Here is a 66,379-nt window from a genome sequence, read left to right as displayed (position 1 = left end):
ACGAAACGCACCAGATTAAGCTACCCTCTACGGATGTTAAGGACAACAATTCGGACGTGGTTGTTTATTAAATAATAAAATACGTTTCAAAGCATCGAACGAATCCAAAACGTATTTCATGTATCAACGTTTGCTAAGACTGAATGTGCGCGCAATTTTGTTCAACATAATCCGCGCGATCCCATTCTTTTCAGATATGAAAAATCTAGGCTAGGCGGGACGAAATAATTATATTGGCCCGCCAGATACGAATAACGGCCCGCTAGCGAAGTCATTTGTTACTATTTATAGTAACGATATGTTATATATGGATTATAAAATTCTTACCAATCAAAATATATTGTCGTTATTCCAATGCATTTAATAATGCATGATGGTCAATCTACAGACACCGTGTCATAATATCATTTTTATTAAATATTGTACTGCGACCAGAGCCTTCCGGCTTCCCATATTTTCGTGTTGGAAGTAAGCAAGGGCTAATGCTTATGCTATTGTTACACACGTGAGTTTCACTTGACACGTATTTAAGTACAGTTAACTGTTAGATATAGACAAAACAGTTACATTACTATTGCTATCAACCATTGTACTACAACTGTCTCCAATATGTACAGACTGCTATGTATACATTTATTATGAGACTATGTTTCATTAAAAGATTCGTTTAACTTTGGTTAAAAGTATACAGAATAATTATTAAAACAATTAATTCATATTTAGACCTTATATATGTAACATACACATTATTTGATATATTGTCGAACGTGTTGTTAGCTTTATCTCAATTTTACGTTATTTCACATATTTTTAATACTGTTTCAAAAGTGTATATTTTATGAAGTTTTCATAAAACATACACTTCTGATAGTTATATTTTATTAAATTTTAATAAAATATACACTTCTGATAGTTTTTAAATACTGTTTTAAAAACTATCTAAAGTGTATATTTCATTAAGTTTTAATAAAATATACACTTCTGATAGTTATATTTTATTACATTTTAATAAAATATACACTTCTGATAGTTTTAAAACGGTAAACAAATATCTATTGGTATATGTATGTATTGGTGCAAGTTAAGATATCATTACTTTGTAATATCATGACTATTTAATTTCTAAACACTTAACGCTTACTTTTTCCACTTGCCTTCTGGATGTATTCATCAATAAACAAGTCTAACTCATATAAAACATATACGATTTCAGTGGATTTACAGTTGCTTCTCAAAATTTAAAATCAAAGGGGAAGCATACGCGCAAGTTGCCAAGAAGGAACTTTGTAAACAAAATGTAATGTAACATCAATCTTTACAGTTATGCATCTCACATCGAAAGAAAAACAGACAACATAAACACACTAGTATGATTTATTGCATCCAAATTAAACTCTAAAGTAATTGCAAGAAATATATAATTATGAAAAGATATAAGGCTTACATTTCAAAATAAAATATGAACTTCAACACTTCCACAACGAAAACGGCGCGTTTGTATCTTGCTTTACACCTTAATTATCCGGTAGACTCATGGAAAATGAAGGCAATGTCTAGACACAAAAATATACTGGCAATGAACAGTGTGTCGAAATAACGTGTTTATTGTTCGAACTAGAGACTTAATTTGGAAATCTTATCCCAAATGCCTCTAGAACATGTCAGCCAGGAGGACTGCCGTGGCTGCCCATGCCACCAATGCGCACAGGCTGATTGCTGCAGTCGCTCCCCCGCTGTTATCCTGGCCCGGCCCCTGGTCGGGTGTGGAGGAGCTTACAAAGTTAGGCAGACGGCTGGTAGTCGTGGTGGTGGTGCAGGCTGGGAGATCCTTCTCCCATGGCATTCTGGGGTTGGAGGCGGTGCCCCAGCTAGACGCTGCATCTTTAAGCAAAAACATAAAATACATTGTAAAACAGGGTTTTATATTCGTTTTGTTTCTTTGATTGTGTCAGTGTTTATTTGTCGATTTTTTGAAGAACAACTATTTGTTATAATGCGGCGTGCAAACAAAAAAACGAGGGCATAAACTTGTCGAGTGAATTAATAGTCTGGTATTTCATCTTGCCGATAATAAACAGAACAGACGAACAGGACAGAACGTAATTTCATTTAAATCATACGAGTGTGTATTAAAGGAAAGAATATACATTTGGTTACACAAAACATTGTAAAGATGCTTCACGGTTAACCCTTTCGATCTCAGAAGCAAAGTAAACATTGCTATGTGCCATTAACTCGCAGTCTGTTAAGGTTTTATTCTGTATGCTGCTCATCAGTATGGGTTGGATATAGCGCCTTTAAAAGTTTAATCTAGGAAGAAAGGTCTTCAATTAAAATTAACTTTCTAACGGACTACAAATGCGTCAAATACGTTCTAAGTGGTAAGGGGTTTACCAATTTTTTTTTATATTTTTAGTTCAAATTATCAAAAGTGGGGGCGGGGTATAATCATGTGCGAATTTCAACGTCGAAGAGTTTAATGCTCTAGCAATATAAGTAATAGGCATAATTATTTATCATTTTAATTGCAAAGATACTTATGTTTATCATCCAAATTAGTAATGTATTATTTTGAGCTCGCGCAGTTAAAATGTAAAATTAAGACGGATAATTACTTAATTAATGAATTATGTAGTAACGCAAGGATTCAACATAACTGTCCATATTGTATCCAAGTTGCTTAATAAATGGACATTTATTCGTACTAAAATGCGATGCATTGTATATTTTGTTATGTTCTTATTATGTTTTAATAAAATATTGCTAAATTCAATATGTTGTTTAATAATGTTTTTTATAAATTATATGCGCTTGCTCTTAAAACTAAACAACAACAAATAAATCAACGGTGAGTGAATAATTCCACAATCAGAAATAAAACACCAGTATTGTCTTACATGGACAGACATTACACATCCACGGCCACCGGAACATCGTAGATATATTCGTGCTGCACGTGCCTCGTAGCGTCTTAAAACAGTCAGGATCGGTGTCGTTTGTGCCAACGCATTTCACTAAAATAAGAACATCAAATACAGAAGCGGTGCAAACCTCAAGAAAAATATGCGTAACCATAGTATTGGTCACGAGAAAAATAATTTTGTTAAAAAAAATAGCGCTACACAATTGCGATATAAGATCTAACGAAGATGAAGATATGATAACAACAAAGGACGCTCTTCGTGGATAAAACATTGCAATTTTGCATAAATATCAGATAACCTTGCATATAGGATGTGCGCTAAAACTCCATGAATAAACAAGACTATTGCCAAGCAATAAAAGACTTTAAGTCCCCTACCTACCTACAAAATGAAATGACATGCATAATCCCCATATTGCCATCTGTCCATGTTTGAAGTTTCATGACAAAAAAATGAAGGACTTTTAAAGTTATCGCAGGAGCCAGCATTTTCAGCAATATTTCTAGTCTATTTGTTGCCATAGCAACCAGAATTCTAGACGTAGGAAGAAAATGAACTGACGTGCATAATCTCCATATTGCCATCTGTCCATGTTTCAAGTTTCATGAAAAAATATGAAGAACTTTTAAAGTTATCGCAGGATCCAGAAAAGTGTGACAGACTGACAGACACACAGAGCGCAAACCATAAGTCCCTCTCCGGTTTCACCGGAAGGGGACTAAAAATACAGTCGTTTTCAGCAGTTTTCTCTCATGAAGGCTTATCACATAGCTTAAACAATAAAAAAAACAAAAGAACTCCTCATAGTATTATGCAGCGTATGTGTGTTCAAATAGTTTGACCTTTGAAAATTGTAATGTCTCTTATCATTTGGGACTTATTTTGGTGAGTTTCGTCATCCTGTAATGTGATGTTTCTTCAGGTCAAATTTGGGATGAAAATCATGCGTGTGCATTGTCATACATATTTGTACAGGCACGGAAATTTGTTTTGTTCAATTGTTATGTGTCATTTTTTGTTATTTTTAACAAGAATTAATGTGCATGAAATTGGTATTTAACGACTAAAGATGACACCCGTATCAAGCCTTCTAAATGCAGCCACTTCACCTCTTCGGTCAGAGACATTAACTCACGTGAAACTCGAACTATAAACTTAGTAACAAGGGCCCGGTTTTCCACCAAGGAACCAAACATGGTTCTAGTCCATTTGTGATTTCAAGGCCAGTATCCAACAAACAATTCTTAAAATTAAGTCTAAAAAGATTATGTTTTAAATTGGATATATACATATATTCATTTATTTATTGATTTTTATTTATTGATTTATTTATATATATATTTATTTATTCATTTTTATTTATTTATTTATACGAACATGTTATTGTTGTATCTTAAGCCTATGACTTTTTGGGCGTATACAAGCATTGAAAACTTCGATGCAAACTTAGACTTACATTCACATATTGTTCCGTTGTAGTGGTCATTGTCAAGACAGTCGCACGATGAGCCGGTGGTCATGTTGACTTTAGAGCCGCCCAGACATAGAAGTCCCTTGAAATCTGGAGCATATAAAGATCGAACGATATGAGCCGTGCTCTGTGAAAATGGGGTTTAATGAAGGTGCGTAAAGTGTCGTCCCAGATTAGCCTGTGCAGTGCGGGACGATCAGGGACCACACTTTCCGATTTTATGATATTTTTCGTTTCAAGAAAGTCTCTTCTTAGCAAAGATCTAGTCTAAACCCTCTGATCCCACTGTGTATTTAATTTACAAAATAATGACATAATTATGCTGAACAATGTTTCAACCATACAAGTCAGCCTATGTAGGTATAATACTAAACGTTTCGCGTTTTAAACCCTCTACCCCGGTTGTGAATTAATTTAATAATACTATGACAGAGTTTAGCTTAGACATGTTTCAATCATTCACTCTTAACTAGTAGAATGCTACACTTATATTGTTTCACAAACGCTGTTCCGGTAATGTATGCATTCACCTAAGGCTCATCTCGAAACGGTATTAAAGGCACCCGTTGTAATTCCATGTAGCACACTAATAAATATTTGCTGTCCCAATGAAGACAATATATAGATAGAACGTGTGTTGAGTTTCTTAACGCACAGCTTTGTGGTTGAAGTACAGTAAGATATATTATTTGTTGAGTTTCTTACCACACAGCTATGTGGTTGCAGTACATTTAGATAGAACAAATGTTGGGTTTCTTACCGCACAGCTTTGTGGTTGAAGTACAGTAAGATATATTACTTGTTGAGTTATTTACTACACAGCTGTGTGGTTGCAGTGCCTTTAGATAGAACATGTGTTCTGTTTCTTACCGCACAGCTTTGTGGTTGAAGTACAGTAAGATACATTATTTGTTGAGTATCTTAGAATTTCTTACCGCACAGCTTTGTGGTTGAAGTACAGTAAGATATATTATTTGTTGAGTTTCTTACTACACATCTATGTGGTTGCAGTACATTTAGATAGAACACGTGTTGAGTTTCTTACGGCACAGCTTTGTGGTTGAAGTACAGTAAGATATATTATTTGAGTTCCTTACTACACATCTATGTGGTTGCAGTACATTTATATAGAACATGTGTTGAGTTTCTTACCGCACAGCTTTGTGGTTGAAGTACAGTTAGATACATGTATATCATTTGTTGAGTTTCTTACTACAAAGCTATGTGGTTGCAGTACATTTAGATAGGACATGTGTTGAGTTTCTAACCGTACAGCTTTGTGGTTGCAGTACACTTAGATAGAACATTGGTTGAGTGTTAACCGCACAGTCATGTGGTTGCAGAACAGTTATATATAACATTTATAGAGTGTCTTACCGCACAACTTTGTGGTTGCAAAACATTTAGATAGAACATTATTGTTTCTTACCGCACAGCTATGTGGTTGCAGTACATTTAGATAGAACATGTGTTGAGTTTCTAACTACACAGCCATGTGGTTGCAGTGCATTTAGATAGATCATGTATTGAGTTTCTTACCACACAGCTATGTGGTTGCGGAACATTCATATATAACGTAGGTTGAGTTTCTTACCGCAGAGCTTTGAGGTTGCAGTACATTTAGATAAAACATTTGCTGAGTTTCTTACCGCAGATGTACGTGGTTTGCAGTACAGATTTATATTATATTTATATTTATATAGAACGTATGTTGAGTTTCTTACTGCAGACTACGTGGTTGCAGTACAGATTTTGTATATATATATATATATATATATATATATATATATATATATATATATATATATTATAAATATATTTGTATTTATTAACTTTGTGGTTGCAGTACAGTTACGTTGACAGTCATCACTTACCGCAGAGCTTTGTGGTTGCAGTACAGTTACGTTGACAGTCATCACTTACCGCAGAGCTTTGTTGTTGCAGTACAGTTACGTTGACAGTCATCACTTACCGCAGAGCTTTGTGGTTGCAGTACAGTTACGTTGACAGTCATCACTTACCGCAGAGCTTTGTCATACCCGTAGCCAGGGGGGGTGCGTTGGGTGCGTTCGCACCCAATCTTTTTGGACGAGTAAAAAAAATTGTACTACAAGTCGCACCCAGCTTTATTGGATGCAAAAACTGTTATTTATTTGTTCCATGAACACAATGAGTATTCGTATTTAAGCGTTAAAATAATGTTGTATTCAATATGCAACCGACAGGTCACCATATAATTAATATCTTGATTAAGTAATTTCCAAGATGACGCGTGATTTTTATTTACAAGTTTTAACCGAAGAATTGTTGAAATCAACAGAATTTGTAACAGCAAAATTTTAGATGATCTAAGAAGCCGGTCCGGGCAAAATGGAATTGGGATCTTTGTTACAACTATATATTTGTTTTCTGCATAATGCAAAATTATTAATCTGGCACTCTAATCCGTATAAAATCGATACTTATTTATAGATATTTGATACAAAATGATTGTTTTGGAACCTTTGTCATCGTTTTTAATGTCTGTAAAAGCTATAACTTTAATAGATATCATAACAAATTGTTGAAGCCTACTTATTGTGGGTTGAAATCCCAGTCCAATAACCTTTTTGGACAATTATCTAAATGGCTGGAAGAACAATTTGATTAACTTCAATAAATAAATAAGCTTATAAAAAAGAAAACCCATTTTAGATGATTATTAACGGAATGTTATATCAGCTTCCGAAAATGACTGAAATCAAAGGACACCCTTCGACTATTGCCGAAGACTAATGAGTCACTGGTTAATAACTTTGCATTATACTACGATTTACAATAACACATTGTGCGCAGCATTTTCGACAGACTGCTTTGGCTTTTTGTTATATCCCCGTACAACCATTTTCGGATCCCCTAAAGGGATGTCCAGCAAAAAATATCAGCTATGCTCAAGTCATGATAATTTTTTGTTGAATGACAAGAAAACAAATCATTGTTACAAAGCAATGTAGCTGTTTTTGTAGTTAACCAACACTTAATGGCATCTGTTCTGCTCCACTTTCCACAATGTTTTAATTATGCCAAACTTGACACTAGGAATGTCCTACTCTTAAACAGTTGTTATAATGAAATTAAAACGTTATAACATATGATCAGATGGACGTTATCGTTTATTTTTCATCACCTGTGACGGTTCTTGAGCATATAATGAGCAAATAAGTACATCTGTTTTTTCTTCAACGTCCTGGTATACATTATTAAGGACTTTGAGACCATAGGGCCAGTAGTTTGTGGTTATTGGGTCTTAATGAGGCCTGAAGTGTTATATGTTTCTGAAATTCGTTTAGAAAAAGATAACTTATTTGTTAAAAATAGTTTAAAAAAATTTAAAGTAACCAGTTATACCATTTTGATTTCTTTTAAGTATTGATGCACATTAGAGAAGACCCAGTCTTGTTAATCAGTGTTTGTTGTACAATACACTATTAGCACGTTTAGAGCAATGCTTGACCTCTAGTATTATCCATAGTAGCAGACAAACAATTGTTTTGAAAACAAGTCAAATATTTTCATTTAATTTGCTCGATTTATGAATGGTAGAATGTTGGAATTGTAAAACACACCAATTTTATCAAGAATCCAAGAAATAATGATATTTTAAACCGTTCTTATTATTGATTTTACATTCTATAAATTTGTTGTTGCATATGTAAACAAAGCGTGTGCGCGCATACTAGAGTCGGGTTAAACAGCGTATAAAATGATGTATTTCCATGACTGATCGGAAAAGGTGGCTATTGAAAAACATGGTGGGGAATACATGTATGTTAGATCATATTCATATCGACCAGTCACTGAGTATGGTGTATGAAAGTGATATTTCATATAAAAAATTCTCTATAACTTCAGTCTCTAAATACAGTTAAAAAGTGACCAGAATGCAGGAGTTTACGTTTCATTTTCAAAATTGTCTTGGGGGAGGACCTCCTAAGCCCCCGATTGCAGGTGGAACATCCCCCCTCCCCCACACATACCCCCTTTGCCCATTCGTTGCTAAATAACAATCGTCGATGGCAAATAATTCGCACCCCCCTTTTCAAAACCCTGGCTACGGGCCTGTTGTGGTTGCAGTACAGTAACGTTGACAGTTATCACTTATTGCAGAGCTTTGTGGTTGCAGTACAGTAACGTTGACAGTCATCACTTACCGCAGAGCTTTGTGGTTGCAGTACAGTTACGTTGACAGTCATCGCTTACCGCAGAGCTTTGTGGTTGCAGTACAGTTACGTTGACAGTCATCACTTACCGCAGAGCTTTGTGGTTGCAGTACAGTTACGTTGACAGTCATCGCTTACCGCAGAGCTTTGTGGTTGCAGTACAGTTACGTTGACAGTCATCACAACCCGCAGAAGAAGTAGGCGTATACGGTTGGTCGCGTTTAGAGGGATCCAATCTGTGTCAGTATGGTATGGCATGAAAACAACAGTATCACGAAATGCTTTTTTAAGTTGAACAGCTGCCAGTCATAGATTGCTTTAATAACAACATGGCAGTTTTCGTGTGAGACGACTACGTGTATCACACAGAATACCGCAAAAAAACTTCATTATTTACTAAAAATAATTGTAAAGTATTCTTTTTATAAATGTAATCGCAAATACTGCTGGTTGACTGCCATAAATAACACTTCTGAAAAATAAGTAACAAATGCATATATTTATAGTAAAACGTGATTTTTATGAAAATGAAAATGATGTAGTTTACTGACTGAATCAAATTCTAGATATGCAGCTATCGATCAGGCAATGTACAAAATATTCAGTATTACCGCAGACGGTATAAACCTAGTAGTCTTACCTGGGGGCATAAAGACAGATATAGAGGTAACGCCCTCCACAGTCCGCCGCGCCGCAACCAACAGAAGCCGTCTCTGACCAAATCATCTGATAAATAAGTAGTGCATGTTACATATTTAACCTTACTTACGATCGATATCTCAAATCACTGTATCTGAATTTTAAACTGATTACTAAACCAAAAGGAGATTCGGAGCAACTATTGCTATAAATAAATGGAGCAGATCGACATTTTCTTATAGTTACGAACTTTCCTCGCTTGATCACGTGTGGTCTCGCTTGCTCGAGAGATTTCCGAAATTGCCAACGTATGAATACTCATCAGCAACATGTAATTAAATACAATCAAAATATAAATGCTCATAATTTCCTCGAAAATAATTTCCCTATTGCATTTTGTAGCACCCACAACTTGCAATAATAATTGTGTGTTCGGCCCGTGTGCCATCAACAGATAAAGCAATCGAATCCGTATCAACGACATCAACATCCAATTTGATACAATTAAAATATAAATGCCAACATTTTTCTTACACAATAACTTCCTCGTCGCATTTACTTCTACCATCCACAACTTGCGATGATCGTTAACTATTTGTAAGCCCTGTCTGTCTCAAGCAGATAAAGCTATCAAATCCGTGTCAACGACATCAACATCAAATTCGATACAATGAAAATATAAATGCCCATAATTTTCTTAGAAAATAACTTTCTTATTGCATTTACTTCTACCATCCAAAACTTGCAATAATCATTAACTTTGTATGTGTGTCTTCAGCAGATAAAGCAATCAAATCAGCAGCAATAGTATCAACATCCGAAAATATGATAGGGTGCTAATATATCGTGTTCTGAAAAAAACTGGGCATAATGCATGTGCGTAAAGTGTCGTACCAGATTTGCCTGTGTAGTCCGCACAGGCTAATCAGGGACGAAACTTTCAGTTATATGACATCTTTCGTTCAAATGAAGACTCTTATTAGCAAAAATCTAATTTAGGCGGAAAGTGTCGTCCCTGATTAGCCTGTGCGGACTGCACAGGCTAATCTGGGACACAAATTTCCGCACATGCAGTATGCCCAGTTTTCTCAGAACACGACTCTAATAAGCTTCCATGCGATCCTAATGTTATGATTTAGTAACAATCTTTGAGTACTAACGGTTAAATAATGTTTAACATGTTATAAAGTGTGGATTTGGTTAACGAAAAAAATCGATCATTTAACCAAGAAACTATATTAAAGGGGCCTTTTCACAGATTTTGGCATTTTTTAACTTATTCATTAAATGCTTTATATCGATAAATGTAAACATTGGATCGTAAAAGCTCCAGTAAAAAATCAAGAATAAAATTAAAAAAAGGAAAAGAATATTGCCCGGACCAGGTTTCGAACCAGTGACCCCTGGAGTCCTGCCAGAGTCCTGAAGTAAAAACGCTTTAGCCTACTGAGCTATTCCGCCGAGTACATATACATGAAGTATTTTATACCTTATATAAGCAATCTTCGTAGTTTCACAAAATTTAAGGACAAAAACAGAACTCTCCAAATTATTCAATCGTTTCGCGTTGCAACGCTTTATAATTTTTAGGTTTTAAAATCGTCAAAAGATGCATATAATGGCTATATTAGACCATGGTAAATGTTCAGAATTTCATCCCTCCCATGAACCTTAAAGGGATCTTTTCACGCTTTGGTAAATTGACAAAATTGAAAAAAGTTGTTTCAGATTCGCAAATTTTCGTTTTAGTTATGATATTTGTGAGGAAACAGTAATACTGAACATTTACCATGGTCTAATATAGCCATTATATTCATCTTTTTACGATTTAAAAACCTGAAAATTATAAAGCGTTGCAACTCGAAACGATTGAATAATTTGGAGAGTTCTGTTGTTGTCGTTTAATTTTGTGAAACTACGAAGATTGCTTATATAAAGTATAAAATATGTCAACAATATATAATTGGCAGGATGGTCGAGCGGTCTAATTGATTTTTACTCCAGGATTTCGGGGGTCACTGGTTCGAGCCCTGCTGCGGGCTACTTTTTTTCCCTTTTATAAATTTTATTCTTGATTGTTTACTGGAGCTTTTTAGATCCAATGTTTACATTTATCAAAATAAAGCATTTAATGACAAACTTCAAAACATGCCAAAATCAGTGAAAAGGCCCCTTTAAATATAACGTTCCTGTCTTTTCATGTTTACTTATATATCATAACGACCGTTAGACTGCTCAACAACTAGTTTGTTTTCTGCATTTCAATATATATTATGTAGATCCGGGTTTTGAAGCCACCTTTTATCAACACAAGTTGTTCAACACTATTACAAACACACAGCATGCGGTAAACAGTCCTGTTTGTTGATTATGCTTATAAAAAAATATCTTAAACCTTGAATAAACTGATAAAATACCTGGAGTGGAACGCTGGTACCAAGTGCTGTCAGCCGTGCATCGTCTTGCCCAGCGCATTGCAGCCATCTCAAGTCCGGCGTTATCGTGCTGAATTTGATTGCACAACATGTTCAACGAATCTCTGATTATGCGTGCGCGTCTGTGTTTTGGAGTTTGTGTGAAACAAACTTTCAGCATGTGATTGCAACTTACAACTTCAAGCACTCTCGGTAATTCACTTTTATGGTTGATGTGAAAATCTCGTAATTTTTATGTATTTTTCATATTGGTTCTCTCCGTATTAAATTCTATGTATAAAAAGTCTAGTTTTAGCCTTAACATTATCATAACTAGAACGAAAACCTTGTATTCATCTTAACTCAAATTGTTAACTCTTAAATTGTGGGGTCTATTATCATTATTAATTAAACGCATATATTAATGCTCTGAACCCACAAACGACCGGTTTGCTGTTTCTTACCATATCAAGCATGTTGGCTGCTTTTGGCACAACATTCGAGCGAATTTGATTGTGCTCGTCCGCTATGCGTGTCAATTCTGAAACAAATCAGGGACAACACTTTCCGCCTAAATTGACTTTTTGCTAAGAAGCGACTTCGTTTTAACGAAAAATGTCATAAAAGCGGAAAGTGTCGTCCATGATTAGCCTGTTCGGATTGCACAGGCTAATCTGGGACGACACTTTACGCACATGCATTTTATGCCCAGTTTTTTCAGAGCCAGACTCAAATGATCGCGTTGTGTATTGCTACAAATTAATTAAACACACGAATGCATTTATAAGTATCATTCAAGTGAATATGCTTAAATAACCTTCGACGATGACAAAGCATGATCTGTGTCTTTAAGTTAATAAAGCATGAAACTGATGAAGACATTCAATATGCAATATCGCTTAGAGTTTCGAAATGCTATCAGAAGTAAATGGGTTTGAAGATGTTTTTTATTTTGCATTAAATCGCAATCGTTTTGAAATAACTATCATACATATAGATGTACGTATCGATGGACAATTTACTTATTATCTTACCTTTGTCTGTAATTGTCATCCAACTACCGACCAAGAGACTTTGGTCCTCACAGTTCACGTGGCCGGGAAAGGGGGCGTACTTGTCGGTACACGATGGATTAAATGGTCTCTAAACAGAAATTTAACCCATTTATGCCTACCGTAAGTAACTCGCAGTCTTTCAGGTTTTATGTTGTTTGCTGCTCATCAGTATCTAATGGTTGGAATGAAGCCTTTAAAAGTTTAATTTAGGAATAAATGTCTTAAATTAAATTTAGCCTTTAAAGGGACTGCATAGCTAAGTGTTAAAGCCACACACTTTGAAATGAAATACATGGCATAGTAAATTCAAGTATAAATAAGATTTATATTTTATCTATGCCAATTAGAATATATCTGGTAGTTACAAGGTATAAATCCGTGTCTTTTGCGATTTAAAACTTTAACATAATCGCGTTTTTCAAAATGGACGTATACGTCTAGAAATCTTTCTTTCGGTTTTAAAAGCGATACCGATTGAAAAATAGTAAATAACTTGCTAACTATGGTATAGATTTTATTGTATCTATCTCAATTAGAATATATAACTGGTGGCTACAATGTAGAAATCCGTCTTTTTAGCGCTTTAAAACTTAAAAATAATCGCGTTTGCGAAATTGACATATGTTTCTACTTGAAACTTCCTACAGTCAGTTACTGACTATGACAAGAAGGCGTCTGTCGGGGGACAGAGAATGTTAAAAGTTAAAAGATATATATACAGTATGTACATGAAAGTGATGTTAATTGACATACAAACAAAATGGTGACGAGCAATTAAAGTTATTAAATTGACTACTGATAAAAGTATAAAAACAAGATGCTTATATTTATTTCGAGACAGCGGCCAGGCCTGCAGTAAACTGACTGAGGCTGGTGCTGCACTTAACGTTGTATGGAAGGCCATTCCAATACCTGATTGTCCTTGGGAAAAAAGAATTTTGATGATAAGTTGTTCTAGAGAAGGGTACCAAGAAGTTTAAATGTCTTGTTGTTGTAAGATGTTGGTGGTCTACATAGATTAGATGATGTTCAATTTTATAAAGTAGTGTCAAGGATGACTTTATTCTTCTCTGTTCTAGAGTTTGTCAGTTTAGTGTCTTTATCACATGTGAAACGCTACTGGTGTTATGGTAGTCATTTAACACATAACGGGCTGCTGATCTTTGCACTCTCTCTATTTGATATGTTAGGTTTTTCTGCCATGGATGCCAAATTGAGGAAAAATATTCCAGTTGCGGTCTGACATATGTTTTGTATGCTGTTTCTTTTATTTGTTTGTTATTTGTTTTGACATTTCTCTTGATAAATTGTAATGTGTTAGTAGCTTTAGATGTCATGTTATTTATATGCGTTTTCCAGTTGAGATAATTGCTTATAGTTAGTCCGAGATATTTTGCTTTTTCTGTTGTTCTAAGTTCTATATTATGGAGTTTATAAGGGAAATTAATTATCTTTTTTCTTTTTCATTATTCTTATTACTTCACAATAATCAGGACTAAATTCCATAGAGCAGTTATCTTCCCATTTTTCTAGTTTGTGTAGGTCATTTTGGAGTGTGTTACAATCATTTTCTTTATTAATGGTGTGGTAGACCACCGTATCATCGGCAAAGAGCCGTACCCTACTTTTTAAGGAGTCTGGGAGGTCGTTAATGTAGGCTAGAAATAAGCAGGGCCCCAGTACGGACCCTTGGGGTACACCTGACATGACTGGGGCTGTGTTTTATTTTTGGCCTTCAACCACTACAGTTTGTGTTCGATGTTTTAGGAAAGAAGAAATCCAAGAAGTAGTGTTGCTGTTTACACCAAGTTTGAGAAGTTTGAATACTAGGAGTTCGTGGTCTACTTTATCAAACGCTTTACTAAAATCCATTACTATTAGGTCAGTTTGTTTACCAGCTTCTAGGTTATCATAAATTTCTTGAGAGAGGTATATATAGGTATAGAAATTCTACTTTCGGTTTTAAAATTAAAAAAAAAACTTGCTAACTAGGCTATAGATTTAATGAAAATTTCTCACACTTTCAAATTGCATCTATATGTATTGATTAACATGTACTTCATTTCAAGGTGTGTGGCTTTAAAGGGCTAATATTTTCACAATGCTTTAATTATCATCCGCCATAGGCGGAGGGATATTGTTTTGGCGTTGTCTGTCCGTCCTTCCGTCCGTCTGTCCGTCCTTCCGCCCGTCTTTCCGTCCGTCCGGAGCCATATCTTGGAAGTGCTCTGGCCAATTTCATTGAAACTTGCTATGAGTATATATATGGATAAGAGGATAATGCACGCCAAATGGCTTTGTACACCATCTGTTAATAACGGAGTTATGGCCTTTGTATCTTGAAAAAATGCTTTTTTGAGTGTCCGGAAGTATATTGGCGGGGGATATCAATTCAACGAATTTGATTGTTGCATGTAAAACTGGTGTTATTATTCATGGGATCATTGTATATGAAAACGAAACAATAAGAAATCTTAAGTTAAGACCATTAATTTCAAATTAAAGTTAAGGCAGCTATTATCTGTCATGTCACTGACAAAAAAAATCAAACATATTTAAACATACTATGTTGAACAAATGCAAGATTTGATTCGTCTTTTTTTTTCTTATCTTCTGTTTCTGATTTAAATATTAAATTTGGCAATGGTTCGATATATGTCAATATATTGGACATTTTTCTTATCATTTTCAAATAATGTTTTGTATTAATTATATGGTGATGGACACATTTTTGATATTCATTAACAGAAAACCGGAAATGCTATTCGAGCTTTGGGGCGGATTACATTAAATCAAAAGATGTTAAAGAGAAACAACTCTACCAAACAAAGTAGCTCTTCAACCGCTTCTGTTGATGGTTCACAATCTAGTTCAAGTAGTAGTCTAGGGTCAGGTGGTACATTAACAGTTACTGAAAATAGCACTTCCTTTTTAAAGGAAAGCACCAGAAACAAGGAAGTGACGGCCAATAAAAATGGTGAACATTCAAATGTGACCAATCAGAATAAAGGTGGTGGCTCAGCAAAACAGACACATACAGGTGATGGACTTAGTGTAAACAATGACACGAAATATGATCAAGACCTTGAAAAAAGAATGTCTAATCATCTTGCAAGTGTGGATTTAAATGCGAATGAAAGAAACTCTGCCCTTCCAAAATCACCCAATCAGAAATCTGAAAATTGCGACGTTTCCATGCAGAATACTGATTTGTGTGACAACTACATTAAAATACATCGTTAAATCACAATTCTCATGCACAATCAATACAACCATCGTGTACCATATTTAACAAGAAAATGGTGGACAATCGAGCGTTTCCAGGAGATGTCGTTAGAGTTGACGTTGGATTTGAAGCAGACGCACAAACAACTGTGACTTGGTATTTTGAAGACGAGATTATAGTGGAAGATAACCGCAACAGTATTCTATAAAGCAAGGAAACTTGCTCGTTGATAATTAAAGACGTCTGCGAGGATGACGATGGTGAATACTAGTGTTAAATCGTGAATTCCAAAGAAGAAGATGAGTGTTCTTCAGAACTCATCGTGTACGGTGCATTATGAAACAATCTGAATATGGAGTGCACTGACGATTGGAGTTCAAATATCAGTATTTTCAATTCACAGACACGAATAATGTTTTATTCGAAATATGTTTGAGTTCATCCCAATCATTTAAGATCCAATGAGAGTCTCTCTCTTTGTCTGATATATTCATTTATGCAGATGAGTGGACTTTGTCATGAATATGCAACATCTTACATATGCATGACTAATGAGATACTATACTGTGCCAGTTAAAATAATCAGGTTGTATGTAACTCCTCCTCTGGTCCAATCAGAGTTGAGGCTTTTTCCTGAAAAGAGATTTGAAATTAACCAATCAAAATCAGTCTGTGATTTACTCCAGACTGTGTGTAGACAATTGATAAAGAGACAGATACATAGATTATGACAAAATATAATCGTAGCTCCAATTCTCATAGCCATAGTTTGTAGTAAGTAGTGCATTATAAATTTGTTGAAGCCTTATTTATGCAATTTTGTAAAACTAGAGACAGATCCAATTAACAAAAACAGACAATAGAAAACTGTTATTAAAAGTGTTATTCTTAAGAGTTTTAATAAATGCATTGTTATTGTTGTTACATTTAAATAATTATAATATAAAAAGTGAAAGGGTAACATGATCATACTATGTATCTATATTTTTAATTTTTCAAATGTTTACGGCTTCTAAGATTATCGTGTGTAAGTTTTTGTACAGTGTATGATAAATTATGTGATTCAATTTCTTTCTAAAATGCTTGTATTTACTGACAACGCTTGGCCATCATCAACATAGACATACACCTCTTGCTAACCCAGACATTGCATTTAAGGAGATGACATGTTTTCTTGATGTTGGCCATTTTTCGACTTTTTCGACCCTCAACTGTACAATCCCTGATGAGCATTTTACAGAAAAATGAGTTCAGCTGAATTTCTTGTGTGCAGTTTTTGTGTTTTATTGTGTAGTTTATTAAAGTTTACAACTCTGTAGATATTCTGGTTACATATATGTAGTTAATATATTGTATATCCAAGTGTTATTCTGTAAATATTCTGATATTTATTAATTTTTAGTAATCATAGCTGTCTTTCACTAAAATAAGATTAGCATTTTTTATTTTTTGTATTCTTTACTTAATAAGAAAATGTTGATGTTTATGTATGATTGGTTGTATTACTACAACAACTAAACCTGTTCTCGGCTGCATACACTGTAAATAAACTTTGGTGTTCAATAAAATCTATAAAATAATTTGTATTCACATTGATCCTGCTCATACACAAATTCAGAGGTGCCAGTATTAATATTGTTAACCTCTCACAATATCATATATTTTATCTTCCTTTCTATTTGTATTAGAATGTTAATTGAAAATAGACACCCAAAATAGACCCAATAGAGATAACCTTTTTCTAACAAAGTATTCAGCTAATGTGCCTTGTTCTGAGAAAACTGGGCTTAATGCATGTGTATAAAGTGTCATCCCAGATTAGCCTGTGCAGTCCGCACAGGCTAAATAGGGATGACACTTTTCTCATAAACTTGATTTTCGGTAAGGAGAGACTTCCTTGGAACTAAAAATATCAAAAAAGCGGAGAGTGTTGTCCCTGATTAACCTGTGCGGACTGCACAGGCTAATCTGGGACAACACTTTACGTACATGCATTATGCCCAGTTGTCTCAGAACGCGGCTAATTTGATAATAGACACCCATAATAGACCCACTCAAGAATAAGTTCAAATTATTTTTTTAATAACCCCTCATCTGTAGGTACAAACAAGGCTGCCCCATGTACAATTATTTCAAAATCACATGCCACATCAACCATTATTATTTCAATGAAATTACCAATAGTTTAAACCCATTTATTTTAGCTCGATTGCATAGAAAGCCTAAGCCTATATGAAAAGCTCTTGAGTGTTTCCTGGGATTAGATTCAGTTCTTGGTGTCTACATGTATATTTGGGAAATCTAAAGAACGCTCCAACAGTGTGGATCGAACCAGTGACCTCCAGATTGCTAGGCGGACAACATATCGATTACACCATTGCGACCTGACAAACTACCATTTACGGATTATATGGGACAAGGATGTTTGTATTTGTTATGTACAGATTGGATGAGTTTTTCCAAAGTTAATGATATCTTGATAACAACTTCACTTCAAACTTCAAGTGACCAGTAGCATCTGTCCATTGGTCAAGTATAGATTAAACAGACATGAAAAGTACACATATATACTCCAGTTTTGTGAAAAAAGCAAGTTATATCCATTGTATTTAAAAACAGTGACGCAAAAGCAGGTATTGCAGTATATTTAAGAATGTTAGACAGCCTGTCTTGATTTAATATATCATTTTCATAATGCGCTTGAAATAGAACATGTCTTCTTACCATGTAAGAATATGTTCGACATTGCATCATAAACTTTGCAGTGAAAACCCAGATCAGAATGCAAACTATGACCATTGGGTCCGAAAACACAACAAAACGCCATAGATTCCCTTGTCCTTGAGTTATTAACAGTTCAACAACAACAACAGCATATTAAGGCAATTTGGGGTTCCCCATAAATATACGTTTATCCATTTGCTAAAAAGCTTTGTTGAGCAATAAATCAAAATGTTGAAACAAGCAGTGACATCTTATCTAAATGATGTGTTATTATCAAAGTTGGACAATGAGTACACTTATACAGGCAACATAAGGATCAATGTTTGACTGTTTGCATGCATACATAACCAACATGTTGATCAAAGTTGGACAATGAGTACAATTATACAGGCAACAAAGGATCAAAGTTTGACTGTTTGAATGCATACATAGGCATCATGTTGATCAAAGTTGGACAATGAGAACACTTATTCAGGCAACATAAGGATCAATGTTTGACTGTTTGCATGCATACATAACCAACATGTTGATCAAAGTTGGACAATGAGTACAATTATACAGGCAACAAAGGATCAATGTTTGACTGTTTGCATGCATACATAACCAACATGTTGATCAAAGTTGGACAATGAGTACACTTATACAGGCCACATAAGGATCAATGTTTGACTATTGGTATGCATACATAGGCAACAGACGGATCAAAGTTGGACAATGAGTACACTTAAACAGGCAACATAAGGATCAATGTTTGACTGTTTGTATGCATACATAGGCAACAGATGGATCAATGTTTGACTGTTTGGAAAATGAGTACACTTATACAGGCAAAATAAGCATCAATCTGTTCATATTGGCAAACATGTGCATCTCTTGAATAATGTGTACACATAACAGCAATACAAGGATCACTGAGTAGGCCAGTTAGAGCACTTTATAAAGGCCACATATGATAGCACATGTGGAAGATTAAAACACATATATAGGGTACATGTGTATCATTTTACTTGTACACATATGTAAATACAATACAATCTTTACAGTAGAACACTTGTAACAATATACACACACCATATACAAAATTTATATTACAGTAGAACAATTGTATAAATATATAGCCAACACATGTATCGCAGTAGAACAATTGTACAAATATACAGACAACACATGAACCTTAGTAGAACATTTAAAGGCAGCAAACGTCTTAGACTTATACAGACATCATGTGTCACACAGAATAAAAATTTTTCACATACATTGCCAGCATATGTAACACAGTAGAACAATTGTACACATATATTGCCAGCATATGTAACACAGTAGAATAATTGTACACACATATTTACAGCCCATGTATCACAGTAATCAATCGTGCACATATATTGCCAGCACATATACCACAGAAGAAAAAATGCACACATATATAGACTGCATATGTATCACAGTATAATAATAAACATGTATGCATATATAAGCAGATCATGCACCAAATAATCACATTTTTTATACATGGGTAACTCAAACTGGTTTGAACATGGTTTGCGAGTACCGTATGTATCGCAGAATTACATTTGACATCCACGTGTATCTTAAATATTTGAACGAGTTCATTTGTCGAAAAAATTCAACATTAACCGATTTTATTGAAAGCACACATACGGAAGTGATTAACACGTTTTCACTAACCAGTATGTGTGTCTGTGTGTGTGTGTGTGTGTTTGCGTGCACGTGCGTGTGTGCGTGAGTGCGTGTGTGTTTCTACGTGTGTAAGAATGTGTTGAATATCAACGGTGGACAGTGTCAGTTATTATTTGCCTGTTTAGCTCGGAATATTTGGGAGAATACCAAACAGGGGAAATCTTCTTTATCTTCTGATTTAAATTTCTTGTAAATTTATTCCTCGATGCACATTGTTCATTAATAAAGCAATGGTTGCCTTTCTAACCTGGTACAATAACAATTGTACTTGGTATATCAATATTCCTGTACATTATGCCTATGCACTGTGGCCTGGTCAGGTGTTTTCCAGGATAAAATCACCCGAATTTCTCTAGTTAAGTGCATTTTTCCTTATATGGCTATAGTTAAACATTGCAACTCTCTAGAAGTAACATTTATGGTTAAAACTTTATGAAACTTGGCCAGAGCTTCTAATGATAGCTTGGCTGAGTTCAAAACTGGTTTTTGTTTCCGAACAATATGGCCAACATGGAACGGGGCATTTTCCTAACATGGCTATAGTTTAACCTTTTTTAGCACTCTAAAAGTTACATTTTTAGTCCAACCTTTATAATTCTTCGTCAGAACATTTGTTCTTATGATAGCTTGGCAGAGTTAAAAACAATATGGTCATGGTTCGTCAGAAAGTATGGCCGCCAGGGGGCGGGGCATTTTTTCCCTACAAGGTCATAGTAAAACCTTATTAGCACTCTAGAAGTCACATTTTAGTCCAATCTTCATGGAACTTGGTCAGAAGATTTGTTCTAATGATATCTGGGCTGAGTTCCAAATGATTCACGTCCGTTGAAAAACAGGACCGGGTCATTTGTCATGATATGGCTATATTAAAACTTAGTTTACTCTCTTGTTAATATATTTGCCAAGTTTGAAAATGGTTTCAGACACATCTCAAAAGTTGCTGAGAGCAATGCAGTTCCCCGAATGCTTAGGTGTGCGACCTTGGGCATCTGGGCCTCTTGTTTATAATTGTGTCAAGTCGAAACGGCGCAACGAGTTCGAGCGCTGTAAATGCGTATTTGATCATAATAATGGTCGTTGTGAGTTCGATCCCAACATGATTTCTAGTAATTTGCTTGTGCTTTCATGCACAGCTGAGAATCATATAGTCATTTCTTATTCCATCACATTAACTATCTTTTCACTATCCTTCACTATCTTTTCACGATTTATCGAGCTATTTCCATTTCTTCAATTTTCTTATTCGGAAAATAAATCAATACGAAATGAAATGTAAAATAAACCTTGGACTAGTAAATCTTTAAATGCAGATATCAAGAAAAACAACTCTCTTTTCATCTATATGTTGATGCTTTCTTATAAGCCTGACGTACTGTTTTAATACGTTTGGCCGGATACCAGTCTATATGTATCCCACACATAACATGGGGGAACAATCTAACTGTTAAAAAGTTCACGAATTCATAAAAAAACCCTGATAAGCGTTAAATGAATTCAAAGCGAAGTAACCACTTTTATAGATATACGATTTGGTGTATTCTGAATGCATCAGCACCCTAGCGTGTTCGTTCTTGTTCAGCTTCACATTAGTAGAAGCCGATGGACATTACCCGCTCTTATATGTCTATTGATATTTGGCCGTCTGACGTTCATGCTTTCTTTGCCTTTACCCATGAATAAGTAAAGACTTAGTCCTGGGTAGGAGCAGATTAGGGAAGTAAAGTAGTAAATACCGTCCACAGGAGCTGGGAAGTGTCCAGTGCTGGCGTTTCGAACTGTTTGGTTCGTCGTCATTACAAGCAACGGCAGTGCAGGTTTTGGTTTTATATTTGCGTTTGTATAGTCTTTGTTTTTAAGAGAACATAAATGAACATTAATGGGGAAATTTGCAGAACCTATATTTGATAAGCCAAAAAATGTTGCAGCGTATAAGCTGTATTAGCCAATTCTGGTTTTCGTTTTATAACTTACGTAGTGGAAAAAAAGCCAATCTATTTAGAGAAAATCGTGTACATTTATTGAATGCAAACTTGATGCATTTGTAATATAGATAACTAATGTATATTTCCGAGGATTGAAACTTATATAATTTATAAAGTGAGCGCCTAAAATCAAGAGATAACGGTAGTTCTTCGCCATACACTCTAGACTTGTACAACAATGAACAAACTTTCATTTGACGGTTTGATTAGAATGTTCTATATTTTCATTTATTGAAATGACATTATTTGGCCTATAGTTGCATTTTTTCGAATTGCGAATAGCAATGATGATGTTGAAAGATGGACTCCATTCGATTAAAACGCTCTTTGCAAGATGAGCTCTCCTTTCCTTGTAGGAGGGATGAAGTTTGCCTTTTTTCAAGTAAACTGGATGATGGTGAATTTCCGTATTAAAAATACTTCGGGTAACTGTAATAAGAAATTTGATAGAGTTTACTTGCTATTATTTAATACATATCTATACATAGTAATACAATTAAATAGATTTTATTCTGATATTGATTTGAAAAGGCTGGGCATGCATTACAAGTGTGCCGTTATTCATTCTCTCCTTCCTACGAAGCGATTTCCTGTTGGAAGCTGGTACACGATCGGTTTCCCACGCCATCGTGTACTGCAGTGATCTTATTAACACAGTCAAAAGGTATCGTTTACGAGCTCACTTACGGGTGTTTTCAGCTGATAACAAAATCATTTTAAAGCATACCAATGAATAGTTTCACGAAAAATAAACGTATTTTTTAAGTTATTGTGCTTCCCTTGTACTCGCTGATGAGATTATTGGTAACTATATGTATATCTTACTGTCTTACTGACTATGAGAGGTAACGCCTGAGTTTTTCATATACAATATTTACAATTCGTGCATATAAGTATCCCTTACTTTTTCCTGATCATGTCATCATTAATATATATATATGTGTGTATTCAATCTTCGCTCAGAAGCATGTTCTATGAAAGTGCTTAATGAACGATCATGGTTAATATAGTTTAGGTGTTGCAACTACTGACGTAGTGTTTTGATACAATGTTTTACCATACATAAGTGTTAAACACACTACTTTATCTTTGATGAGATAAACAAACATACGAAGTTCACGACTTTATTAAAGCTCTTGGGTCAACGTTCCTGTAAATGTATTCCAAGCGTATGAACCAAATTCATACATAAATGATGTTTTGTACTGACTGTCTATCTTCACCCACACGTGCTCCTTTGGAAGATGAAATTGTGTATCCCTGTCAGAGGTAGGGAGATCGCTGTTAGAAAGTTATACGTATGGTGGTAAATTTCCGTATAAAAACTTTCAATCCATGTTCTACTACCCATTGGGCTACATAATGCTTTGTATCTGGTCCACGAACGTTTTTTCACGACGTCGTTGCCAGCAAAGTATTTGATTAGCACCTACAAAATGACTGCCGCTTAAAGTTTTAGCAGCACGTTTTCTTCCGGATTAGGTCATTTATTGAGAAAGCAACAGTTTCTTATTCGGTTTACATAAGGAGTAGATAACTAGTTGAATAGGGACCATATTTTACAATGCATTTAAACTGATCTTTCACATACAGCCTACTGATGCATCGTTTCAGTTCATCGCCTTGATTTGTTTTCAGATGCAGGTAGATCACCCACCATTCAGTTGCTATTGGATGGTACGTTTTGTTTTTTATGAACACTTGTAATACATGTTACAAATACAGGTGATTGCGTGACAGGTTGAATATCAACACATACAATATATAATGCAACAAATCTGAAAATATCTTGTTAATATGATTGCATTATATAATTGTATTCAAAATGATTTTTTTCTTCAAAATAATGGTCAATGCAAGTGTTTAATGAACGACGTTTCCCATTTCATGTTTGTTGATACTACTGACATCGTGTTAGTACGATCGGTCGGTTACCAGTCTCAATTTATCGTCAACACTTTTTGGACTTTTTCGAGATAAACGAACAATAAAGAATTCACGACTTTATTTATTTATTAGAGCTCTTGGGTCAACGTTCCAGTAAATGTATTCCAAATCAATGAACCATCTTCATATATAGTTGATTTTGTGTACTGGCCATACATCTTCACCCACACGTGTTCATTCCTGGTCAGTTTCACATAGCTGGATGCAGAAGAACATGCCGAATCGTTATAATTGTAATTCAATGTAGCCGTCAAACGTATCGCCCCGCTCATGCTTGCACTGACTTTTTCTAAATGAAAAAGTAGATGGCTTTGTTGGGTTGAACGCAGATTTGGGTAGTAAAGTAGAATATCCCGTCCACAGGAGCTGTGAAGTGTCCAGTGCTGGCGTTGTACGCATTGCCTTCGTTGAAGATCACAAAGGGAAATGCATTGACAAGATTTGACAACTGATGGAAGCCGTGAGCGTTGAAGGCTGCAACATGACCTGCAATGAATAATTGATAGTTTAATTCCAATTTAAACGTATCTATTATCAAAATAAATAAAATGTATCGACACTCTCTATTCATTTGACAGATCACATACCAAATGTAGCTAAGTATGCTTTTTGTTGAACGTTGGGATGAGTATGAATGTGCAATTTTGATGTCCAAATGAAAAAAAATGAAATTAAATTTAACAAATAACAAAATATATCATGCTTAATCAAATTCTGCCTACTGATCAACTACTTAGCAGTTATCACGTGGCGACGTTGTGATAGCTGTCTTTACTCGCATTTCTCAACAATAATGTTTTTTAAATGGGCAAATATGATAAATAGAACTCCAACGCTATTTTAACTTTTCTGTATTGCATTATTTATAAAACAAAGGAGTTTTTTTTCATCAAATAACATTCGCAACGGCCATGTGAGAAAATTATTTCAAAATTCGCAAGATTTTAATTTTCGAATGTAGATCAAATTGTTTTACGTCAGTTTTTCCTTTGCTTTCAAATAATAAAGAAGGAATTAAAACAAAAACATGTGTTTAGTTCTTAAATGGAATGTAATTTTATCTGACAATAACGATAATGTGTCCTACATAAATGTCACGGTACCGAACTAAAGCGGGATTGGTGATTAGCTGTGTAAGCGGCCCAGTTAGCTCATTCGGTAGAGCACTCGAATTGTTCGCGGGAGGTCCCGGGTTCGAGTGCTGGACTTGTTGCACACTTTTCACCACCCGGCGACATAAGGGCGCCAGTTAAAGAAATGGATATCCGAATATCCATTACTGCAGTTATGGTCGAATTCGACATGAATACAATTGTTGCTTACACACATAACTGTGCGGCTTACTCCGACGTCCGTATCTAGATATGACAAGTATGGATGGTCGGCACTTTCTAACAATATGTGTAGCGATGTGTATGACAAATGTGAATGTAGCACACTAAATCTGGAAACAATTATACTGTCAGTGTATGCCGCAACTTAAACGCTGAATGGTGCACTTCTATAATATCCCCTGTGCGATGATTGTTCTAATTTGAGATCGTTTACTATGCAAAAGTTTGAATCGATATTACGCAATTCAAAAGAAGTTTTTTTATTGTTTATGATATAAAGTTTTGATGTTTTATTTTCTTGTTTGTATAAAACCCCATGTAAAAAGTTATAAAACATAAACTTGTATGTTAAGCAAACAAGAAATCTAAGATACGGATGTATTTGGATTGTAATGCTGTTGCTACCGTTAACCCAGGCGGATGTAACAACTGCGCGGAGTTTGAATTAGCATCAACCTTTCGAAATATAACGTCAAGAGCGACAATCTGCCAAAATCCAGAAAACCCGCAAGTGTGCAAAACAACAGCACTTACACTTTCAACATTCACCCATCGTTTAGTGATGCTCACCGTGCTTTAATTTATGGTTTGTAGTCAAGAAGTAAATTTCATTAACAACGAGAGGTCGATCTTTAGGACAGATGTGTGTTCGAGACTGGTTTGACTTAGTTGTGCTTATAATGCGCTGATGATGCTTGTGGCGTTGTAGTAATGTTCTGGATGTTAAGATGATAAGTAATAATAAACATAGACTAGTGGAAGGCCAACATCTATTTTTATGAATTAGCAATTTACTTCGAACCATGATTTTGTTTCTCAGTTTCATTGTCTTACGTAATTTCGGCGATAACTCCTTAAATACAAATCTTAGTAGTCTTTTATAACGTTAGAGCTTAACCATTATATTTATAAGTATTCTCACTGTAAAACTGTTTGTCCGAAAAAAAAAACGTCCGAATTATTATGAATTGTACACTGAACGTTTATTAAGTCATTTTTAGTATCATTTGTTATAAAATTTTCTTCTTATTCCAAAAGATAAAGTGTCAATTATTTGTGTACTTCGGTTTAATGTATTTCACGGTAATCGGTCTTAGAAATATCACGGGTTACTTTGAGACTCGTGAGGCTTACGCTTTGTCTCCTGGTTCAGGGTGCAGGATCACGCGAATTTGTGGGGTTCACAATTAAATATGAATGGATGTACATTCTTTACATAGATGGTGACGTCACTACGTTATTGTCACCTCTATACTAAGTCGCATCACATTGCCCTGTTTTGCGTAGGAAAGAAAACGTTAAACATGAAAGAAAAATCGTTTTTTAGTGTGTGTTTAAAACGGAATGTTGATTAAAGAAATGTTATTTAATTTTTAGTATTATTTGTAATAAAAATATCTTCTTATTCCAAAATGATAGTGTCAATAATTTGTGTACTTCGGTTTTATGTATTTCACGGTGATCGGTCTGAGAAATATCACGAGTTACTTTGAGACTCGTAAGGCTTACGCTTTGTCTCCTGGTTCATGGTGCAGGATAACGTGACTTTGGGGGGTTTACAATTAAATATTAATGGATGAACATTCTTTACATAGATGGTGACGTCACTACGTTATTGTCACCTCTATACTAAGTCACATCACATTCCCCTGTTTTGCGTAGGAATGAAAACGTTAAACATGAAAGAAAAATCGTTTTTTAGTGTGTGTTTAAAACGGAATGTTGTTTAAAAAAAAATGATATTGAATTATGTTTTAATGTGATTTTGAATCTCTATAAAGACTGATATCGATTATCAGAAGCACTATTATCTGACCTACTTTCGCTTTCACTTTACATGTATAATAGAAGTGCTACCCACAATTCCTTTCGCGTTAGTACACAAGTCAGTATAACCGGTGTGTACACAATGAATGGATGTAAACACACAGGTGAGTGGTGCTTTTTTGCGTAACTTGCTATAACAATCTTAAGAATTTCAACTAGTGCAGTAAAGACAGTGTTATGCTGCTTATGGCAATTTATAATACATTAGAATTAATTTATTTAATAAGCCTGTGTTCTTGACCAAAAATTCGATGTGGACAGCATTCATTTACACAGTTTCGATGCACAACGTGAACAATTGGCACCGATTTCAAACGTATTCAATGATTTATTCTTAAATCTTAAGATATCGGCACAAACTGCAAGAAAAAATGTCTTTAATGCAAAAATAAAGTTCTAAACGGTGTGCGAACATTCTGTCCAGCCCTTGGGTAAACCCTTGTGAACGCCTTTGATCCTGCACCCTGGATTGTCAAGGTCGTGCAAATGCCGATCGATAAATTTCAAAAAGTCAGTCCCTGAAATCGTAAACACGCAAGGAATGGCGTAAATACTCATCAATAACGGTTTTATTCTTTTCAGTACAGACACATGAATTGCAACAAATGTAAATGCCAAACTGTAGATAATTCTTCGTATGATGTTTAAATAAAAGCTGTCATGTTATTTCTGCAATCTTGTTTAAATCGATACCGTCGTAGAAACTTGATCATACACATTTAACTCCATGATGTGTTGATGCGCATTCAGTTTACTCTTAATAAGCGCCCTCATAAGTCTTGCCGTTCTTCTTATACATTTGGTCATACACTGTTAACTTACATGTTGTGTTGGCACAAACTTCGAATGCTTCGGTGTTTCCCTCATATGCTTTGCCGTTTAATGTCGAAATTGTGTTGATAACGGTCATATTCCTTGGCTTGAGTCCCCCTTCACAATACATAATTTGACATTTATATAAACTAGATCGCACACATTTACTTACATGGTGTGTTGACACATACGGCGGAGGTCTCCGAGTTGCCCTCACAACCCTTGCCGTAGGCGGAAGGACTCGGGCAGGTGCAGGTCCTGCTCCTCAGCTTCTGACCCACTTGACACGTGACTGAACAGCTTTGCCACGCACCCCAGCTCGATCAGCCTCCATCTTAGTTAAACGTGATAAAATTTGTTTTTCATACTGAACAGAAAAAATTGATTTTTTACACATTTTCCACTCAATTTGCATCATAGTTAAGTGGAATCGGATACTTACTTCTGTTGGCGCATGGTTCTTGAAGATAAACTGTATTCTGGTTTAGGATTTGTGCAGATTCTGGACCTCTTTCTTAGACCCACGTCACACGTAACCGTGCAACCAGACCACGTGGACCATTCTGACCAGTTGCCATGTACTTGGAAAAGAACGTTTTTCGTTTAAAATCCGATGTTTGATTTGCAAATTGTTTTAAGATAATGGTGAAATGTAAAAATATATTGTCATTGTTTTACATAGTTTTTGATTGAAAGTCGAATGTTTAACCAACAGTCAATTGAAGAAAAAAACAACACACGATGGAATAAAGCAGGCTTACCCGGACAAAGCTGGTTAAAACATTGTTTTGAGTCAACAGATGGTCCGATGCAATCGAGCCCACCATTGGTGGGTGACGGGTTAGTGCAGTTGCGTGTGCTTGACTGCGTGCCATTGGCGCAGCTCACGCTGCATGCCGTCCACGCACCCCATACTGCCCAATTGCAATCAACTTTAATTGTAGTATAATGATCATTTATTACCTTTGAATGTTAATATGATATGTATCAAAAATTGAAAATAAGATTAGTACATCTTATTATACATACATGTACACTTTGATTGGAATGCAACATTATTACCTAGGTTACAGAGTCCGCAAAACTTTGGACAAGTGATTTTGGCGTGATGAACATCTGCACAGACGTGGAAAAGAGAGTTCAGACGGGCACAGTCCAGTGTTTCGTCATCAATGCACGATGTTGCTTAAATACAATAACGAGTCATACATTTGTTTCAAATACAATAAACCTTTTTTTCCAAATATTGTGTTTTATTTTGATGGTGTACTCTTAAAGCGTATTTGAACAATCAATATGCTCAGCTTTTCAATAGTAAGCTAGTTTTTATAGTTCAAACTCTATAATGATTTTTACTGCATTAAGACCTTTATTTGTTACTAAGCTAATTTCAGCTTCCAGGTTCAAGTATAAATATTTTAGAACAGTTGACCAATTAATTGCTTTTAAAGGTAACTTTATTGTATATTGAAGGCAAAAACTATTGATAAACCCCTGCATAACGCATACGTTTAGTGTGAACACATAGCTGCGCATTGCATCGGTTACTGCTGCAACATTCATGACAAGAGTACTGCTGTCTTGTCTGGATAGAACGACCAACGATACCGTTGGGGTCAACGGCATCGGAACTGCAGAGCTGCAAATATTTAAAGATTCGTGTCAGTTTTTGGAGCGCTGTGTGCATACATGTCTTCATCTATTGTTTTATTTGAATTTTGTTTGTTTTGTTTACTACGAATTAAGTAAGATTAATGATACACGTTATTGCACTGAGATTAATGATACACGTTATTGCACCTTAATATTTTGCATTGTCCAAATTACGTCGCGGGCTACAAGGTATATGCAGCTACATTTACCTACGCCCCTGACTTGTTCCCCAGACATTATCTCAAAGATGCACATGTTCAAGAGCCTCGCTCTTAAAGTGTCCTAAGAGATTGTACTGTCCGCGTTTATGGATATTCGTATACAGGAAGCCTCTCCTTATCTAAACTCCAGTTGCATTAAGAACGGGGTTCCCAGATCGAGACTGATATGATAATAAAAGGATCCGGTTTAGCCAGCCAAACACAGTTTAAAGTTGCCCCCCACCCCCCCCCCCCCACACACACACACAGTTAGTGTTAGATTAAAATGAGTTCAATTCAGGTGGAATCACATATAAGGTTCACTTCGGTTAATCACAAAGATTCTCACGATCAATTTTTTTTTTATAAAACTGTATTACAGCTTATAACATACTTAGTACATTAAAAGTGCGATGGTTGGATTTCATTGGAGACTTACTTAAGTGTCCATTTTACTATAAATGGTTTGCAAAATAAAGTCGCACTAATATGGTTTCCTAGTGTTTGTGTTTCCATTGCAAATAAAGTTTTTCGATTTTATTCTCTTTCTCTCTGGGTTGAAAAGGTTTCCACAATTACGTACGTAATGTAAAAAAAGGGAAAACCTTGAGCCAGACTTTGTGTTAGGGAATTTCAAACCTTGTGCGAATGACACAGTAAGCCCTTATTTTGCATATATATGTTTTCTATCCGATTTCAGAAATACAATTTATTGTTATTGTAAGCAAATATGTATCCTCATATTTTTAAGAGAAATCCTACTACTAGCATTAATTACCGTGTCTCAGACAAGGAAGATATAACATGTTTAGGATTGTGTAAATCTAGAACACCATCTGCTGTTGGTAGAGAGGGTCGTATGGGTTAAGGCAGCCTATCATGCTAGATAAGCTCGAGTCTGCACAGAATTTCCGGCCAACTCTGGAACACGCGTGCAGATACTATATTTACTACATACACCGCAAGTAATTCACTCACATTTAGGTGTAATAAACTTGCAACGAGACGCGTTCCATAATGATGACTTGCTGTCAGACCACTAAAGCCCCAGCCACAGCTCTTACAAAAAGGTTCCAGACAAACTTTAACTGTCTTTTGCTACTGATGACTAAATACTTTAGCTCACGACGTACTTTTGCTGTCTGTCAACGATAAACACAATCTATATAAAATCTTTAATAATCCAAATTGAACATCTAGCGTTACTACTTTTTAATATGTCTAAAGACAACTCAGTTTTTGTTTAACATTATCGTCGCCCCAGTACATGATTCCGGTATGTCAGAAGTCAGATTTAATGTTGCTTATAAAAGAGTCGCCACGAATTTCTGAGATGGAATGACATTCATAGTACCATCGTACCATTGTATCATAATCTGACGCATTCTTGCAGCACTCTCGAAGGTATTCGAGGTCGTCAATTATCAACCTTGATCGTTTGCGGAGACTCACGTAGTATGATTTAGGATATGCATTTTACGTTTTGCTACAAACGGGACATGAATTTCCCCAAATTTAAAGGTAGAATTCCGATTTGTATATTCTGCGACAACTTCAAAATAATTACTGGAGAGGATCACGTAATTTAAATTTGACGAGTACCAAAAATGTCTGCCATTTTGAACGCATGTCACATTTAAGATAATATAGATAATTTCCCATTCTATTCATATCTCAACGTCTGCACGAAGTCGTGAGCCTTCTGGCGTTATCTTATTTGCCCGATGATTCATCGTACGTTTGAAGAACACATTAGACACGTTTTTCATTAACATGTCAAGTGGTCAGATAAAATACATGAGGGATAGTTAATTTTGTTCATTGTTGAATGTTTAAGTGATGTCTCTTATTCTTACATGCATCAAATGCATTAAATCACATTTTTTTCAGATTAACTACGAGCTTTAGTGCAATTAGTTTGTTTTTACAAAAATGTTGGATTTTCTTATAGTAGAAACCATATATCCAACAGTTAGAAAATTGTAATACTATGAATCGCTTTCTATCATAAGGGACACACACACAGCGTTAGTTGTTGTTTTAAAAAAAACTTTAAATTTTGAAGGAACAACACTATGTTCATTAGCTATGTTCTAAATCTTTTAATTTCACATATTCGAATATTTTACACACCTGCTAAATAATCACCTTTGGTTAAAAATGTAAACCCAAACATTTCCACAGCGATTCATTAATTGAAACAAGTAACAGCCCTCAGTCATTTAAAACACACACAAACGTCTACGCAGTCGAAATAGATGTCATTGAAATTCCAGTTAACACATGTTCATCTAAAGAATAACATTCATAGCTCATTTTTTGCAAATATTCATGCAATCGCGTTTTCAGACACTAAATAAGTGAAATAAAGTAATGGTCTACTGGAAAATGTTTCATTGCTGAAGATTAATAAGTATTCGCACGACTCTAAGTTTCCCTCAAAGCCAATATTCATGAATAAATTATAGTATTCTATTAGTTTTATACCAGTTCAATCATACGATGCTAAATTGTTGGGCAGAGTTTTCATTGCAGCATTTATAAACACTTTTGACAGATGCAGCACAAATTTGGGTTTATTAGAAAACCTGTATAACATTATAGATTTTATACAACAATAGTATATAAAACACTTTTGAATAATTCGTTTGCTATAAATGTCAAACATGATTAACGTATTATGTTTGTATTAGCATAAGTAAAAAATGCTGCGATTGTTCAATCGATGTTCTTTGTTTTTGTTTGAATATTAAGCTTACCTTGGTTAATTTAAGGTCACATTTTAAGAGCCATATTAAATGCTGAAATAAGGTCGAATGCCTCAAGGTATACTTTGCAATCGTTCAATTGATATGCGAGTTTTGTCAGATTTTCTGATTGAAATTTGGGTGAAAGGAACTTATTCAAATCATTGTAGGGGAGCTGATGCAGTAAGGTAATTATTCAAGGGCCACAGTGTTTCAAAACTTCACTCAGTTGCAGAACGGTGGAAAGTTCTTCTTTGTCTGTTTAAAGCGGAATATAAGGGAGAATACCAAATAAGGGAAATCGTCTTTACCTTCTGATTTAAGTATCTTTTAAATCGATTCATCCATGCAGAAAGTTCATTAAAAAACAATTTGGTTGCGTGCCTCACCTGTTACAAGAACAACTGTATTTGGTATTTCTATATTGCTGGAAATAATGCCTCTGCATTGTGACATGGTCAGGTGTTTTCCTGGATAAAATCACGCGAGTTTTTCCAGTTAAGTGCGTTTTCCCTTAAATGGCTATAGTAAACCTTGTTATCTCTCTAGAAGCCACATGTATGGTCCAATCTTTGCAAATCTTGTTCATAACATTAGTTTTAATGATAGCTCAGTTGAGTTTAAATATGATTGCGGTTCGTCGAAAAAAATGACCGCCACAGGGGCATTTTTCCGTACAAGGCTATAATAAAACCTTGTTAACACTCTAGAAGTCACATTTAAGTCAAATCTTCATGGGACTTGGTCAGAAGATTAGTTCTAATGCTATCTGGACGGAGTTTAAAATGGTTCACGTTCGATGAAAAACAGGGCCGGGGCATTTTTCCTTATATGGCTATACTTCAACTATGTTTACTCTCTTGTTGATATTTTGGTCAGTTTGAAAATGGTATCATTACTCTCTTGTTGATATTTTGGCCAGTTTGAAAATGGTATCATAAACATCTCAACAGTTCCCGAAGGCGAAGGTGAGCTACCGTGGGTTTTTGGACCTCTTGTTTATAATTGTTTCAAGTCGAAACGGCGCAATGAGTTCGAGTGCTGTAAATGCGTGTTTGATCTTAATAACGGTCGTTGTGAGGTCGATACAAACCTGATTTCTAGTTATTCGCTTGTGCTTACATGCACCCCTGAAGAATCATATAGTTATTTCTTATTCCATCCTTCCCTTTCGTGTGTCAACCGGTCTCACGTATTGTGCGGAGAAAAACTCGGTCAGTGTTGAATGATTGAAATGAACATCTATATAAGCACAGAACATACGGTTTGATGGGCATATTCAGAGTGCAAGGACATCAACTCTCTTTTCAGGATTTATCGAGCTATTTTCCTTTCTTCAATTTTCTTGTACGGAGTATAACTCAATGCAAAATGAAATTTAAATAAACCTTTAGACTAGTAGATCTTTAAATGCAGATTACATGACAAACAACTATCTTGTATTAGATTTGTTAATGCTTTCCTACACGTCTGACGTGATACGTTTGGTCGGATAGTGGACTATATGTATCATACACATTAAATGGAGAAATAAACTTACTTTTAGAAAGTTCACGAATAAATTATTAAAAAACAAAACTCGTGTATCAGCATTAACAGAATTCCAAGCGAAATTACCACTTTCATACATATACGATAAGGTGTATCCTGAATGCATCAGCTCCCGAGCATGTTAGTTCCTGTTTAGCTTCACATTGGTGGAAGCCGATGAACATAACCTGCTCAAATAACTGTATTGATATATAGCCGTCTGATGTTCATGCTTTCTTTGCCTTTTCCCATCTTACGGAGTAATCCGGAGATAGCCGATGTATCACGATTAGTAAAAGTATAGAATGATTTCTTGGTAGGAGCAGATTAGCGAAGTAAAGTAGTCAATCCCGTCCACAGGAGCTGGGTAGATTCCAGTTCTGGCGTTTCGAACTGTTTGGTTCGTCACCATAGCAAGCAACGGCAGTGCAGGCATTTGTTTTATATTTGTGTTTGTACAGTCTTTGTCATGAACAGAACAATAATGAACACTAATATAGAAATAAGGTGAACCTTTATTTGATAAGCCAAAAATGCTGCGGCGTATCAGCTGTATTAGACAGTCCTGGTTTTCATTCTATATTGAATGCTAACTTGATGCATTTGTAATATAAACGCCATGTTTATTTCCGAGGATTGAAACTTACATAATTTATTAAATAAGCGCATAAAATAAAGCGATACAGGTAGTTCTTCGCCATTCACTCTAGACTTTCACAATAATGAACACTTTTTTTCATTTGACGGTTGGATTGGCAAATGCTATGTTTTCATGTATTGAAATGACAGTATTTGGCTTTATTAGCAGTTTTTCATATCGCAAATAGCGATGACGATGTTGAAAGATGGCCTCCAGTCGATTAAAACGCTCTTCGCAAGATGAGCTTTTCTTTCCTTGTCAGAGGTATGAATTTCGATGTTGTTTGTTATCAAATGAAATGTATGGTGGTGATTTTCTGTATTAAAAATACTTCGCGTAACTTAAATAGGAACTTTGATATAGTTTACTAACTATTATAAAATACATGTCTATACAAAGTAACAAACTTAAATTGATAATATAATGATATTGATTTGAAAAGGCTGGGCATGCATTAAATGTGTGCCGATATTCAATCTCTCCTGCCGGTTGGTATCTGGTACATGATCCTTCTTACGCCGTCGTGTACTGCAATGATCTCAAAATGCATTGTTCACGAGCTCACTTAATGGTGTTATAGCGATTATATTTTTAGAGCATCACAATACATTTACACTCGCTAAATAAAAGTATTTCTTGAGTTATTGTGTTTCATATTTCAATCGATTAATTTCATTGTAATTATTAAATGTTCGAACAAACAATTCTGACAATTACAATATATTGTATAACTACATTTTACATCGCATTTATAATTTGTTAACAGAAAAATGTAACATACACAAAAAATGTTATATTTTGTGAATAGATTCATTAAATTGTATAATATGTACCCAATTGAATATGTATTTTTAGTTTCTATTTTATTTAATAAATTTACAAAATAGACAGTTTTTATTCATTTTAATAGCTATTTGAAATTGTAGACTACCTTTGTTCGAACAGCCCTTTTTGATCCGATTTAATATGAAATACGTTTAACTGACCGATCAACGGTACAGGTTATCCTAAGGCCAACACAAAATATAACGTACAGAAATATTAAACTTCTACTGGACTTTGTGGTAAATAGACAGGGTTGAAATTAATATATTTTACAATCAAGCCGTACATGAATGAAAAGATCACCCAGATTTAGATCATATTAATAGTACTCGGTACATGAATCTGAAATCTCGCATAAATCCTCTTGGGTTATCTTAACGTTCACGCCGTTAATTTGTATACAGAAAGAGCACCAACAGGTCGTTTGAAATACGATTAACAATTATTGTAATTGCTACGCAATTGAAATACATATAACGAACTCAGGGAAACCAGTGACGCGCTAGAATAGCCATTAATAAAATGTAGAACAACGACGATAACAACAACAATACTACTAATAATTAAAAAAATGACTTAAGATGATTGTGTTAATTCTGTGTTTTCAATCTTTGCTCAGAAGGATGGTCTATGAAATATGCTTTATGAACGATGGTTCAAATAGTTCGGGTGTTGCAACTTCTGACGGAGTGTTTGATACGAAGGAACGGATACCATACTGTACCATACATATGTGTTATACACACTACTACAACTTCGATGAAATAAACACACCATATTAAGTTCACGAATTTATTAAAGCTCTTGAATCAACGTTCCAGTAAATGAATTCCAAGAATTACCAGTTTCATATATCTGTGATGCGATGGATTGCTGGGCCTTCATCACCCACACGTGCTCATTCCTTGTCAGCTTCACAGAGCAGGATGCAGACTCACATACATAGGTGCTGCTAGATACTTGCTGGATGGTAGCTGTCAGACGCACTTTAACGCTCATGTTTTCACTGCCCTTTTCCAAGAAAAAGTAAAGACTCGACCCGGGAATAACGCAGATTTGGGCAGTAAAGTAGTATATCCCGTCCACAGGAGCTGTGAAGTGTCCAGTGCTGGGGTTGTACGCATTGCCTTCGTTGAAGATCACAGTGGGAAATGCAATGTCGTAATTTGACAACTCATGGAAGCCGTGAGCGTTGAATGCTGCAACATGACCTGTAATGTATAATTGATAGTTTATTTCTAGGTTAAACGTATATCTTACAAAAATAAATCAAAATGTATCGACACTCTCTATTCATTTGTCAAATAACATACCAAATGTAGTTAAGAATGCTTTTTCTTGAAAGTTGGAATGAGTATGAATGTACAATTTTGATGTCCAAATGAAAAAATGATTTAAAATTATATAAATAACAAAATATTACATGCTTATATCAAATTCTGCCTGATCAACTATGTAGCAGTTAACATATGGCGGCGGTGTGATAGCTGTCTATTATTTCATAACTCAACAGGAATGTTTTTTAATGGGTCAATATGATAAATAGAACTCCGAAGCTATGTTAACTATTTTGTATTTCATTATTTATCAAACATAGGAGTTTTTCATCAAATAACATTCGTAACAGCCATATGAGAAATTTATTCAACGTAGAAAGCTTTTCGTATGATTTTAATTTACGGATGTAGATCAAATTGTTTCACGACAGTTTTTCATTTGCTTTCAAATAATAAAGCAGGAATTAAATTAAAACGAAAACATGTGAATAGGTCTTAAATGGAATGTAACTTTATCTAACAATAACGATTATTGTCCTACATTACGGAATCCGAATAGTGCCATCTATAATTTCGCCCTTCTTTTATCAAGGGGGACACTGGACAAACGATATTTTGCGCGATACACGATATATCTCCCTTGTGTAGGTAGCCCAAAAGGCTTATAGATATTCAAGATACGAAAGTATTTGGTTGTAAATGCAGTTGCTACCGTAAAAAGGACCCTTTCACAGATTTTGGCATGTATTGAGGTTTGTCATTAAATGCTTTATATTGATAAATGTAAATATTGGAATTAAAAAGCTCCAGTAAAAAAACCCAAAAGAATAACATTAAAGAAAGAAAAAAGTAAACTCAAACCACTGACCCATGGAGTAAAAGTCGAATGCTTAGACCACGCGGCCATCCGCGCTCATACAATGAGTGATGTGTTTTATACTTTATACAAGCAATCCTCGTAGTGTCCCAAAATATAACGACAACAACAGAACTCTCCAAATTATTCAATCGTTTCGCGTTAAAACGTTTTTATAATTTTCAGGTTTTTAAATCGTCAAAAGATGCATATAATTAATATTTTCGAGCATGGCAAATTTTCAGTATTACTGTTTCCTCACAAATATCATAACAACAATGAAAATTTGCGAATCTGAAACAATTTTTTTTTATTTTGTCAATTTATCAAAACGTGAAAAGACCCCTTTAACCCAGGCGGATGAGATAACTGCGCGGAGTTTGAATTAGCATCAACCTTTCGAAATATAACGTCAAGAGCGACACGCAGAGTCATTCATACAACGTTGCTACCATCTGCCAAAATCCAGAAAACCCGCAAGTGTGCACAACAACAGCACTTACACTTTCAACATTTACCCATCGTTAAGTGGTGCTCACCGTGCTTTAATTTATGGTTTGTAGTCAAGAAGTAAATTTCATTAATAACAAGAGGTCGCTCTTTAGGACAGATTTGTGTTCGAGACTGGTTTGACTTAGTTGTGCTTATAATGCGCTGATTATGCTTGTGGCGTTGTAGTAATGTTCAGGATGTTAAGATGATAAGTAATAATAACCATAGACTACTGAAGGCCAACATCCATTTTTATGAATTAGCAATTTACTTTGAACCATGATTTAGTTTCTCAGTTTCATTGTCTTACGTTATTTCGGCGATAACTCCTTAAATACAAATCTGAGTAGTCTATTATAACGCAAGAGCTTAACCATTATATTTATAAGTATTCTCATTGTAAAATTGTTTGTCCGAAAAAAAAACGTCAGAATTATTATGAATTGAACACTGAACGTTTATAAAGTCATTTTTAGTATTATTTGTAATAAAAATATCTTCTTATTCCAAAATGATAGTGTCAATAATTTGTGTACTTCGGTTTTATGTATTTCACGGTGATCGGTCTGAGAAATATCACGAGTTACTTTGAGACTCGTAAGGCTTACGCTTTGTCTCCTGGTTCATGGTGCAGGATAACGTGACTTTGGGGGGTTTACAATTAAATATTAATGGATGAACATTCTTTACATAGATGGTGACGTCACTACGTTATTGTCACCTCTATACTAAGTCACATCACATTCCCCTGTTTTGCGTAGGAATGAAAACGTTAAACATGAAAGAAAAATCGTTTTTTAGTGTGTGTTTAAAACGGAATGTTGTTTAAAAAAAATGATATTGAATTATGTTTTAATGTGATTTTGAATCTCTATAAAGACTGATATCGATTATCAGAAGCACTATTACCCGACCTACTTTCGCTTTCACTTTACACGCTGTAATAGAAGTGCTACCCACAATTCCTTTCGCGTTAGTACACAGGTCAGTATGACCGGTGTGTACACAATGAATGGATGTAAACACTCAGGTGAGTGGTGCTTTTTTGCGTAACTTTCTATAACAATCTTAAGAATTTCAACTAGTGCAGTAAAGACAGTTTTATGCTGCTTATGGCAATTTATAATGCATTAGAATTAATTTATTTAATAAGCCTGTGTTCTTGACCAAAAATTCGATTTGGACAGCATTCATTTACACAGTTTCGCTGCACAACGTGAAAAATTGGCACCGATTTCAAACGTATTCAATGATTTATTCTTAAATCTTAAGATATCGGCACAAACTGCAAGAAAAACTGTCTTTAATGCACTAAATATTTTTGAAAATGTATTTTAATAACTTGAGATATTTGCAAAAATAAAGTTCTAAACGGTGTGCGAACATTCTGTCCAGCCCGTGGGTTAACCCCTGTGAACGCCTTTGATCCTGCACCTGGATTGTCAAGGTCGTGCAAATGTCGAGCGATAAATTGAAAAAAGTCAGTCTTTGAAATCGTAAACACGCAAGGAATGGCGTAAATACTCATCAATAACGGTTTTATTCTTTTCAGTACAGACACATGATTTACACCAAATGTAAATGCCAAACTGTAGATAATTCTTCGTATAATGTTTAAATAAAGGCTGTCATGTAATTTCTGTAATCTTGTTTAAATCGATACCGTCATATAAACTTGATCATACACATTTAATTCCATGATGTGTTGATGCGCATTCAGTTTACTCTTAATAGTAGCCATCACAAGTCTTGCCGTTTTCTTATACATTTGGTCATACACTGTTAACTTACATGTAGTGTTGGCACAAACTTCGAATGCTTCGGTGTTTCCCTCATATGCTTTGCCGTTTAATGTCGAAATTGGGTTGATAACGGTCATATTCCTTTGCTTGAGTCGCCCTCCACAATACATAATTTGACATTTATATAAACTAGATCGCACACATTTACTTACATGGTGTGTTAACACATACGGCGGAGGTCTCCGAGTTGCCCTCACAACCCCTGCCGTAGGCGGAAGGACTCGGGCTGGTGCAGGTCCTGCTCCTCAGCTTCTGACCCACTCCACAAGAGACTGAACAGCTTTGCCACGCACCCCAGCTCGACCAGCCTCCATCTAAGTTAAACGTGATAAAATTTGTTTTTCATACTGAACAGAAAAAGTTTATTTTTTACACATTTTCCACTCAATTTGCATCATAGTTAAGTGGAATCGGCTACTTACTTCTGTTGGCGCATGGTTCTTTAAGACAAACTGTATTCTCGAAGGAATCTCCGATGCAATAGTCCCCAAATCGGTCTGGTTTAGGATTAGTGCAGGTTCTGGACCTCTTTCTTAGACCCACATCACACGTAACCGTGCAACCAGACCACGTTGACCATTCTGACCAGTTGCCATGTACTTGGAAAAGAACGGTTTTCGTTTAAAATTCGATGCATTATTTGCACATTATTTTGAGATAATGTTTAAATGAAAAATAATAATGTCATAATTTAAATTTTAAAGTCGAATGTTTAATATACATTTAATTGAAGGAAAAACATGATAGAATTAAGTATGCCTACCCGGACAAAGCTGTTTAGAACATTTTTTTGAGTCAACAGATGGGCCGATGCAATTGAGACCACCATTGGTGGGTGACGGGTTTGTGCAGTCACGTATGCGTGACTGCGTGCCATTTTCGCAGGTCACACTGCACGTCGTCCACGCACCCCATTCTGCCCAATTGCCATCAACTGTAATGGTAGTAGTATGATCATTCATTATATTTGAATATTAACATTATAGTAATGAACATTTTAAATTAAGGTGAGTAAATCTAATTATAAATACATGCAGACTTTGATTGACATACAAACTTCTTACCGAGTTGACAGAGTCCGCAAAACTTTGGACAAGTGACTTTGGCGTGATGAATATCTGCACAGACGTGAAAGATGGAGTTCAGTCGGGCACAGTCCAGTGTTTCGTCGTCAATGCACGATGTTGCTTCAATACAATAACGAGTCATACCTTTGTTTAAAATACAATAAACCTTTTGTTGCTAATATTGTGTTTTATTTTGATGGTTTGCTCTAAAAGCATATGTGAACAGTCAATACTTGTAAGGCTCAGCCTATCAATATTAAGCTAGTTTTTATGGTTCAAACTGTATGATGATTTTCACTGCATTTAGTCCTTTATGATAAAACCCGCAATTATTTCGTTACATGTTTTTATTTGTTACTAAGCTAATTTCAGCTTCCAGGTTAAAGTATAAATACTTTAGAACAGTTTACCAATTGATTGCTTTTATAGGTAACTACATTTTATATTGAATGCAAAAACAATCGATAAGTCCCTACATTACGCATACGTTTACTGTGTGCACATAGTTGTGCATTGCATCGGTTACTGCTGCAACATTCATGACAAGAGTACTGCTGTCTGATCTGGATGGAGCGACCAATGATAACGTTGGGGTCAACGGCATCGGAACTGCACAGCTGCAAATATTTTAAGATTCGTGTCAATTTTTGGAGCGGTGTGTGCATACATGTCTACATCTATTGTTTTATTCAAATTTTGGTTGTTTTGTGTACTAAGACTTTAGTAATATAAACTATACCCGTAATTGATCCTTAATATCAACGTATCCCTTGGATGGTTATTACTTAAAAAATATCTGAAATCATTCTTTGCGTAAAATGTATTTAGTGATATACGTATCGGGATTTATCGCAATGATGTTCTCTTTCTGTACTTAATTTGCGATGCATAATTACAAAATTGCGGAATACCGTTAGGGCCATCGTGGTTACACATTAAAATCCAGAGGGCGACAATGCGATAGTGCGATAGCACGATGGCGACAATGCGATAGTACGATGGCGACAATGCGATAGTACGATGACGACAGTACGATAGTACGATGGCGACATTGCGATAGTACGATGGCGACAGTGCGATAGTACGATGACGACAGTGCGATAGTACGATGGCGACAATGCGATAGTACGATAGCGACAATGCGATAGTGCGACAATACGATAGCGACATTGCGATAACGCGATAGTACGATGGCGAGAGTCATATCGTACTGTCGCCATCGTATCATCGCATTGTCGCCATCGTACTATCGCGTTATCGTACTGTCGTCATCGTATTATCGCATTGTCGCCATCGTACTATCGCACTATCGCCATCGTATTGTCGCACTGTCGCATTGTCGTCATCGTACTGTCGCATTGTGGTCTATCGCCTTCGGGTACACATGCGCACAACTGTAACCTCTTTGAAAGTACATCTTTATAAAGTTATCCATTTAGTTTCTGCAATAAGAATAGTTTGTGTACAGGAAGGCGATAGTCGATAATGCGATAGTATGATGGCGAAAACAATGCGACAATGCGATAGTGCGATAATATGATGACGACAGTGCGACAATACGATGGAGACAGTGCGATAGTACGATGGCGACAATGCGATAGTACGACGGCGACAATGCGACAACGCGATAGTACGATGACGACAATGCGACAGTTCGACAATACGATGGCGACATTGCGAATAGAACGATGGCGACAATGCGACAACGCGATAGTAATACTATCGTACTATCGCATTGTCGCTATCGTACTATCGCATTGTTGCCATCGTACCATCGCATTTTCGCCCTCTGGATTTTAATGTGTAACCACGATGGCCCTTACGGTATTCCGTACAAAATGACAATATCACTATAATATAGTATATTTTCGAGTCGACAATTCACGTAAGCGATCTTCTTGGTATTCGTGCCGATTTTTTTTATCATGTCATCGAAACATTAATTGTAACGCCGATTGTCTTTTCATATTCTGATACTAAAAGGTGTGGGCTATATTGAAATCACTTTGTAGCGTCGGTCAGTCTGTCTAATCAAGAGTGTAACTTCCCAAATTTTATTAAAGACTTTCATCAAGAATATATCTTCGCCGTAAGTAGACCTTAAGTAGACACGGTGTCGCGCAAAATATCTACTTTGATGCCTTCAATGTCAAGGTCAAATATTAAGGTAAATTGTCTTAGCTTGCAGCGATAGCGTCAAAAAGAATTTTCAGCTGTAGTACTTATGTCATTTAAAGGTAACTAAATTGCTTTGTGTAAAAGTTTACATAAATGCGACGTTTTGTTGCAGGATTATAACGATGTGCTTATCTTAAAGGTCAATATGGGACTTTTATTTTTGCAATAAAACTTGTTCATCGCATAATTTAAGGATTTTATGATTTTTAAAATGACATGTCACATATGTTAAATATTTAAGTTGATTTAACATGCACACACAACAAATCACTACCTGGAAGATACTTTTTTGATATAAATTCTCGAATGCCATATGTCTGTGTCAAAGCGGCATATTGCTATACTAGTGAATGGTCTTGGCAGTTACAATTAAAGATTTTTCGAATTTTAATGAAAACCGGTGCAAATTTCTGCAAAACTATCATTTAATCTATCCTTGACAGTTAACATCAAAAAGAAAGTAGAACATAACTAATTTTACAACTAAAATGATGGGTTGCAAAATGTTCAAAAATATAAAAGCCGGTGAATGAGATAGAAACAAAGGTGTTCATCGTACTACAAGTTATTACCTGATTGTTCTGACAGCCCATGTTGTAACGTACTTCGTTGCCGAAATGGAGCGTTTGCAGATAGCAGGACTATAAACACGCAAAATCGTAAACATGTTAATTTCGTAATATTGTAATTTATTATTGATCGTTTTGCTCAAAACGTGGAAATAAAGAAATAAAAATAGCGACTTCATGATCTGTTTTATAACTCCAACTTGATAGTGTAAATCGATGTGAGTTTTGCAGAAAAAGCATATTTTTGAAAGAGATAACAAACTGTTTTTTTCATTATATTTTGGACGGATTTTAGGAACATATCATTGTATAACAATAGGTAAATTAGAATTTTTTAAACAGTATAAATGACCTAGATTCATAATCCACTATTCAATAATAATGTTGAACAGTTGGTGACCGTATATTAAGACAATCTAGTCAATAAATCGAATGACACAAACCTCATTGTTTGAACATTGACCTGTGTTTGTACACGCCTGAGGGTCAGTGATATTTTGACAATTAAAGCAGTCCAGGCATTCTGAAATAATTGTAAGAAGAGATTATAACCATGTATGTACACTTTTACGAGTGAGTGCTTATATAGGTTTGCCTTTGGACGTCCTTCCGTCCTAATTTTTTATTGAGTGAAAAGTTCTCGCAACTAAAAAAGTATTTCTTTAAGAGCAATCGCAGATCGCAAATATTTTCCACGAGGATTTTTATTCAATCGAATGAAAATAAATAATTTAAAATAAATGTATTGAAAATACATAAATGTATATATTAGAGTGTAAAATGGTCTAATAAGGATTTTAGGCCAGATTGTTTGGAAAAAAAACAATGTGATGGACCTTATAGCATTATTTTAAACACGCGTTTACTTCTTTCGATTATATTCTACCTCAGAAAGTATCGGGGCTTGACAAACTCTTCAAAAACATGTAAATCAGCATGCAACATTGAGAACTTTGCTCACACCAAAAATAATTAAAGGCAAACTTTAAGAACAGTGATTTTTTTACCGAAATAAGCAGAATTTGTCACAAAGGCGGGATGTCGGAAAGCGATGACGTATGGGCAAACTTCTAGTAAGAGTCTATCACCAAGAGATTTGTTTTGTCGACCCTTAAGCTGAGATTTTCAGCTTTCGTGCTTTACCCCAATCCAAGTGGACATGCTGACATACGTAATTCGAATTATTTGCTTGCTAAACACAAAAAAATATTTTACGAAATTGTGACCACATACAATTGTAGCTACTTATTTAAATCTCTGAAATGACGTATTTGTCTTTTATTACACTGTTTAACATACCTGATACTCCGATTGCACACAGTATTCCCGCAATAATCAAAAGACCTGTGAATGTGTACACATTTGATTAATCGATTCGCATCGTAACTCTTACAACTTGCATTGTAAATAATGTGTTTAAACTATAATCAGAATTCATTATAACTTATAGTTTGAAAATCAGTATAGACATATGTGTTTGCGAAAATCATTCGAATATATAAATATAACTTTCCGGGCAGAATTAGCAAAGTAAAAAACAAATAATTATAAATAAATAAAAATAAATACTTAAATAAATAAACAAACTAATATACAAATATATAAGTTAATACACAAGTAAATACAAAATAATGAATGATCAAAAATATACATTAATAAGTACATATATTTAAAAAATAAAAATAAATAAATAAACACACACATTTTTTATATAAACGTGACTTACAGATCTGCATGATTGTGTTGACGCTGGTTAAGACAGTTTTAGAATGGAACAAAAAATAAAGACACGCCGATTATCGGAATTTTGCGAAATGCCGTGGATAATGTGTCATATGGTTTTCCGATAACAAAATAATCTTCGAAGAGTCACGACTGACCTTATCAAACTTAGGCTTTCCATTGCAAAATTCGATAAACAAAATTACAGTAAGGTCAGTTGCAAATACCTGTCTTATATCGTTCGATGTTACATTATTAGTTTTGTATGAACGTACTGAAACTTCTGTGTTGTGCTTATTTAAATTAACAATGATCACAGATTAACGATACGCAAACACGTTTCCAGAAGAGCGTTGATCTTTGTGTCTTGTTGTTCTTGCGAGAATAAATTTGTTGTGTAAATGCCTCTGTTGTTAGGTTTTACTGAAATAATTCCGATTTTTATGTTGTATTGTGCTATGGATAAAGACCAAAGAGCCCATAGAAAATCTAACCTGCCCAGTATGATCAGCACAAACCATTATTATTAATTAATTAACAAAGCGACATTAATAGAGCATATCTGACTCTCCTTTTAAAAAGGCGATATAGAACTCGTCTGATATCAAATGATATATAAAGTCACCAACCATATATACTCTATTTGCAAATAAAATCCTCTAAATGCAATGGCTGTTGGTATAAGTAAACCATGAACGGTCAGTACATTTATAAAATTTGCCGAGTTCAATCTGCGTTCAATTATCCCGCTGAATAATTTATCAAAAGACAATTTTAGTCAATAGTGATTTTCCTGGTACTAAGTTTATAGTTAAATAGTTCGTTACAATTTGCTGTGAAAATATAGAATAACAGGTTACTGTCTGATCTTTTTGTAATATATCAGGCAAGGCTTAGAATAATAAAACGGCGAGGCTTGCCAAGCCGTTATTGTATTCGTGCCGAGCCTGATGTATTACAAAAAGATCAGGCATTTACCTGTTTTTCTGTTTATCATACCTCTACGTCCCCGATTTTAAAGTAATAATGAAAAAATCGCTAAAAAGCTGCAGTTTTAGCGGTAAAGAATATGACTTTTGTCGTTTGACTTGTTAATAATGACGGCATGAGCACGAGCGCTCAAAATTTGTAAAAAAATGTATTTATAGTTTATTCCGAGTAATATGACCATCCTCCACACATGACTGATATAAGAACTTCCTGTTGACCATGATATAAAAAAATATATCATTCAACGTTAGACTATATCAGGCAGATATCAATGCGGTGGTATGATAAAATATGAGAAACGTCAGTTAAATGACACCATGAATGTTATATTATTTGCAAACTAGTTTTCGAGTTATTAACCCCTACCCATTACCTTCTCAGATTTATTAAAATTCCAGCATTATTTTAATATATCTATTAAATTATAATAATTTTAATTTTCAAGATACAAATAACGTCGCTGGCTACAAGAAGGCTACAAGAAGGCACATGAAGCTACCCTCGCCCCGGACTTGTTCCCTGGACCTTATCTTAAAGATGCATATATATAAAACCTCGCTCTGAGACAACTGTGCTAAATGAATGTACGTAAAGTGTCGTCAGGGACGATACCTTCCGCTATAACGGTATTTTTCGTTTAAAGGAAGCATTGCCTTAACAAAAATCCAGTTGCATTAAGCCCTGTTTTCCCAGAGCGAGGCTCATATGATAAAAGATGGATTCGGATCCCGTTTCAGATTTTTTTTTCAACATTATTTATTCATATTTTTTCATTTTCCAGAGACAAATTACGTCGCGGGCTACAAGGTATATGCAGCTACATGTACCTACGCCCCTGACTTGTTCCCCAGACCTTATCTCAAAGATGCACATGTTGAAAGGCCTCGCTCTTAATCCTTTGCATGCTGGGAAATTTGTCTGTGCTAAAATGTCTTCTCCTGAATTTCTAAAATTAGCATTTTCTTTCATTTTTTTCAAAGAATACTATCAGAATAGCAAACAGTTTGGATCCTGATGAGACGCCACGTTCTGTGGCGTCTCATCTTGATCCAAACTGTTTGCAAAGGCCTTTTAAATTCGGTTCCAGCACTCAAAGGGTTAAAGTGTCATAAGAGATTGTACTGTCCGCGTTTATGGATATTTCGTATACACAAAGCCTCTCCTTATCTAAACTCCAGTTGCATTAAGAACGGGGTTCCCAGATCGAGACTCATATGATAATAAAAGGATCCGGTTTAGCCAGCCAAACACAGTTTAAAGTTGCCCCACCCACACACACACACAGTTAGTGTTAGATTAAAATGAGTTCAATTCATGTGGAATCACATATAAGGTTCACTTCGGTTAATCACAAAGATTCTCACTATCCATTGTTTTTTTTATAAAAATGTATTACAGCTTATAACATACATTAAAAGTGCGATGGTTGGATTTCATTGGAGACTTACTTAAGTGTCCATTTTACTTTAAATGTTTTGCAAAATAAAGTCGCACTAATATGGTTTCCTAGTGTTTGTGTTTCCATTGCAAATAAAGTTTTTCGATTTTATTCTCTTTCTCTCTGGGTTGAAAAGTTTTCAACAATTACGTACGTAATGTAAAATTTCAGAAATACAATTTATTGTAATTGTAAGCAAATATGTATCCTCATATTTTTAAGAGAAATCCTACTACTAGCATTAATTACCGTGTCTCAGACAAGGAAGATATAACATGTTTAGGATTGTGTATACTAGAACACCATCTGCTGTTGGTAGGGAGGGTCGTATGGGTTAAGGCAGCACATCATGCTAGATAAGCATGCACAGAATTCCCGGCCAACTCTGGAACACGCGTGCAGATACTATATTTACTACATACTCCGCAAGTAATTTACTCACATTTAGGTGTAATACACTTGCAACGAGACGCGTTCCATAATGATGACTTGCTGTCAGACACTAAAGCCCCAGCCACAGCTCTTACAAAAAGGTTCCAGACAAATTTTAACTGTCTTTTTTTACTGATGACTAAATACTTTAGCTCACAACGTACTTTTGCTGTCTGTCAACGATAAACACAATCTATATACAATCTTTAATAATCCAAATTGAACATCGAGCGTTACTACTTTTTAATATGTCTAAAGACAAATCAGTTTTTGGTTAACATTATCGTCGCCCCAGTACATGATTCCGATATGTCAGAAGTCAGATTAAATGTTGCTTATAAAAGAGTCGCCACGAATTTCTGACATGGAATGACATTCATAGTACCATCGTACCATTGTATCATAATCTGACGCATTCTTGCAGCACTCTCGAAGGTATTCGAGGTCGTCAATTATCAACCTTGATCGTTTGCGGAGACTCACGCAGTATGATTTAGGATATGAATTTTACAAGATAACGTTTTGCTACAAACGGGTAATGAATTTCCCCAAATTTAAAGGTAGAATTCCGATTTGTATATTCTGCGACAACTTCAAAATAATTTCTCCAACGGGAAGCTCACGTAATCTAATTAGGACGAGTGCCAAAAATGTCTGCCATTTTGAACGAAAGTCACATTTAAGATAATATAGATAATTTCCCATTCTATTCATATCTCAACGTCTGCACGAAGTCGTGAGCCTTCTGGCGTTATCTTATTTGCCCGATGATTCAGCGTACATTTGAAGAACACATTAGACACGTTTTTCATTAACATGTCAAGTGGTCAGATAAAATACATGAGGGATGGTTAATTTTGTTTATTGTTGAATGTTAAAGTTATTTCTCTTATTCTTACATGCATAAAATGCATTAAATCACAATTTTTTCAGATCAACTACGAGCTTTAGTGCAATTAGAGCGTTTTTACAAAAATGTTGGATTTTCTTAAAGTAGAAACCATATATCCAAAAGTTAGAAAATTGTAATACTATGAATCGCTTTCTATCATAAGGGACACACACACACACAGCGTTAGTTGTTTTTTTTAAACAACTTTAAATTTTGAACGAACAACACTAGTTCATAGCTATTTTCTAAATCTTTCAATTTCACATATTCGAATATTTTACACACCTGCTAAATAATCACCTCGGTTTAAAATGCAAGAGAAATGTAAACCCAAACATTTCCTCAGCGATTCATAAATTGACACAAGTAACAGCCCTCAGTCATTTAAAACACACACATACGTCTACGCAGCCGAAATAGATGTCATTGAAATTTCAGTAAACACATGTTTATTTAAAGGAAAGCATTCATAGCTCATTTGTTTGCAAATATTCATGCAATCGCTTTTTCAGAAACAAGAAATAGTGAAATAAAGTAATGGTCTATTGGTAAATGTTTCATTGCTGAAGATTAAAAAGTATTCGCACGACTCTAAGTTTCCCTCAAAGCCAATATTCATGAATAAATTACAGTATTCTATTAGTTGTATACCAGTTCAATCATACGATGCTAAATTGTTGGGCAGAGTTTTCATTGCAGCATTTATAAACACTTTTGACAGATGAAGCACAAATTTGGGTTTATTAGAAAACCTGTATAACATTATAGATTGTATACAACAATAGTATATAGAACACTTTTGAATAATTCGTTTGCTATAAATGTCAAACATGATTAACGTATTATGTTTGTATTAGCATAAGTAAAATGCTGCGATTGTTCAATCGATGTTCTTTGTTTTTGTTTGAATATTGAGCTTACCTTGGTTAATTTAAGGTCACATTTTAAGAGCCATATTAAATGCTGAAATAAGGTCGAATGCCTCAAGGTATACTTTGCAATCGTTCAATTGATATGCGAGTTTTGTCAGATTTTCTGATTGAAATTTGGGTGAAAGGAACTTATTCAAATCCGTGTAGGGGAGCTGATGCAGTAAGGTAATTATTCAAGGGACACAGTGTTTCAAAACTTCACTCAGTTGCAGAACGGTGGAAAGTTCTTCTTTGTCTGTTTAAAGCGGAATATAAGGTAGAATAGCAAATAAGGGAAATCTTCTTTACCTTCTTATTTAAGTATCTTTTAAATCGATTCATCCATGCAGAAAGTTCATTAAAAAAAATATGGTTGCGTGCCTCACCTATTACAAGAACAACTGTATTTGGTATTTCTATATTGCTGGAAATAATGCCTCTGCATTGTGACATGGTCAGGTGTTTTCCTGGATAAAATCACGCGAGTTTTTCCAGTTAAGTGCATTTTCCCTTAAATGGCTATAGTAAACCTTGTTTACTCTCTAGAAGTCACATGTATGGTCCAATCTTTACAAATCTTGTTCATAACATTAGTTCTAATGATAGCTCAGCTGAGTTTAAAAATGGTTGCGTTTCGTCGAAAAATATGACCGCCACGGGGCGGGGCATTTTTCCGTACAAGGCTATAATAAAACCTTGTTAACACTCTAGAAGTCACATTTTAGTCAAAACTTCATGGGACTTGGTCAGAAGATTAGTTCTAATGCTATCTGGACGGAGTTTAAAATGGTTCACGTCCGTTGAAAAACAGGGCCGGGGCATTTTTCCTTATATGGCTATACTTAAACTTTGTTTACTCTCTTGTTGATATTTTGGCCAAGTTTGAAAATGGTTTCAGAAACATCTCAACAGTTGCCGAGAGCAGTTTAGTTCCCGAAGGCGAAGGTGAGCTACCGTGGGTTTTTGGACCTCTTGTTTATAATTGTTTCAAGTCGAAACGGCGCACTGAGTTCGAGGGCTGTAAATGCGTATTTGATCTTAATAACGGTCGTTGTGAGGTCGATCTAAACCTGATTTCTAGTAATTCGCTTGTGCTTACATGCACCCCTGAAGAATCATACAGTTATTTCTTATTCCATCCTTCCCTTCCGTGTGTCAACCGGTCTCACGTATGGTGCGGAGAAAAACTCGGTCAGTGTTGAATGATTGAAATGAACATTCATATAAGCAAAGAACATACGGTTTGATGGGCATATTCAGAGTGCAAGGACATCAACACTTTTTTTCAGGATTTATCGAGCTATTTCTCTTTCTTTAATGTTCTTGTTCGGAGTATAACTCAATGCGAAATGAAATTTAAATAAACCTTTGGACTAGTAGATCTTTAAATATAGATTACATGACAAACAACTATCTTGTATTCGATTTGTTGATGCTTTCCTACACGTCTGACGTGATACGTTTGGCCGGATACTAGACTATATGTATCATACACATTAAATGGAGAAATAAACTTACTTTTAGAAAGTTCACGAATCAATTATTTAAAAACCAAAAAAAATCCTGTATCAGCATTAACAGAATTCCAAGCGAAATTACCACTTTCATACATAAACGATAAGGTGTATCCTGAATGCATCAGCCCCCGAGCATGTTAGTTCCTGTTTAGCTTAACATTGGTGGAAGCCGATGAACATGACCTGCTCATATAACTGTATTGATATGTAGCCGTCTGATGTTCATGCTTTCTTTGCCTTTTCCCATCTTACGAAGGAATCCGGAGATAGCCGATGTATCACGATTAGTAAAAGTATAGAATGATTCCTTGGTAGGAGCAGATTAGCGAAGTAAAGTAGTAAATCCCGTCCACAGGAGCTGGGTAGATTCCAGTTCTGGCGTTTCGAACTGTTTGGTTCGTCATCATAACAAGCAACGGCAGTGCAGGCATTTGTTTTATATTTGTGTTTGTACAGTCTTTGTTATGAACAGAACAATAATGAACACTAATACAGAAATTAGGTGAACCTTTATTTGATAAGCCAAAAAATGTTGCGGCGTATTAGCTGTATTATACCGTCCTGGTTTTCATTCCATATTGAATGCTAACTTGATGCATTTGTAATATAAATGCAATGTATATTTTCGAGGATTGAAACTTACATAATTTATTTAATAAGCGCATAAAATAAAGCGATACAGGTAGTTCTTCGCCATTCACGCTAGACTTTCACAATAATGAACATTTTTTATCATTTGACGGTTGGATTGTCAAATGCTATGTTTTTGTGTATTGAAACGACAGTATTTGGCTTATATTAGCAGTTTTTCGTATCGCGAATAGCGATGACGATGTTGAAAGATGGCCTCCAGTCGATTAAAACGCTCTTCGCAAGATGAGCTCTTCTTTCCTTGTCAGAGGTATGAATTTCGATGTTTTTTTTTATCAAGTGAACTGTATGGTGGTGATTTTCTGTATTAAAAATACTTCGCGTAACTTAAATAGGAAATTTGATATAGTTTACTAACTATTATAATATACATGTCTATACATAGTAACAAAATTACATTGATAATATCATGATATTGATATTGATATGGAAAAGGCTGGGCATGCATTACAAGTGTGCCGATATTCATTCTCTCCTGCCGCTTGGTATCTGGTACATGATCCTTCTTACGCCGTCGTGTACTGCAATGATCTCAAAATGCATTGTTCACGAGCTCACTTAATGGTGAAATAGAGATAAAAATTTTAAAGCATCACAATACATTTACACTCGCTTAATAAAAGTATTTCTTGAGTTATTGTGTTTCCTATTTCAATTGATTAATTTTATTGTAATTATAAAATGTTCGAACAAACAATTCTGACGATTACAATATATTGTATTAGTACATTTTACATCGCATTTATAAATAATATGTTAACAGAAAAATGTAACACACACAAAACATGTTATATTTTGTGAATAGATTCATTAAATTGTATAATAGGTTCCCAATTATATATGCATGTTTAGTTTCTATTTTATTTAATAAATTTACAAAAAAGACAGTTTTTATTCATTGTAATAGCTATTTGAAATTATAGACTACCTTTGTTCGAACAACCCTTTTTGATCCGATTTAATATGAAATACGTTTAACTGACCGATCAACAGTACAGGTAATTCTTAGGCCAACACAAAATATAACGTACAGAAATATTAAATTTCTACTGGACTTTGTGCTAAATAGAGAGGGTCGAAATGAATATATTTAACAATCAAGCCGTACATGAATGAAAAGATCACCCAGATTTAGATCATATTAATATTACTCGGTACATGAATCTGAAATCTCGCATAAATCCTCTTGTGTCATCTCAACGTTCACGCCGTTGATTTGTATACAGATAGAGCACCAGCAAGTCGTTTGAAGTACGATAAACAATTATTGTAATTGCTACGCAATTAAAATACATATAACGAACTCAGGGAAACCAGTGACGCGCTAGAATAGCCATTAATAAAATGTAGAACAACGACGATAATAACAACAATACTACTAATATTTAAAAAAATAACTTAAGATGATTGTGTTAAATCTGTATTTTCAATCTTCGCTCAGAAGCATGGTCTATGAAATATGCTTAATGAACGATTGTTCAAATAGTTCGGGTGTTGCAACTACTGACGGAGTGTTTGATACTAAGGAACGGATGCCATACTGTACCATACATATGTGTTATACACACTACTACAACTTTGATGAAATAAACACACCATATTAAGTTCACGAATTTATTAGAACTCTTGAATCAACGTTCCAGTAAATGAAATCCAAGAATAATCACCATTTTCATATATCTGTGATGTGGTGTATTGATATTCCATCATCACCCACACGTGCTCATTCCTTATCAGCTTCACAGAGCAGGATGCAGACGCACATGAAAAGGTGGAGCCGCTAGGTACTTGCTGAAGGGTAGCTGATAGACGCACCTTGACGCTCATGCTTTCACTGCCCTTTTCCAAGTAAAAGTTAACACTCGACCGGGGCCTAACGCAGATTTGAGCAGTAAAGTAGTATATCCCGTCCACAGGAGCTGTGAAGTGTCCAGTGCTGGGGTTGTACGCATTGCCTTCGTTGAAGATCACAGTGGGAAATGCATTGACGTAATTTGATAACTCATTGAAGCCGTGAGCGTTGAATGCTGCAACATGACCTGTAATGTATAATAGATTCATTTGTCAAATAACATACCAAATGTAGGTAAGTATGCTTTTTGTTGAAAGTTGGAATGAGTATGAATGTACAATTTTGATGTCCATATGAAAAAAATGATTTAGAATTAAATAAATAACAAAATATAAAATGCTTATATCAAATTCTGCCTGATCAACTATTTAGCAGTTAACATATGGCGGCGGTGTGATAGCTGTCTATTATATCATAACTCAACAGGAATGTTTTTTAATGGGTCAATATGATAAATAGAACTCCGAAGCTATGTTAACTATTTTGTATTTCATTATTTATCAAACATATGGGTTTTTCATCAAATAACATTCGTAACAGCCATATGAGAAATTTATTCAACGTAGAAAGCTTTTCGTATGATTTTAATTTACAGATGTAGATCAAATTGTTTCACGGCAGTTTTTCCTTTGCTTTCAAATAATAAAGAAGGAATTAAATTAAAACGAAAACATGTGAATAGGTCTTAATTGGAATGTAACTTTATCTAACAATAACGATTATTTGTCCTAAATTACGGAATCCGAATAGTGCCATCTATAATCTCGCCCTTCTTTCATCAAGGGCGACACTAGACAAACGATACACGATATTTTTCGCGACAGTCGCGGCGACGCCCGATATTTTTTGCGACAGTCGCGGCGACGCACGATATTTTGCGCGACAGTCGCGGCGATGCACGATATATTTAACACGATATATCTCCCTTGTGTAAGTAGCCTTTTTCCCAGATTTTGGCATGTATTGAGGTTTGTCATAAAATGCTTTATATTGATATATGTAAATAATTTAATTAAAAAGCCCCAGTAAAAAAACAACACAAGAATAACATTAAAGAAAGAAAAAAGTAATCCAAACCACTGACCCCTGGAGTAAAAGTCTAATGCTTAGTCCACGCGGCCATCCGCGCTCATACAATGAGTGATGTGTTTTATACTTTATATAAGCAATCCTCGTAATGTCACAAAATATAACGACAACAACAGAACTCTCCAAATTATTCAATCGTTTCGCGTTGAAACGTTTTATAATTTTCAGGTTTTAAAATCGTCAAAAGATGCATATAATTAATATTTTAGAGCATGGCAAATTTTCAGTATTACTGTTTCCTCACAAATATCAAAACTACAACGAAAAGTTGCGAATCTGAAACATTTTTTTTTATTTTATCAATTTACCAAAACGTGAAAAGACCCCTTTAACCCAGGCAGATGTAATAACTGCGCGGCGTTTGAATTAGCATCAACCTTTCGAAAAATAACGTCAAGAGCGACACGCAGAGTCATTCATACAACGTTGCTACCATCTGCCAAAATCCAGTAAACCCGCAAGTGTGCAAAACAACTACACTTACACTTTCAACATTCGCCAATCGTTAAGTGATCCTTACCTACCGTGCTTTAATTTAGTGTTTGTAGTCACTAAATAAATTTAATTAACAACAAGATGTCGATCTTTAGGGACTCCTGTGTGTTCGTGACTGGCGTGAATAAGTTGTGCTTATAGTTGCGATGATAATGCTTGTGGCGTTGTATTCATGTTTTAAATGTTAAGATGATAAAGTAATAATAACCATAGACTAGTGGAAGACCAACATCCTTTTTTTGAATAAGCATTTAACTACGATCCATTATATAGTTTCTTGGTTTCAGTCTTATGTAAGTTTTGCGATAACTCATTAATTACAAAATCTGAGTAGTCTATTATAACGTAAGAGCTTAACCATTATATTTATAAGCATCCTCATTGAAAAACTGTTTGTTCAAAATTACAACCGCCCAAATTGTTATGCATTTTGCACTTCAGTTATATTTAGTAAATTTTAGTACTATTTGTAATAAAAATGTATTCGTATTTAAAAAAAGATTATGTGTCAATTATTTTTGTACTTCGGTCTTATGTATTTTACGGTCATCGGTCTTAGAAATATCACAGGTTACTATGAGACTAGTAAGGTTTATGATTTGTCTTATGGTTCAGGATGCAGGATCACGTGACTTTGTGTGGTTCCAAATTAACTATTAATTGATGTAAACACAGGCTAGTGGTGCTTTTTTAATAACTTGTTATAACAATTTTTCGTAAGAATTTCAACTAGTGCATAAAAGACAGATTTTATGGTGCTTATGGCAATTTGAAATGCATCAGAATTACTTTATTTAATACGCCTGTGTTTTTTACCAAAAATTCGATGTGGACAGCATTCATTAACATGGTTTCGCTGCACAACGTGAAAAATTGGCACCGATTTCAAACGTATTCAATGATTTATTCTAAATCTTAAGATATCGGCACAATCTGCACGAAACACTGTCTTTTATGCACTAAATTTTTTTGAAAATGTATTTCAATTACTTGAGAAAATTGAAAAAAACAACGTTCTTAACGGTGTGTGAACATTCTGTCCAGCCCGTGTGTAAACCCCTGTGAACGACGTTGATCCTGCACCCTGGATTGTCAAGGTCATGCAAATGTCGAGCGATAAATTGCAAAATTCATTCTTTGAAATCGTAAAAACGCAATGAATGGCTTAATACTGATCAATAACGGTTTTAATTCTTTTCAGTACAGACACATGATTTACACCAAATGTAAATGCCAAACTGTAGATTATTCTTCGTATAATGTATAAATAAAGGCTGTCATTATATTTCTGTAATATTGTTTAAATCGTTACCGTCGTATAAACTCGATCATACACATTTCACTCCATGATGTGTTGATGCGCATTCATTTTTTACTCTTAATATTCGCCCTCACAAGTCTTGCCGTTCTTATCATACATTTGGTCATACACTGTTTACTTACATGTTGTGTTGGCACAAACTTCGAATGCTTCGGTGTTTCTCTCATAGGCTTTGTCGTATAATGTCGAAATTGGGCTCATACTGGACTTTTCATTAGGTTGAGTCCCCCTCCACAATACAGCCATAATGTGACATTCATATAAACTAGATCATACATATATACTTACATGGTGTGTTGACACATACAGCGGACGTCTCATAGTTCCCCTCACAAGCCTTGCCGTAGGCGGAAGGACTCGGGCTGGTGCATGTCCTGCTCCTTAGCTTCTGACCCACTCCACACGTGACTGAACAGCTTTGCCACGCAACCCAGCTCGACCAGCCTCCATCTTAGTTAAACGTGATAAAAATTGTTTTTTTTTCATGCTGAACAGAAAACGTTGATTGTTTTACACATTTTCCACTCAATTTGCATCATAGTTAAGTGGAATCGGATACTTACTTCTGTTGGCGCATGGTTCTTGAAGACAAACTGTATTCTCGAAGGGATCCCCGACGCAATAGTCCCCAAATCGGTCTGGTTTAGGATTAGTGCAGGTTCTGGACCTCTTTCGTAGACCCACGTCACACGTAACCGTACAACCAGACCACGTGGACCATTCTGCCCAGTTGCCATGTACTTGGAAAAGAACGGTTTTCGTTTCGAATTCGATGCATGATTGGCAAATTATTTTAAGATTATGTATAATTGTAAAATATAATGTATGTGTTTTACATTTCAATAATTACAGATTTAATATCCTTTATTCAGTTTTCTCTCTTGGTATTACGGTATTTTAATAAAACTATAGAGCTAATAAGCTTTTTATATAGTCATTTTTCTTTGTGGGGCATAAGTCTACTTGTCGTGAAAGTATTTACATTAAACTTAATGTAATAATGAATGGCTTTAAGAGAAAATGCCGAATACAAAAACTATAATTCCCCTTATGATTTACAGCGTAAATGCCATTGGTTTATTTATTTTAAGATAATTTACAGATAATTATTTAAGGGATTAACCTAAACTTATATAGATAAAAAGAGGTTATTGAAAGGTACAAGCTACAAAAATCATAACTTTTTACACAGTATTTTTATTATTATTGTATGTCCTCAGTTGTCTTGTGCAGAAAATACCTTCATACTATATTTTCTTCTTGGGCGCATAACTAGAGAATTGATGGATGGATTCAAATGAAACTTCATTGCTGTCGACTATTTGCATTCGTTCAAATATATATTGCTGCTGTTCTGTTTTAAAATTTGAATGACATGTACGCATATTTAATAATGGATTCTGTATACATTTTATGTAAACATAACTACTGTTATCAAAATAAAATTTTATATGTATATGTATAAATCTGAATGATATGTTTTGCTCCATGCAAGCCATATATTGTATGTTTTGTGCGGACTTAATTTCTTGTATAGGTTCTTTGACGCAATTGGAGACCCAATCCACATGTAACAGAACAGCTCTGCCATGCACCCCAACTCGACCAGCCTCCATCTTAGTTAAACATACTTTTTTTTTCATACTGAACAGAGGAAGTTGTTTTTTTCCACATTTTCCACTCAATTTGCATCGTAATTAAATGGAATCGGATACTTACTTCTGCTTGCGCATAGTTCTTGAAGGCAAACTGTATTCTCGAAGGTATCTCCGATGCAATAGTCCCCAAATCGGTCTGGTTTGGGATTAGTGCAGGTTCTGGACCTTTTTCTTAGACCCACGTCACACGTAACCGTGCAACCAGACCACGTGGACCATTCTGACCAGTTGCCATGTACTTGGAAAAGAACGGTTTTCGTTTAAAATTCGATGCATTATTTGCACATTATTTTAAGATAATGTTTAAATGAAAAATTATAATGTCATAATTTTAAATTTAAAGTCGAATGTTTAATATACATTTAATTAAAGGAAAAACAAGATAGAATTAAGTATGCTTACCCGGACAAAGCTGTTTAGAACATTTTTTTGAGTCGACAGATGGGCCGGTGCAATTGAGACCACCATTGGTGGGTGACGGGTTTGTGCAGTCACGTATGCGTGACTGCGTGCCATTTTCGCAGGTCACGCTGCACGTCGTCCACGCACCCCATTCTGCCCAATTGCCATCAACTGTAATGGTAGTAGTATGATCATTCATTATATTTGAATATTAATATTATAGTAATGAACATTTGAAATTAAGGTGAGTAAATCTAATTATAAATACATGTAGACTTTGATTGAAATACATAATTCTTACCGAGTTGACAGAGTCCGCAAAACTTAGGACAAGTGACTTTGGCGTGATGAATATCTGCACAGACGTGAAAGATGGAGTTCAGTCGGGCACAGTCCAGTGTTTCGTCGTCAATGCACGATGTTGCTTCAATACAATAACGAGTCATACCTTTGTTTAAAATACAATAAACCTTTTGTTGCTAATATTGTGTTTTATTTTGATGGTTTGCTCTAAAAGCATATGTGAACAGTCAATACTTGTGAGGCTCAGCCTAGCAATATTAAGCTAGTTTTTATGGTTTAAACTGTATGATGATTTTCACTGCATTTAGTCCTTTATGATAAAACCCGCAATTATTTCGTTACATGTTTTCATTTGTTACTAAGCTAATTTCATCTTCCATGTTAAAGTATAAATATTTAAGAACAGTTTACCAATTGATTGCTTTTATAGGTAACTGCATTGTATATTGAATGCAAAAACTATCGATAAGTCCCTACATTACGCATACGTTTACTGTGTGCACATAGCTGTGCATTGCATCGGTTACTGCTGCAACATTCATGACAAGAGTACTGCTGTCTGGTCTGGATGGAGCGACCAATGATAACGTTGGGGTCAACGACATCGGAACTGCACAGCTGCAAATATTTAAAGATTCGTGTCAATTTTTGGAGCGTTGTGTGCATACATGTCTACATTTATTGTTTTATTCGAATTTTGGTTGTTTTGTGTACTAAGACTTTAGTAATATAAACTATACCCGTAATTGATTCTTAATATCAACGTATCCCTTGGATGGTTATTACTTAAAAAATATATCATCATTCTTTGCGTAAAATGTATTTAGTGATATACGTATCGGGATGTATCGCAATGATGTTCATTTTTTGTACTTAATTTGCGATGCATAATTATAAAATTGCAGAATACCGTTAGGACCATCGTGGTTACACATTAAAATTCAGAGGGCGACAATGCAATAGTGCGATAGTACGATGGCGACAATGCGAAAGTACGATTTCGACAATGCGATAGTACAATGACGACAGTGCGATAGTACGATGGCGACATTGCGATAGAACGATAGCGACAGTGCGATAGTACGATGACGACAGTGCGATAGTACGATAGAGACAATGCGATAGTGCGACAATACGATAGCGACATTGCGATAACGCGATAGTACGATGGCGACAATGCGAGAGTCATAACGTACTGTCGCCATCGTATCATCGCATTGTCGCCATCGTACTATCGCGTTATCGTACTGTCGTCATCGTATTATCGCATTGTCGTCATCGTACTATCGCACTGTCGCCATCGTATTGTCGCACTGTCGCATTGTCGTAATCGTACTGTCGCATTGTCGTCTATCGCCTTCGGGTACACATGCGCACAACTGTAACCTCTTTGAAAGTACATCTTTATTAAGTTATCCATTTAGTTTCTGCAATAAGAATAGTTTGTGTACAGGAAGGCGATAGTCGATGATGCGATAGTATGATGGCGAAAACAATGCGACAATGAGATAGTGCGATAATATGATGACGACAGTGCGACAATACGATGGAGACAGTGCGATAGTACGATGGCGACAATGCGATTGTACGACGGCGACAATGCGACAACGCGATAGTACGATGACGACAATGCGACAGTTCGACAATACGATGGCGACAGTGCGATAGTACGATGACGAAAATGCGATAATACGATGACAACAGTACGATAACGCGATAGTACGATGGCGACAATGCGATGATACGATGGCGACAGTACGTTATGACCCGTGCATTGTCGCCATCGTACTATCGCGTTATCGCAATGTCGCTATCGTATTGTGGCACTATCGCATTGTCTCTATCGTACTATCGCATTGTCGCCATCGTACTATCTCATAGTCGCCATCGTACCATCGCATTGTCGCCCTCTGGATTTAAATGTGTAACCACGATGGCCCTAACGGTATTCCGTACAAAATGACACTATCACTAAAATATAGTATATTTCCGAGTCGACAATTCACGTAAGCAATCTTCTTGGTATTCGTGCAGTATCTTTTGATCATGTCATCGAAACATTAATTGTAATGCCGATTGTCTTTTCATATTCTGATACTAAAAGGTGAGGGCTATATTGAAATCACTTTGTAGCGTCGGTCAGTCTGTCTAATCAAGAGTGTAACCCAAATTTCAAATTTATTTAGGACTTTGGTTTTACAACTAAAATGATGGGTTGCAAAATGTTCCAAAATATAAAAGCCGGTGAAAAAGATAGAAACAAAGGTGTTCATCGTACTACAAGTTATTACCTGATTGTTCTGACAGCCCATGTTGTAACGTACTTCGTTACCGAAATGGAGCGTTTGCAGATAGCAGGACTAAAAACACGCAAAATCGCAAACATGTTAATTTCGTAATATTGTAATTTATTATTGATCCTTTTGCTTAAAACGTGGAAATAACGAAATAAATATAGCGACTTCATGATCTGTTTTATAACTCCAACTTGATAGTGTAAATCGATTTGAGTTTTGCAGAAAAAGCATATTTTTGAAAGAGATAACAAACTGTTTGTTTTCATTATATTTTGGACGGATTTTAGGAACATATCGTTGAATAACAATAGGTAATTCAGAATTTTTTAAACAGAATAAATGACCTAGATTCATATACCACTATTCAATAATAATGATGAACAGATGGTGACCGTATATTAAGACAATCTTGTCAATAAATCGAATGACACGAACCTCATTGTTTGAACATTGACCTGTGTTTGTACACGCCTGAGGGTCAGTGATATTTTGACAATTAAAGCAGTCCAGGCATTCTGAAATAATTGTAAGAAGAGATTATAACCATGTATGTACACTTTTACGAGTGAGTGCTTATATAGGTTTGCCTTTGGACGTCCTTCCGTCCTAATTTTTTATTGAGTGAAAAGTTCTCGCAACTAAAAACGTATTTCTTTAAGAGCAATCGCAGATCGCAAATATTTTCCACGAGGATTTTTATTCAATCGAATGAAAATAAATAATTTAAAATAAATGAATTTAAAATAAATAATTTAAAATAAATAATTTAAAATAAATGTATTTATTAGAGTGAAAAAAAAGGTCTAATTAGGATTTCAGGCAAGATTGTTTGGAAATTAACAATGTGATGGACCTTATAGCATTTTTTTTAAACACGTGTTTACTTCTTTCGATTATAGTTCTACCTCAGAAAGTATCGGGGCTTGACAAACTCTTCAAAAACATGTAAATCAGCATGCAACATTGAGAACTTTGCACACACCAAAAATAATTAAAGGCAAACTTTAGGAACAGTGATTTTTTTCCCGAAATAAGCAGAATTTGTCACGAAGGCGGGATGTGGGTAATCGATGAGGTAAGGGCAAACTTCTAGTAAGAGTCTATCACCAAGGAATTTGTTTTGGTGACCCTTAAGCTCAACTGAGATTTACAGCTTTCGTGCTTAACCCCAATCCAAGTGGACATGCTGAAATACGTAATTCTTATTATTTGCTTGCTAAACACAAAAAAATATTTTACGAAATTGTAACCACATGAAATTGTAGCTACTTATTTAAATCTCTGAAGTGACGTATTGTTCTTTCATTTCACTGTTTAACATACCTGATACTCCGATTGCACACAGTATTCCCGCAATAATCAAAAGACCTGTGAATGTGGACAAATTTGATTAATCGATTCGCATCGTAACTCTTACAACTTGCATTGTAAATAATGTGTTTAAACTATAATCAGAATTCATTATAACTAAAAGTTTGAAAATCAGTATAGACATATGTGTTTGCGAAAATCATTCGAATATATAAATATAACTTTCCGGGCAGAATTAGCAAAGTAAAAAACAAATAATTATAAATAAATATAAATAAATACTTAAATAAATAAAACAACTAATATACAAATATATAAGTTAATACACAATGAAATACAAAATAATGAATGATCAAAAATATACATTAATAAAAACATTAATTCAAAAAATAAAAATAAATAAATAAACACACACATTTTTTATATAAACGTGACTTACAGATCTGCATGTTTGTGTTGACGCTGGTTAAGACAGTTTTAGAATGGAACGAAAAATAAAGATTATGGGAATTTTGCGAAATGCCGTGGATAATATGTCATATGGTTTTCCGATAACAAAATAATCTTCGAAGAGTGACGACTGACCTTATCAAACTTAGGCTTTCCATTGCAAAATTCGATAAACAAAATTACAGTAAGGTCAGTTGCAAATACCTGTCTTATATCGTTCGATGTTACATTATTAGTTTTGTAAGAACGTACTGAAACTTCTGTGTTGTGCTTATTTAAATTAACAATTATCACAGATTACCGATATGCAAACACGTTTCCAGAAGAGCGTTGATCTTTGTGTCTTGTTGTTCTTGCGAGAATAAATTTGTTGTGTAAACGCCTCTAATGCGTTGATTTAGAATTTTGACGGGTTTGAAAGTCCTTTGTACCTTCAATAGCCGTATCGGCAGGAATATGCTTCTTACTGACGGGTATATTTGTCGTTGTGATTGATTATACTTGATTTACCTACTAGAAATGAACATGTGGAAAAATCTTGAATTGTGGTTGCAATTTCCAAATTGTTAGGTTTTACTGAAATATTTCCGATTTTTATGTTGTATTGTGCTATGGATAAAGACCAAAGAGCCCATAGAAAATCTAACCTGCCCAGTATGATCAGCACAAACCATTATTATTAATTAATTAACAAAGCAACATTAATAGAGCATATCTGACTCTCCTTTTAAAAAGGCCATATAGAACTCATCTGATATCAAATGATATCAAAGGTCACCAACCATATATACTCTATTTGCAAATAAAATCCTCTAAATGCAACGGCTATTGGTATAAGTAAACCATGAACGGTCAGTACATTTATAAAATTTGCCGAGTTCAATCTGCGTTCAATTATCCCGCTGAATAATTTATCAAAAGACAATTTTAGTCAATAGTGATTTTCCTGGTACTAAGTACTATAGTTAAATAGTGCGTTTCAATTTGCTGTGAAAATATAGAATTACAGGTTACTGCCTGATCTTTTTGTAATATATCAGGCAAGGCTTAGAATAATAAAACGGCGAGGCTTGCCGAGCCGTTATTTTATTCGTGTCGAGCCTGATGTATTACAAAAAGATCAGGCAGTAAGCTGTTTTTCTGTTAATCATACCTCTACGTCCCCGATTTTAAAGAAATAATGACAAAATCGCTAAAAAGCTGCAGTTTTAGCGGGAAAGAATATGACTTATGTCGTTTGACGTGTTAATAATGACGTCATGAGCACGAGAGCTTAAAATTTGTAAAAAAAAATGTTTGTGCTGTTTGTATTGCATTTTGTGTTTCAAATAAATTACATCTTGGTATCAAATTGTTTGTTTTGTTGAATCTGATTCGATTTTACTAAAAATGATTATTTATAGTTTATTCCGAGTAATATGACCATCCTCCACTCATTACTGATATAAGAACTTCCTGTTGACAATGATATAAAAAAATATATCAGGCAACGTTATATCAGGCAGATATCAATGCGGCGGTATGATAAATTATGAGAAACGTCAGTAAAATGACACCATGAATGTTATATTATTTGCAAACTAGTTTTTAACTGCGAGTTATTAACCCCTACCCATTACCTTCTCAGATTTATTAAAATTCCAGTATTATTTTAATATATCTATTAAAATATAATTATTTTAATTTTCAAGATATAAATTACGTCGCTGGCTACAAGAAGGCTACAAGAAGGCACATGAAGCTACCCTCGCCCCGGACTTGTTCCCTGGACCTTATCTCAAAGATGCACATATATAAAACCTCGCTCTTAGACAACTGTGCTAAATGAATGTACGTAAAGTGTCGTCAGGGACGATACCTTCTGCTATAACGGTATTTTTCGTTTAAAGAAAGCATTGCCTTATCAAAAATCCAGTTGCATTAAGCCATGTTTTCCCAGAGCGAGGCTCATATGATAAAAGATGGATTCGGATCCCGTTTCAGATTTTTTTTCAACATTATTTATTCATATTTTTTCATTTTCCAGAGAAAAATTACGTCGCGGGCTACAAGGTATTTGCAGCTACCTACGCCCCTGACTTGTTCCCCAGACCTTATCTCAAAGATGCACATGTTCAAGAGCCTCGCTCTTAACCCTTTGCATGCTGGGAAATTTGTCGTCTGCTTAAATGTCTTCTCCTGAATTTCTAAAATTAGCATTTTTTTCCATTTTTTTTCAAAGAATACTATCAGAATAGCAAACAGTTTGGATCCTGATGAGACGCCACGTTCTGTGGCGTCTCATCTGGATCCAAACTGTTTGCAAAGGCCTTTTAAATTCGGTTCCAGCACTCAAAGGGTTAAAGTGTCCTAAGAGATTGTACTGTCCGCGTGTATGGATATTTCGTATACAGGAAGCCTCTCCTTATCTAAACTCCAGTTGCATTAAGAGCGGGGTTCCCAGATCGAGACTCATATGATAATAAAAGGATCCGGTTTAGCCAGCCAAACACAGTTTAAAGTTGCCCCCCCCCCCCCCACACACACACACAGTTAGTGTTAGATTAAAATGAATTCAAT

General features: G+C 35.1%; 1 protein-coding gene across 1 annotated transcript; it reads right to left on the bottom strand.

The window, feature by feature from the left end:
- Window positions 1-36,643: 36,643 nt before the first annotated feature.
- LOC127849283 (A disintegrin and metalloproteinase with thrombospondin motifs adt-2-like) lies at window positions 36,644-63,865 on the bottom strand. Its single transcript, XM_052382000.1, has 11 exons — window positions 63,810-63,865; window positions 63,383-63,427; window positions 62,495-62,574; window positions 62,054-62,122; window positions 60,251-60,380; window positions 59,761-59,883; window positions 59,460-59,630; window positions 59,119-59,295; window positions 57,963-58,139; window positions 40,428-40,589; window positions 36,644-37,059 (listed from the first exon to the last, which is right to left on the bottom strand). Exons 1-11 carry the CDS (start codon window positions 63,817-63,819, stop codon window positions 36,644-36,646), a joined length of 1,560 nt encoding a protein of 519 aa, XP_052237960.1. The 5' UTR covers window positions 63,820-63,865.
- Between the last annotated feature and the right edge of the window lie 2,514 nt (window positions 63,866-66,379).

The sequence above is a fragment of the Dreissena polymorpha genome, chromosome 10 (genome assembly GCF_020536995.1).
Source record: "Dreissena polymorpha isolate Duluth1 chromosome 10, UMN_Dpol_1.0, whole genome shotgun sequence".
Lineage (NCBI taxonomy): Eukaryota > Metazoa > Mollusca > Bivalvia > Myida > Dreissenidae > Dreissena > Dreissena polymorpha.
Note: the sequence above shows the minus strand (reverse complement) of the source record. Positions and strands in the feature narration are given on the sequence as shown.

Excerpts from the sequence above, each read along its gene's own strand:
- LOC127849283 (XM_052382000.1), bottom strand. Across the intron at positions 62,575-63,382 it reads GTGTGCAATCGGAGTATCAG|AATGCCTGGACTGCTTTAAT; the intron begins GTATGTTAAACA and ends CAATTATTTCAG. Across the intron at positions 60,381-62,053 it reads TGGGCTGTCAGAACAATCAG|CTGTGCAGTTCCGATGTCGT; the intron begins GTAATAACTTGT and ends AAATATTTGCAG.